This window comes from Lissotriton vulgaris, chromosome 7 (assembly GCF_964263255.1).
Source record: "Lissotriton vulgaris chromosome 7, aLisVul1.2, whole genome shotgun sequence".
Lineage (NCBI taxonomy): Eukaryota > Metazoa > Chordata > Amphibia > Caudata > Salamandridae > Lissotriton > Lissotriton vulgaris.
The window spans coordinates 1,736,470,787-1,736,542,875 of NC_141695.1; positions in this window are offsets into that span (position 1 = coordinate 1,736,470,787).

The following is a 72,089-nucleotide window of genomic DNA, read 5'->3' on the forward strand; positions in this document are numbered from 1 at the left end:
CAGGGGGACTGAATTACAAAAAGTGAAAGCCTTCACATATTTGGGGGTCTTATTTGACAAGATCAAAGATCAGCTAAAAAAATGCCCTAGTTCGCGCGGGTTCTGCCTTGCTAAACTTGACCAAGCGCTTAGGTGGTAGACTGTTTGAGGCAATCCTAAAGATATACAAAGCAAAATGTATAGCCCTAACACTCTCTGGCGCCGCTATTTGGGGTTATATGCAAATGTCTGACGAACAAAGGGCTGAAAATAAGGTATTCAGGTGTCTTCTTTCGGTCCCTCAATCTACTGCAACTTTTGCAGTTTATCAGGAGTCAGGAATGGGGTATGTCCAGGACCTGATCAGCATGGCCCCCCTTGTCTTATGGCTGAAAACATGGCTTAACCCGGACCTAACCTTAAATCAACGCATATTAAAGGACTGTATTAGCCTAGATAAGGGAGAAGATATCCAATGGCTCCTTTATGTAAAATCAGCATTTCCAAACTAGGGCGACCTGAAATTTATGAAAGCCCAGATACCATCACTAAAGATGACATAAAATGGGTAAAAAGGCACTTTATGTCTTTAAGAACTCAGGAGCGAGAGGCTGAAGAAACCCTGAAACCCACAGTAAGAGCTCATTTCTTAATCGTTACCCCCGATTCACTAGAATTATATTTAAAGGTGGTCACTAGACCATTTCACAGATGGTTTTTAACAAGGTTCAGGTTTAATCAAATATCAACCCTACTGGGCACAGTACAGGGCTGGAGCGCATCTGAAAAGGCCCTACCTTGTGACTGTGATAATTGCTCCACCCAGGATACCACTCATTTTATGTTATTGTGTAACCATTATTCTGTAATAAGGAGAAAGTACATCTTCCCATTTTTGAGGGGTATGGGGTTTCGACAAGTTAAACCTGCTTTAATGTATCTGCAACTGATGCATAATGTTTGGATCATCTTTAATATTGCGAGCTACTTGGTGGCAGCTGTAAGATCTCAGAAGTTAAGATTATCAGGCATTTCTGAACCATGATAAATCCATGTGCTAGTCTAGATTTGCGTATTCCGATATGAATTGCGTAGATCAATAATTTTAAGGAACCTTGTATGATTTTACTGGTTGACCTTATACTGTACCTATTTATTGATTGTAATTTTTTATTGTGTGCTTTTATGATTTTAATTAATCGAATAAAGTGCTTTGACTCTTACATGAGTATCATCTTTTTTACATGGAGCGAGGAGAGTGAAAGGTAACATGCCTTTTTCATGTAGATGAAAAAAGCCACCTCAAACATGGACCCTTGTTCACCTGCATGGCCCAACTAAGGGGATACAAACACCTGTCAGGATCACACCACCCACAGCAATCCACCTGGACAGCAATCCACCTACACCAGCTACAAACCCACAAACTTCACCTCTACAGCCTCAACCTCAGCCTTCAAACACCTCAGTATAGTGCAGATGAAAATGCACTACTAGAGCCAATAACTTTAATATACAACACATTACTCCCTCAACCTCACATCTTCACTTTCTATCATCACACATACGCATTTTTGTTTACCTGTGATGACATTTAAAATCTTACCTCTAATTACATTTCTAAATAATTCACAGTTGCACAAAAGATCCACTAGAGAGTGCTTTGTGTGCTAGCAATGACAAATATTCGTTAAACCTCTAGGACTGAAAGTATTGAACTGCGGATTAGGTAGAGGCTGATGTGTATCAGTAATGTTTTACAATCTATTTTTCTTATGCAAAAAATTGTTTACTGTTTTTCAGATGCAAACTAGGAAAGAAATACTTAGTGTCCCCCTCCCCATTGTCGTGGCCCCCACACAGCCACATGCTTTCATATCGCATGCTGGGAAGGTGTCTGTCAAGATGGCTACCATCAGAGTTGATGCCACACTGGTGGTCTAGTCTCCTGGTGGGGGCATGGAGACCAGAGACCTTGCCTTCGGATGCAGGTCATGTGCCTTGATTCATCGCCTTCATCGCGTGTCGCTCTCTCATCCTGTGTCACACTTATACTCATTGGCTCTGGTGTCCTGGTAAAAGCTGCCTGGAGGGGGAAAAACAGTGGCTCCCAGGCTGTACTGCTGCAGTCGAGTACATTTTTCTCCCGTGAGGTGCCTTATCGGAGTCCTACAGCCAGGCACTATTGGCCCTGGTTTTTGATCATGCTCACCTTGTTAGTCGTGCTGTATTTAGCTCTGCCCGCCACCACGCCTGACCCAGGTGTACATCAGGGCGGTGTGTGCTGCTTGCAGTGTTGTGCTTTTGTGAATTGGCAAGATTGGGAGGTTGAGTGACCATCACTGTCAGTGATCCTGATCCTGACTGCCCCAATCTCCTGGGAGAAGACAGAGAGGAATAAGACTCACTGAAGGCCTTGGAGGTCCAGGCGTAGTCTTAGTGTGGTTTGACTTTTAACCGGATTTTAGAGCCTGCTGGAATCTGTTGGAGTCTGCTGAAGCTGAAGGAGACTTTTGATTGAATAGTAGCTGCTAAACAAGGCACGCAAGGCTACGAGGTGCCTTTTACCAATTTTAGCTTTTCCTAAGTTTTTTAAAATGTTCTATTTTTTTCTTTTTTTCTTACCTCGTTTAATTTGTTGTAGGGGCGGCCTTAGGCATGTGCAAGCTGTGCACCTACACAGGGCCACCAAACCCCAGGGACCACCACACCAATATATATCCTTAATATAATAATCCTCTGAGGATGGATATATATTTGCGTGGCGGCCCCTGGCAGGGATTTGGCGGCCTCCGGCTCTGTTTCACTTCCAAACACCCCGACCCCCCCTCTTCACTGGCCTCCGCACTCCGCCCCTCCTGAACCCCCTCCTCCGGGGACCCCTACCTATGCTCCCTGCCCAGGGCCGCCATGAGCCTAGAGCCGCCCCTGTTTGTTGGGGGCTTGAGGGGATTTTGGTTGTGGCTTGTTTAGGAGTCTTTTCTACTGCCGTTCACCGGTAGCTTTGGGGTTTGTCTCCCCTCCTCGGTCCACCGCAGCACCTATTGCAGTTTGAATGGAGGGATGGGTCATCAGTTTCACTCCTTCCGGTCTCTCTGCCATCTTTAAGGGCCACGGTCGGGTTGTTTTACCATACCACGCCCTGCCAGCATAAAATGAGACAATGGCGCCAAAGCGCAATGGGCGTGCTAACGGCAATCCGGTCTGCCCCCATCTGCGCCTGTACGGTGCCTAGTGCCGGTGCCCCTGGTGGTTTTTCCACTTAGCCCACTGAATACACTCTACAAGAACTTAACTTAGGTAGGACATGTAACCGTCCGGTTCTATCTCCAGAAGACTGATAATTTAGTGACCTGTCCAGAATGTAACAGGAGCCTTCTCAATCTGCAAGAAAAAGCCTTCGCCTACCAGACGAAAAGGTTGCTCCTGACATTAAACAGGTATGGTGCGCTCTTATTAATGCGTGGTCTTTGGTGAAGCATCCCATGGATTTTGCTCACATTAAGAGGCTCAGATCTTAGACTTGGCATTTATCACCGAATCCTGGGCTGACGCCATAGCGGTTCCTTCAGCTTTCCTGATCCCCAGACATGACAGGTAGGAAAAAAGGAGGAGGTATCGCCATAATATATCGCCAGTCCTTTATAGGCTCTTTTACGGAACTTACTAGCCCGAAAGATTTAGAGGCTCTGGCTTTTAAATTACAGCTCTCAAAGCATTTTTCTTTAAATTGAATACTTTTATACCATCTGCCAGGGCCTTGGTCTGCCTTTTTTCCTACTTTCTTCCAGTTGTTAGATTTAAAAGTCGCTTCACCCACCTTCACAAATGTAGGGGCATATTACCAAGCAATAGCGATAATTATCGCTATTGCTTGGTTAGAGACAAAAATTTACCGCAGCGCAGCGGCGATTTTTACCGCAATAAACCTTGGTATTACCAAGGTTTAACGCAAATGCGGTAAAAATCGCCGCAAAGCATGAATATCACTGAAAAGTCAGCGATATTCATGCATTAGCGAGCTAATGCTCTTAGCCATGTTAGCCACCTCCCATTGGATAACATGGCTAAGAACTGCTCAGGGCAGGTGTTAGCTTTTGGAGATAATCCCGCTTAGCGCGAATATCTCCAAAAGTTGGTAATAGGAGATAGCGATGTTAGCGACTGTTTTCAGTCGCTAACATCTTGGCACGCCCACTTTGCATCTCATTAGTGATAAATATCACTGACATGCAAAGTGGGGCCCAAGATGGTCGCTATCTCCTACTAGCTGTCGCTAACTGGTGTTAGCGGCAGCTAGGTAATAGGGAGATAATTTTATCTCCGCTTTCTTGGCTTTTAAAGCCAAAAAAGCGGAGATAAACCCCCTTGATAATATGCCCCGTAGTTCTCTTCGGGAAACATCACTGGTAGGGTCATCCTAGGGAAGCTAGAAGCCTGGGCGAGTGAAAACATTTTTTATTTTTTACCAATGTGGTTTCCACCCAGGAATGGGCACTTCTGAGCAAGCTTTACACCTTTCCCTAATCTTGAGTAAGTATGTCAAGGGCAGGAAAGGGGTCAATCACATGACCTTCATGGACCTCTCCTGTGCCTTTGACTTAGTGGATGGAAACAGGTTGTGGGACATAATGGGACATGCGGGAGTGGATTCCCCTTTAATGCATGTGCTAAAAGGTCTCCACCAAGATATGAATATGAGAGCTCACTTTTCCCAGTCAGGCGAACAGACTCCTCCTATCCAAGTTACCCGTGGGGTTAGTCCAGGCTGCATCCTGGTGCCTTTTTCATTTCTCTATTACATGAATGCCCTTGACTTCTTTTAAAGAAACTGCAGCCCTGATGTCCTAAAATAGTTTCGAGTTTAGTTGCTTTTTTACTATACATGGACCAAGCCATCCTCTTCGCTCGCACTGCAAATGGTCTGCAAGCCCTTTTAGATGGGTTTTATAGTTTTATACAGGGGGTAAACCGCAAGATAAATAACAATAAATCTTATTTTTTAACATGTGGGCCAAAGACGACCTGCTCGAAGAAGATTTTTGGGGGCAAAAACCGATAAAGAGAACTTTGATTTTTAGTTTCCCAGGTATCCTATTTAGCTCCAATTTACAAAGGAACCGTTTGGTCACTGAAAAATTACAGTCGATGGAGGTGGTCTGGGAATCTTTGTTTGGATTTGGGAAAAATGTAGGACACAAACACCCCCAACGAACTGACAATTATATACAGAAGTCAATGCCTGTCAGTTGGTACATATGGCATGGGAGAATGGGGACATGCATGTTTAAAGATCCTCAAGGCAGCAGAAAATACATTTTTAAATAAGGTTTAGCACTTCCCAGATCTACATCTAGTTTTATCATTCACAATGAAATGGGCCTAGATTTCATTGAAGGCACGGTGGGCTCGGCACCCATCTTGCTGTAGGTTACAATCTGGTCCACTCCAGAGTTAACCTTCACTCAGGGAATAGTAGAGGATTGTCTGAAACAGTCTAATATGCTAGCTATCCCATGGATTAAGTATATACAAACCAACCTTTCAAGATTTATTATTGGCTCACTTACAAAGGGCTTGGTAAAGGACACATACCATGCACACAGAGATAAGATTTGGGAAAGTTCTAGACAAGCTAACTGTCCACTCATGTACTCTACTGTCAACCGGAGAAGGAATGGAGCCCTATCTTTTTTAAATAAAGGAACTAGAATACAGATTTTACATAACTCACCTTCCAGTAAATACGATTAACTTCCTGGTGGTCTTCCCACTTAAAGGAACATGTTTTGCATCATTACCCTGTTGCCCAAGTGTCTATACAGTCCACAAGGAGCTTAAAAAATATGCAGTATGATTCAATATGATACCATGGAAGAGCAATAATGACGTACAATTCTGTTAGTCATTTTTGTGTTTTAAATGTGTGGGATCTGTTTGTAATTATTTTTAACTTGTGCATTTATGATCATCATGTTGTGACAGTATAAAGATTATTTGACTTGACTTGCTCAAAAGTATTGTGCGGCGCATTAAGTATAGGCTGGTGTTTATTAATAATGTGATTCAATCTCACTTCTTTTTGCAAAAAGTCTTTATTGTTTGCATACAAGGGAAAAAGAAAAATGTTAAGAGGGAGATGTGGGGAGCAGGTGGAGGGAGGGGGCTGTGAAAACGATCAGTAGAAGGAGGACAGAGTAAAGGGTGGTCGACAGGGTATGATATTACACTGTGGGTGAGGTGGTAATGAACAGGGTATACAGAGGTAAATATGTGGATGTAGGAAATATCCATAAACCAGTAGCGCTAGCGAAAACTATTGTCATACAATCTCATGCAGCAACCTCAATTTCCACTTACTCTAAAAAAATATTCAAAAGTCAGATGAGAATTGTAAGCTTGAAGTTTCTATTACATTTAAAAATAGATCATATTAAAATATTTCCATTCTATGGCAGCTGTGGGGAATGGGATAATAATAGAAAATAATCCCTGAGTTGAGGTAGCAATAGTGAACTTGAAGGAGGGTGAGCACCTGAAAGAAAACATGTTGCACACATCAGGGATTAACATTGTTTATGTAGAGAGAAAGCATTGACTAAATTGAATAGCAGCAATTGTCCAACCTAAAAAGTCCAAGATCATACTTCAAATGTCCTCAATGAAGGTTAAAAGATCATTTTTTTCAAACACATTTTAAAGTTATTTCCAAGCCAAGGCAAGTGTTCTAGAAGGTGTATTGGGTTAGGGAGAAAAGTTTATGGGCGTTCTCTGATTATGATTTTACCACAAAATTGAACTTCTCCTCAGATGTAGCTTGTCATCTGATGTGGGAAGGATTAGACACCCTATGAAATAATGACCACAATGGGTTAGTACAACAAACAATTCGAACTGACAAACAGGGAAATGTCATAATAGCATGTGGGTAGGGATGAGAAGGCAAACAAGATGTTCTGCCATCAATCAAGAAAGTCAGAAGGGTACATAGACCTCTTGGCGGTCACCTACCTTCTTTCAAACCCCTGGGAGGATAGTACAAGCACATCCTGTGCCTTCAAGTATGCCCAGTGCTGGAAACCCTCCCAACACTTAACACTCCCTTCCTCTGTGGCAGTGGCAACTCAACAACGGTGGTGTGACAGTACAGGCCTGCTGCCTGTGAGCCTTATATGCAGCTCCTTGCCACTGCCCACACTTTCTTTATTTAATTTAGCCTTAGTAATATCAAAACCACGTTTGTCCGTTTGTGTTTTTGTGATCACAGCCAGTGTGCAAGTCAACCATTGCCGTCTTTCTAGGCTTCTAATGGTTGAAGGGAAGAGGGCTGAGTGGGCCGTGCCACAAGAAATCTACGGAGTACCATTTTAAATGGCAGAACTCTGTAGGTGAATGTCTGGATTATGCATCAGTGAGGGGCGTAATTCAATTATGTCCCCCTCACACAGGTTCAATACATTTTAATTTTGCCACCTTGTTTTGTTTTGAATACATTACTGATCCAGAGAACAGATGAACAAAAGATCTAGGGCCAGATGTTCAATAGATTTTTGCATGCGCAAAAAAACCTGTGGGCTATGTATTTAGCAAGTCGCTAATTAAATAGCGGCTCGCAAAATATGATTAGCTACTCGCTATTAGGAAGAGGCGATCCAAGGGCGTCCCTTCCTAAAGGTGAATCTTTTGCGACCGCAATTGTGGTTGCAAAACACTCGCAGTTTACCACCCTCTTTGAGAGGGTGGTAAACCATTTCCCAACTGGAATTGGACCCCTCCCCCTTTGTGAATGAGTACAAAAAACTTTTCACAGCAGGCAGTGGTCCCAGGGACCACTGCCTGCCCTTAAAAAAAGAAAAAAAACGCTTCTTTCTTTAAAAAATAAATGTATCCTGCTTTCCTTTAAGGAATACAGCTGCATTTCAAAAAAACATAACTGCTTTGTTTAAAAGCAGTCCCAGACATGGAGGTCTGCTGACCCCAGCAGGCCACCAACCCTGGGAGTGCCAGCCATTCCCAATAGGGTTACAAATTGCGACAACCTTATTAATATGCATGAGGCATGCAATTTGCGACCCCATTGGGAATCGCAAACAGTGTCTCAGACACTGTTGTACATTGGCAATTGTGACTCGCATTTTGGCACAATTTGTGAGTTGCAATTGCCAATGATCGTACATCTAGCCCCTACTCTTTAAAAAGGTAGAGAAAGGTTTCTAGAACTTTGAGAAGTGTCTGAATGTTGGCCTTATAACCACCCAATCTATATTTCTTTACTTTGGGAGCATGCAGAAAATAATGGTGTCAAGATCTAATTGCACAGATGGGAAAGTGCCATTTAAAAAGTGGTGCAAAAGGATTCTCAGACATTGCATACAATGTTTTGAGGACCAAGCAGAGGGATTTGAAAATCACCCTCTCCTTGATTGGCATCCAAAGTAAGGAAGTGAGACCTGGAGTCATATGTTTGCGCATTGTTAGGCCAGTAAACGTTTTGGCTGCTGCAGTTTGAATCCGCTGTAGGGGCCAGAGGTGATAGTCCAGTAAGACAAAAAGTGTAAATAAACTAAACGTCCATAACTTCCTTTTTTTGCAAAAAATAATCTCAGAAATTGTAGATGATAGAAACAAGGGTTGGTCAGAATATGCATCTGAGGAATAATGGTCAATTGGGACTCAAATTCAATCCCAATATTTGTATTAACACAGTCTACAAGAGTGGGCCAATCCCCTAGAATTTGGGGCCAAAACAGGGAGCTGTTACAAAGTGGTATCTATGCTTATCACCATTCAACTTCAGTTGATCACAACTCCTCAAGACCTCTACTTCTAACAGACAGTAATAAAAAATTGTCATATATTGTTCTAAATATGACTAGAGTGTCAGCTACATAAATACGGCAAATTCCTTGATAAGAATCCACAAAAACCAGGAGCGGGATCCCAAACTTCTAACATGGCTGAGATGTCAGCACTTTAAGACTCTGTGAGAAGGGGGAGGCCAGTCGTCCTTTATCTCTGCGGCCCTGTTTGGATCATCACTTGCCTTACTAGTTTTTTGATCAGCGCCACATTCCTACCCTGCCACTACAATGGGAAGTCACCAGCAGTGGAATCATTTACAAAGTTATTGCTAAGCGTTTTTGTGGGTAACAATGTGTGCTAGTGAATTTGTGGAAGAAAGTGTTTGTGTGTGTGTGTGTGTGTGTGGTAGTGTGTATGAAGGAGTGAGAATGAGTACATCAAAGTGAGTGTAAAAGTATGTGAGTTTGTATCTGATTCTGACTGTCATGAATTGGAGTGAGTGAATATTGCTGATAGAGAGTCAATGTATGTGTGAGTGACAATGTTTGTAACAGAGAAAGTGTGTGCATAAGTGAGAATCAGTAACTGAAAGAGAGAAGGAAAGAATAACTGCGAGTGGGACCCACAAGCACCCACTGGCACCATTTAAGTACTAGCCAGGAATAGTCACCAGGATCCATACAATCATAGAAACTGAAGAAAAGTCTGGATGTTAACAGAAGCAGTTTTCAAACAACATTACATGGCTGTCCGGTTTAAGGGTTAAACATATAATAATTGATAAAACACCCCTGAAAGAGAAATAGCCCTCTCCAGTGAAAACATATAAACACTGGAAAAAACACCTGCACAACCACAACCTAAATGCCATGCAAAGAGAGAAAAAGGAGAGTGAAAGAGTCATTTTTTTCTTCCAGAAGTGGGCAATACAATGTTATATAAGCTAGCAGCAGTAAAGACTGGGCTTACATTTTTCTGCTTGAGTTTCGTTGGTTAGGGATGCCACTATAATATTGTTACTTCTTCCTTTTGCTTTTTTCAGTTTTGTGGTCTTTGGTCTAAAGATGCAGGGTTTAGAAGCATGTTTTAGATCTTGTTTATTTATTTTATAAACTGTAGAGAATCAGGAAATATCAAAATCATATTTGATATTTTGTCTGTGTTTGATTCTTTCACTAATAGGTAAAGAGGCTGGAAATCTTTCCCAATACGTGTAATCACATTTGTCCACAGAGACTGGGTAACAACTTTTGATACATCAGCCCCCAGTTTCTGGTGGGTCAGTATTGATAATATTCAATGCAAGGTATAGTGACAAGTATATGTGAAAAGAGTGCTACCACCAAGCATCTGGGATAGTGTTGAAAAGATGAAACCAGACTTTTGGAAAACATGGAATGCAGTGTCACTTGGAATGCTCTGCAAAAACGTTCTTTCTAAGTTCAACAAAGATTGGAGTGATATTGTTTGTATTTGCAGTGATTCAGATATGTATATGTAAATGTTGTGTGAGGCATTCTTAGATTTTTACAGGAAAACATAACTGCTGTAGTGGACATATTAAAAACACTAGAGTTGTCTGAAAACACCCTTGTTTGCCAAGTGTTGAGCATAATTGGTGTTGATGTGAAACATCTCATTAAGAGTAGGCTGGGCATCACCTTTAGCGACTTTGGGTCTGCAACATGTTCCATGTTGGAACACTTGCTACTTGGTAAGCAAAGCAATGTTGAAGAGCATTTCAGGAACTTTTGTTTTACAATGTATAAGAAATGGCTTGCAATGATGCATAGAAAGGTCCGTCCATCAACCATGGCATTTGAAGTCAATATGACCTCACTGTCATACTCTGTTCAAGTTCTAGATCCCTTCCGTAAAGGGGAATTTGCTCCGTAGTTTCAAAAGTGCTACTTCATTTTTAACCGCTTCAATACCTCTGAGGGGATAAGCGCCCAGTTCAATGCAAATGTTGCTGAACCTGCCCTGAGAATTGCAATCGTCAAGTGCACCAGTATTGGCAATATCTTTGGGATGTATTACAGGGGAGAGGCTTCGGTCCAAAAATCTTGAAAGCTATCAGGGCCATGTATCGCGATCCGATGGCTCACATACAATTGATGGGTCTGAGCTCTGCTGAGATCAGGATAGAAAGAGGCACCCGCCAGGGTTGTCCCTGTTCACCGATCTTATTCGCCCTGTATATCGATCCATTGATCAGGCAGATATTGGTAAGCAATAGTATAAAACCAGTCATAACTAATGGGTTTGAGAGCAAAATTCTGGCATATGCGGACGACCTTTCGGTTATGACACCTGATCCGGCAGCGTCCATGCGAATACTAATAGAGATCACCAAACAATTTGGATATTATTCAGGATATAGGTTAAATGAGGACAAAACACAGGTGATCTGCTCAAAGAATATAATAAAAATGGATCAACGGTATGTCAATTCTGCTACATATCTGGGGGTTATTATTAGAGCAGAGACAGACCTAATTATACAGGATAATTTTAACCCACTGCTTAAAAAAATAGAAACAGACTTAAAACGTATGGATGCATTACATCTATCTATTATTGGAAGAACAAATGTTCTGAAAATGACAATGCTGCCCAAACTGCTATATTTATATAGATCTATACCCTTTCTGATTGAGGAACAAATGCTAAAAAAGACTGAATCCATATTTAATAGCTTTCTTTGGCAATACGGCAAGATTAGAAGAGCAGCTAAGTATATGTCTCTTCCCCAGGATCTCGGAGGTTTGGGTGCCCCAAATATAAGATTCTACCACTGGGCATGTTTAATAACTCAGATGTCTATTTTATTTCAAGCTGGTGGTGGGCGGACTCGTACTAGGGATCCAACTGATAATATGTATATTCCTCCCTCAATATATGAACTTCTTATGGGGCAGGAAGCCGTGGGTGCCTTATTGAGAAAAAATGGCTGTAGATTCTTTAAAAAAAACAGGCTTAAGACTATACTGGGAGCTTGGGATCTTTGGAAAAGAGTTCAGAAATATCTGCAGATTCCCAGAATTAAAGGCATTCACCGCTATGGAAATCAAGCTTTTTTCCGAACCTCAGTATGGACGGGGCATGGAAACACTGGGAGCAACACGGCATTCAGACGATAGGTGATATCGTGTGCAGTGGTAAATTGATGTCATTAGAAGATATTCAACAGAAGTACGACGTATCTATAAGTCATAGCTTTAAGTACATCCAAGTCGCACGAACTTTTAGAGCAGATGTAATCGCGGCTTGTTCTTTCGCTCCTAACCCCATCCTTGATTATGTAGTGAACAATGGTGATAGAATAAGGGTAGTATACCAGGAGTTGCTGGGCAGGCTGCCTAATGACCTTGAGAAACACGAGGCAGCCTGGGCAATGAAATTACAGGACCCAGATGCAGACTTTGATAAAGCCCTAGCTTTGGATAGGCAGGTACTCAGGTCCTCTAATTTGAAGGCCCAACATTTTATGACTGTTTTCAACCTATACTATACTCCCGATAAGTTGCATGAATGGGGGATAAGAGAAGACAGTAAATGTCCCAGATGTCAACAGGATTCGGCCGACCTGGTTCATATGTTCTCTCTCTGTGAAAAACTAGCTACAATTAAAACGGAGATAGAGAAATTCCTGGAGGGGCTGCTAGGCTCAAAGATCAGCCTATCCCCAACAGTTATGATACTCGGGATCGATAGCAAACTAGGGTTAAGTGGAAGGAGAGAGGCAGAGGCTTTAATTTTCTTAGCGGCAGCCGTTTTAAGAATCCTGATCTCAGCTGCTTGGAAGGATTCCTCTCCCCCCACTTTCTCGATGTGGTTGGCCAGATTTCTCACTATACATAACATAGAATCCTCTCTGTATTCCCATAAAGGTAAAAAATTGCGGGATTTCGGCCTTGAAATGTGGGCACCTGTGAAGGTATGGAGGGAGGGTATGTCTATTAACGGTGCTTTTATGTAATTTATTACTACTTAGTTTGAATATTGCCAATCTTTTTTAAACAGTGGTATATATATATGTAAATAAGTATTAATCGATCTTTTTACCTTTTTATATGGATTAATTAGTTTTTATACCTTTATAAAGCTAGGCAACAACAAATCCGAATTTAAAGGCTGTATTGATGCATTAACGGGATGTTTTGGTATATGAATTTTGTAAATTTCTATTGATGTATCATAATTATATATCTGTTTTGTTGTGTTTTTTATATATTGTCAATTCTCAATAAAAAAAAAGATTTAAAAAAAAAAAAAGGCACGGAAACCTACGTCAATGGCCAGAGTTAACAAATTGTTTACCGGCTGTTTTGGCGTTGCCCGTCTCAAGTGCCAATGTTGAGAGGGCCTTTTCACAGAAAAAAGTGTACATGGCAAAGGAAAGAGTGAGCTCCTATAACCAAAGAAGAAGCATTGTATGGTGTACTATAATAAGTTAAATTTGCAAACATTTATTTGGACCTCATATACACATAGGTACACTGTCTATATACCATGTGCTATCAGTGCATATAGCAAGCAATAATAAAAGCAAAACATCCTATAGACACCGGAAAACACTGTTTCTGTTGTTTTTAATGGTGCGAAAATGTGTAACTACTGATAACCACTGTTTTTTAAAGGTATTAAAATCACTTGAAAACACTGAAGAAAAACATCAGAATTTACCAAACATAGAAACTGAAAACAGGAAAGCCTAAACATTACATATCTATAAACAATTAGATGGTAAATCCTTACAAGCTGTGTTATGTGGCTGTAGGATTGTCCTTGCATGAAAGTGAAAAGGAGAAAAGTCACCATTTTACAGAAGGTCGCAGCTTCAGGCTTTTGCTCAGATGGTGAAGGGTCAGTTAGTGTGGGGAGCTCCTGATGCAGTTAAAAGATGGTGGTGTCTAGAGTCCCAGTATTGAGGGAGCAGAGGTGCATGGAGAAATACACAGCCAAGTGTAGAACCACCTGGTAGGACCCCCCAGCCAATGCGGGCCTCTGCAGACGTTGGGTATAGTCGGGCTTTCATGAATCTCGGGTCTTCACTCCATTTGAGCCAGCATGAAGCGAGCGAGCCCCTAGCTGGCACTGCTTCATATACCTTCATCTTCTAAGGGATGAAAAGGCAATCTTTACAATTTAAGACGACATAGAGTACCATGTGGAGTGAAGACCAACTGTTTCCAGATTTGAATGTTCTTCAGCGCGGAAAGAATTTGGCGAGTTCAGCAGACAACATGACTTTGGAGGCAAATCCAAAGCAATCAGCAGATCCTTCTTGAGTGAATACCCACAGAACCCCATGTAGATGATGCTATTCCTATGTATATATTTTTGTAACTTCATACAAAATACATCCCAGAATTTAGGATGTTTGAAATCCTCTGACTAAGGTATAGATTAAAATTACAAGCTAGAACCAGGAAACCTGGTAGGCCGTGGGCCACGGAACACTTAAGCATTACAGGAGTTTGGTGAATCCTGGGTAATGATCAGTCCTGTAAGATTCCTGTGGATTATTCGTTGTTATTGGATTCTGGATTTCTTTTTACCACAAATGGACACACTCAAGAATGCAGAATAAGGATATGTTTAATGATTTTATTAAAATCACTGTCCTATCATGGTACATAAAATGTGTCTAACTGTAACTATAAAAATGAACAAAACAGTGGCAATGAAAACGAATAACAAACAGTATAATAAAAAGAATTACAAGATTGTAACATTAGTTCAGAATCCAGAAGTCTTTTGAATGAAAAGACCGAGTCCATCTCTATCTTTTAACACCTTCTGTCTTGACTCTAGCTAAGATTTCTTAGCACCGAAAGGACCTGTGTGAGTTGCTCTCTACCCCAGATTATGATACCTCAGTTGAGCAATAAAAGTGTTGTTCTGTGTGAAGAAGGTTATGGTCCCATTAAGCTGCTAAGGCCAGACTGGCTCTGAGATGCTGACCTGTGGCGTTCACAAAGGGTGATTATAGCTTGTGCTTGCTCCATCAGTTGTATTAGGAAGTCAACAATGTTCTCTCTGCCTTTTTACTTCTCTGTACCCCACTCAAATACACCTTTCCCAAAAACAGGCCTCACTTCAAATGATGCCACATGCAAGTATTAAAATATTAATCTAGTGGCACCTTCACTTAAATGTTTAAAGCATAATAAATCACATGAATATATATATATATATATATATATATATATATATATATATATATATATATATATATATCAATGATTAAAGTATAACAAAACAAATGTTACTTGGTACAGATGTGCAAACAATACTAAATGCAATGTCTCTTTATAAATGAGAAATACCCACACAAATAAATTAATAAATGGAATAAATGAAACGCAATGGGGGTTACATAACTAGCAAATCTGAAGATTACACCAGGCATTCTATAAAGTCAGTCCTAGAACTACTGCCCATCCCGTCAGTTTTCTGGCAGACGAATGTGCTCATCTCAGTTGCTAAAACCCTCTGTCCAGATGGCCCTAAGAGGTTCCAAAGTGGCATCTAAAGTATTCTATATTAAGTGTGCAGTAGGTGGTCACTCACTCACCCTCCAAAACTGAGCCATCGTTCTTAGGACCCTTGAAGTGAAGGACGGTCGGTTCGATGCTGGCATTTTGTAGCTGTTCGGAGGACATAGCACTTTTGGAAGATGATGGGTCACATTCACAAGGACTGCATCCATGACAGATTGCAATGATGCTAAGGGTGGAGCACCACTGCTTTAGTGAAAGCAGTCTTCTTGAGGTTGCACAACCTCTGTGAAAAATCAGATCATTAGAAGTATCAACTGCTGCAACAGGTGGCTCATACTTTCAGGCATACTGCTACCTACATTCTTTTTCGGAAAGTATGTAGTGATCAGGGTTAAATGAGATAGGCCTGTACAGACAGCAGGTGAAGTTGTGGGCATAACAGTTTGCATTATATTCCTAAAAGGTTGATGTTTCCTTTGCAGGGAAGAGACTTTGATGGCCATCATGTATTTAAAAACTTGAATAAGAAAAGGTTGTCTTAAAAGATTGATACAGAGACAACTCAGATGATAGCGCTATCGGGATTTATCGTACCCGGGCGATTGGAGAGAGGCGAGGCTCCTATTTTCACGACTATGACTCTTGCAGGAAAAAGATGAGGTCAGAAACAGGCATTTTGAAGGCAGGAGTTTTCTAGATATTTGGGAGAAATAATTGGAGAAGTTCATTGGAAGAATAGAGAAGTTGAACGGAGGGGCAGATTTGGAGTGGACAATATCAGCTCACTGATTTTCAGATTAATGAAGATATATGATTGAACTTGGGAGTCTCCTACACCTAAAGCGTTGAATACCTTGCAGATACTGGAAGCATTGCACTAGCAATAATTCAAGCCCTGATGACGTCCTATCTCCAGGATGAAACGCGTCGGCTGTTGGGAGTTTAAAGAGAAATATACCAAGAAAATATGAATTATTTTTGTTTCCTTGATTAACCGTTGCTTGACAATTATTGATTTTTCTGTGACAAATTGTGATTAGATATTTGTACTGTCTTACCCCAAAATAATTTTGTACTCCCAACTCATTCTTAGAGTATATGTTAGGACAGTTTAGGGTTGGACGGTGCCCTAGGAGCTGGTAGGAGTGCAACAAAAAAGACATTTTGACCACACTATCCCTCAGAGTGCACCAAGGTAGACCCTACGTCGTCCGTTTCTTTTGTAAAAATGATTTTCAATGTTGTACATTTACAGAACAGAGAAAAATAGGAGGTCAAATGGACGTCAAGTATAAATTAATATGGCCACCCGAGTTATGCAAAAGAGCTGGGTACCTCAAGAGTCCTCTGAAATGGTGGATGGGTGAGAATTTCTCAGCTGGATCCTGTTTGGTCAGGTGATCATCAGTTAAATCTCCGCAAGTCTACTCAGCAAAATATCCTATTGTTGTGATAAAGAGTCCATTTTTGTACCATTGAATTGGGTAGAAATATGCACCTTTTATCTGCCAAAAGAGTCAAGATATGCCATGGGGTGAGCTTGAGCTCATCACATCTCAGTTATGGGATGCTATTTTCAAAGGGGCTTTTTGGATAAGCAGCAATCTTCTTTCTTACACAATGCCCCTACAACAATTGGTAGACATGCATCCCACACTCTTTGTCATCCGTTCAATCAACCTAATGTATGCGGTCAGGCTTGATGAAGGCAGAGAAAATTCATGGCCGCTGCCTTCAACTTTGAGTTCCCAATAATGAGGATCATGGAGTTATTGAACGGGTATGAAGTTACTAGAAACACATAAATATATAATGTGAAAGACTCCACATAACCAGTATCGTCTGTTAATGTAAAAAGCCATGCCACATCAAAAAGGATATATAGAACCATCAACGACAAAATAGTTTTTGCTGCCCTGGTGTGGGCATCCATGCTGGGCCCCTCAGTGAAGCCTGTGTGGTTCTGCTGCATCTGTCTAGTGTGCCTATAGAGAGAATTGAGGATCAGCACAACTGAGATACCTATCACAACCAGTGGCACAAGGACGCCCACTATAGACATCAGCAGTGCATGCCAAAAGTTGTAGTTCTTCACCATTTGTACTAGAGTGTAATTGGTAGTGGTGGAGTTTTCTGATGCTGACTTTCCAATGTAGAAGATTCCTGGGACAGTGATGGCTAATGGTATCAGTACAGACGAAAGGAGAGACCAGGAAACAAAGCTGTCTATACCAAGCTTAAGGCGCACGAACAGGGGATGTGAAAAGTTTACAATCTTGATGCAGTAGAAGAGGCAGAGCCAAGTGTTGAACCAGAAACTTGAGAAAAAAAACAATGGGGTGAGGACATAGAAGGTTTTCAAAACATTTTCAGTGTTCCATGCCTCTTCCCATAGGTAACAGACAAAGTGTTCCACTCCTGTAAAACACTGACAAGGAATATTTATCATGCCGAGGGCTAACAGCAGGAGATCGCATGGTGGGGGCCAGCGTCCACTACCAATCCAGTGACCAGCAGTCACAGCTGCCATAAAGGCATTACTGGTGATTCCCATTAGCATCATAGTGGCATCAACAATAAAGGTAAAGGTCTGAAATGGAGGCATCCTGTGTATCTGGGTGAACGTCTTTTGTTCTCTCAGTCAGATAATGCTGGGAACCTAATGGAAGTGCAGGAATAAAGCTGCTCCAGGAGTTTTGCTGAAGGATAATGATGATGCTGAACACCTAACAGAAATCTAGAACTCTCTTCTCTCCACAGGGTTTTCTGATGGATAACATTTCTTCTCCACAAGATTTCTAGAGGATATTGCTGTCTCTTAACCAGAAGTGGAAGGCTGCCTTTCCTCCAGATAGATTCTTGAAGCACAATACAATCTCTTAAACAGATGTGCAGTGTCTTCACCTTTATAAAAGATTTTATTGCACGGGGAGACTCACATAGTATCGATCCATGGCATCTTTCCTCTCCGGAAGGTTTCCTGAAGAACAGTACAGAGATCAGGTTTCCTGTTGGAAATTATTGTCTCTTGAAATGAGATGAGGCGCCATTGCCTGTACAGAGCTTTCCCATGAAGGACATTCCAGTTTCTATGTAGGAAGTGGAGGTGTCCCCTCTCAAGAATGCTTCCTGTTGAACATTACAACGTCTTAAACAGAAGTGTAAGGCTTGGTCGGTAGAGCCAGAAACAGAGACCTATGTCTATACTTATCGTAGAATTACTAGTTTTAAACAGCTGGATAATATGGAAGAAGTTCTGAGGGGTGGTAAGAGACAGCATTTCCTGTGCTACTCTCTGTGGCAATGTCTGGCAATGTCTGGTAGGATCCTGAACTTGTGAAACAAATTTCAAACTAGTTTCTTTAAGTCCGAGTCAAATATCAGGTCAAGCAGATTGGAGGCAGTCCTCCTATTCACGTTTGGTTAAGAAATGAGTTGTATCACATGTCATGGATGCTGTTCTTGTGGAAATATAGTAAACACATTCAAAATTAGATGCTAAGGGAAACTCTATAGCCTGAATATTTGCCTATAGCTAAAGCTGCTGTTGAAAGAACAGAACTTCAGCCCATCTGTCATTCCCACCACTAGGCTCACCACAGGTATGAAGATGAGTCAGCAAAAAGATGCACTCGACTCCTCAATCAATCAGGCGTTTGTTAAGCGTAAGTACTCACCTGTAAGGGTCTATAGGCGCTGGGAGAGTTGGGGGTGCAGGTTCCAGTCCATCAAGGAGGGGGTCTGTCAAAGGGCCAGATTTTGAGGTTTCTTGCAAAGATGGGCAGCAATGTTGTCCGTCGGAGGTGGAGTGGGAGGGAGTTCCAAGCTCTGGCCACGAGGAAGGAGAAGGAGTGGCCTCCCGATCTGGTCTTTCTGGTGCAGGGGACCTCAGCGTACGAGAGCTGGGCAGATCGTAGGGTCCTTTGGGGTGCGTGGAATTTTAGTCTGCAGTTCAGGTACGCTGGTCCGGAATCGTGGAGGGCGTTGTGTGTGTGGGTGAGCATGTTGAAGGTGACTCTAGCCTCGATGGGGAGCCAGTGGTGTGCGCCGGTGCTGGTAGATGGGCCAGTGTCTTGGAAGGGTGAGGACCAGTCTTGTGGCAGTGTTCTGGATGTTCTGTAGCTTGTGGGTGAGGTTTTTGTTTATTCTGGCATCGAGTGCGTTGCCGTAGTCGAGTGATCCGGGCATGAGTGACGGTCTTTCTGTGTTCGAGGGGGATTCATTTGAAGGCCTTATGTAGGAGGCGGAGGGTATTTGTGGAATGGAGGGGTACCCCTAAATGAGTTTCCTAAATCAGGGCGAGTAAGCAATATTTGGAAATAGACATTTAGGAAATGGTTAAAAAGCTGGACCTATACTATGCAATACCAATATGTGACCAGAAAGGTGATTATTATTCTAAAATATATTCTTTTACTGAAAAAAATCTGATATGTATAATTTTTTATATATATGTATTTTTTATATTTTGTATAACATTGTTGCTCATAGACTAACGAACAATAAAGTGCATACAAAGTACAATGTATAAACTATATCCAATGGGTAATAAATAACAAATTTGATAGAAAATGTATAGCAGCCTGATGTTTATAGATAACATGCTCAAAATCAGCATAAGATAAACCATTTCAAATGTTTTAAACAAATATCCAAAAGAGAGAATGGCTAACATAATTAAAATCTACGCGCGTTTCGGCGGGACGCCTTCTTCAGGTAGCCATAAGTCTTAGATGAATAGTTGAGATTATAGAAAGAGGAAGGAAATGAAATTGCTTCAAAAAGTTGGTCCGACACTTAAATCAAGGCCTTTAAATCTAGCGTCATGCCCCCTGAATTCCCTATAAGATGTCGTGGAAATGGATTCTACTTCACAAGTCCGTTCCAGATACTAAAAACTCCATAAAGTTGCTGGGTGGCAAACAAGACTTGGGTTAAGATATATAACATCTATAGTTCATGAGATGAGTCAAGATTTTAGTTATGTTAGCCATTCTCTCTTTTGGATATTTGTTTAAAACATTTGAAAGGGTTTATCTTATCCTGATTTTGAACATGTTATCTATAACCATAAGGCTGCTATACATTTTGTATCAAATTTGTTATTTGTTACCCATTTCGTTATAGTGTATACATTGTACTTTGTATGCACTTTACTGTCTGTTATGAGCAACAATGTTATACAAAATATAAATAATACATATATATAAAAAAAAAAAGTATATATATCGAATAATAATCACCTTTCTGGTCACATATTGTTGTTGCATAGTATAGGTTCACCTTTTTAACCGTTTTCTCAATGTCTATTTGCAAACATTGGAGGTGGATGGTGTGGAAGCAGGACGACGAGAAAGAGTTGATCTGGCTGTCTATTTTGAGTTCGAAGTCCAGGATGATTCCCAGGTTCTGTGCGTGGGGGTGGGCGGGTTTCCGAGGGCAAGGGGCCACCAGGTATCGTTCCAGGCATCTGGGTTCGGGCCCATGATGAGTACTTCTGTCTTGTTGGTGTTTAGTTGTAGGTAGCTGTTTTTCATTAATTTGGTGACGGCTTCCATGCCTTCTCGATATTTGAGTCTGGCTGTGTTGGATTCACTGGAAAGGGAGAGGATGAGTTGGGTGTCGTCTACGTAGGACAACAATGTTGAGTCCGTAGGTTCTGACGATGGGGGTGAGGGGAGCCATGTAGACGCTAACCAGCGTATGGCTGAGGAAGGACCTCTGGGAGACTCAGCAGGTGGTTGGTGTAGGGTCCAAGAGAAAAGGGGGGAGTCTGACCCGCTGCGATCTGCCGGAGAGAAAGGAGCAGATCCAGTCGAGGGCCTTGTCCTGGATCCCTGCGTCGTGGAGTCTGCATATGTTGAACACCGCTGAGAGGTCGAGGAGGATGAGGGCTACTGTCTCTCCTATATTCAGTAAGGTGCGTATGTCGTCTGTTGAGGGGCGTTGTTGGCAACTTGTCTGTTGATGGCTTTCTCTATGACTTTTGCTGGGAACAAGAGCAGGGAGATGGGTCTGTAGTTTTTGCTGTTGGTGGGGTACACCGAGGGTTTCTTCAGGAGGGGGTTGACCTTGGCGTGTTTCCAGTCATCGTGGAGCAAGGCGGTCGCCAGGGAGCCGTTGATGGTGTGACGGAGCATGGGTGCGATGGTGTCGGAGGCTCTGTTGAAGATGTGGTGGGGGCAGGGGTCCATCGGGGCCCCAGGGTGGATTGACTTCATTGTCTTCAGTGTGTCTTCGTGGTGAGGGCTGTTACGTTGTCACTTGCTGGCTTCAGGGTGTCGAGGGTGATTGGTGGGGGTTTAGTGTGTTGGTTGTCTTTGTCGAAGTCGCTGTAGATGCTCTTGATTTTGTGGTGAAAGAAGGTGCTGAGTTTGTCGCTGAGGTCTTGTGAGGGAGGGATGTCAGTCAACTCGCTGGTGGGTTGGGCGAACTCCTTGATGATGTTGAAAAGTTCTTTGCTGTTGTGTGCATGTGTGGAGATTCTGTCTTCAATCGCTTTTTTCCTCATTTTTCTAATGAGTTGGTGGTGGGCGTTGGTAGCGGCTCTGAAGTTGTTGTGTGCTTCTGTGGATTTGGTGTTCCTCCAGGCCTTTTCGAGGCTGTGGCAAGTGCGAATGGACTCTCGAAGTTCGGTGGTAAACTATCTGGCTTACTTGGTGTGGCAATTGTTGTTTTTCTTGAGGGGGGCTATGGTGTTGGCACTATCAGAGATCCATCTGTGCGGGTTTCAGGCTGCGGTGTTGGGGTAGTTGTTTTCCGCGATGGTTTGGGTGGAGTTGCTGAATGAGGAGGTGAGCTGGTCGTCAGTGATTCTGGTCCAGTTTCGTGGGAGCAGGTGCTGGTTTCTGTAGATGGTTGGTGTTCTGAAGTTGAAGTGGATGCATCAGTGGTCAGTCCATAGGAGTTTGGTGGTGTGGTTGAAGGTGATGATTTTCCTGTTGTGAAGAGGGGGTCGAGGGTGTGTCCTGTTGAGTGTGTGGGTTCGGTCACGATTTGGCAGAGTCCAATGGTGTGGAGGTTTTTCAGAAGGGATGTGGTGTTGGGGTCCAGTTGGTTGTTGGATTGGAAGTTGAGATCTCCCAGCAGGGTGTAGTTGGTGGATGCGATGGCATGTGAGGAGATGATGTCCGTGATGGAGTTGGCGAATGGTCCACGGGGTCCAGGGGATCGGTAGATGAGGGTTCCTAAGAGGTGGTGGTAGGACTGGCCAGTATCTTGAGGTGTAGGTGTTCCATCATGTAATGTAGTAATGTGATGCAATCTCACTTGTTTTTGCAAAAAGTCTTTATTGTTTTTCATATGCATACAAGGGAAAAAGAAAAATGTTAAGAGGAAGATGTGGGGAGTAGGTGGAGGGAGGGGGCTGTGAAAATGATCCTTAGAAGGAGGACAGAAAAAAAGGTGGTCGACAGGGTATGATATTACACTGTGGGTGAGGTGGTAATGAATAGGGTATACAGAGGTAAATATGTGGATGTAGGAAACATCCATAAACCAGTAGCGCTAGCGAAAACTATCGTCATACAATCTCATGCAGCAACCTCAATTTCCACTTACTCTAAAAAAAGTCAGATGAGAATTGTAAGCTTGAAGTTTCAATTACATTTTAAAATAGACCATATTAAAGTATTTCCATTATTTGGCAGCTGTGGGGTATGGGATAATAATAGAAAATAATCCCTGAGTTGAGGTAGCAATAGTGAACTTGAAGGAGGGTGAGCACCTGAAAGAAAATATGTTGCACACATCAGGGATTAACATTGTTTATGTAGAGAGAAAGCATTGACTAAATTGAATAGCAGCAATTGCCCAACCTAAAAAGTCCAAGATCATACTTCCAATGTCGTCAATGAAGGTTAAAAGATCAAATTAAATAATCTTTTTCAAATACATTTTAAAGTTATTTCCAAACCAAGGCAAGTGTTCTAGCAGGTGTATTGGGTTAGGGAGAAAAGTTGATGGGCGTTCTCTGATTATGATTTTACCACAAAATTGAACTTCTCCTCAGATGTAGCTTGTCAGCTGGTGTGGGAAGGATTAGACACCCTATGAAATAATGACCACAATCGGTTAGTACATGAAACAGTTCGAACTGACAAACAGGGAAATGTGATAATAGCATGTGGGTAGGGATGAGAAGGTAAACAAGATGTTCTGCCATCAATCAAGAAAGTCAGAAGGGTACATAGACCTCTTGGTGGTCACCTACTATCTCTCAAACCCCTGGGAGGATAGTACAAGCACATCCTGTGCCTTCAAGTATGCCCAGTGCTGGAAACCCTCCCAGCACTTAACACTCACCACCTCTGTGGCAGTGGCAACTCAACAACGGTGGTGTGACAGTACTGGCCTGCTGCCTGTGAGCCTTATATGCAGCTCCTTGCCACTGCCCACACTTTCTTTATTTAATTTAGCCTTGGTAATATCAAAACAACTTTTGTCCTTTTGTGTTTTTGTGAACACCGCCAGTGTACAAGTCAACCATTGCTGTCTTTCTAGGCTTCTAATGGTTGAAGGGAAGAGGGCTGAGTGGGCTGTGCCACAAAAAATCTACGGAGTACCATTTTAAATGGCAGAACTCTGTAAGTGAATGTCTGGATTATGCATGAGTGAGGGGCGTAATTCAATTATGCCCCGCTCACACAGGTCCAATACATTTTAATTTTTCCACCTCGTTTTGTTTTGAATACATTACTGATCCAGAGAACAGATGAACAAAAGATCTAGGGCCAGATGTTCAATAGATTTTTGCATGTGCAAAAAAACCTGAGGGCTATGGGCCAGATGTATCAAGATACCGTTTTGCGAATCCTAAATAGCGTTTTTTTGCGAATCGCTATTTAGAATTCGCGAAACGGTATGTATGTACAAAATCGCTATTTTTTTAGCGATTCCTTATTATTCTTTATTTGCCAATTCGCAATTTGCTAATCGCAATTTGAGAATTATTTCGAGGGTGCAGGGGTGTCTCAAAGACACCCTGCTGCACCCCTGAAATCTATGGGCATGTATGTGTCACATGCCACCCTCACAAATGCCAAATAGGGCATTTTTAAAAGAAATCGCAAATTACCACCAACTACAAGTTGGTGGTAATTTGCGATTTCTAAACACAAAATCGCAATTTGAAAATGTTTCTTACATATCATTTAAGAAATCGCAAATTATTGCGATTCCTTAAATTGCGAATTTTTTCATACATACTGAAAAATGCAAAAAGGCCGTTTGCGAGTCGCAAAGGCTGAAATTCTGCGAATATCGGCCTTTGTGAGTCGCAAAAGCGTTGATACATCTGGCCCTATGTATTTAGCAAGTCGCTAATTAAATAGCCTATAAGTTCACCCAAAGGGGAAACTTTATTGACAGGTTACATTAATGATCCAGACAGGGCCGAACTGGGAACCAAAACTGGCCCTGGCAGAGTGCTCGGCTCCCCCATCGCCGCGATGGTGTTGGGGGGTGCCGCTGAGCTCTTTGCCAAGGACGTTTTCTGCCGATTTTGTTAGCAGCAATGCTGCAAAAACGGCCCCCAGGGGCCCAAAACCGGCCCCCACCCGTGCGGCGCACCGGGGGATTGCCCGGTGCCCGCTACGGTCAGTCCGGGCCTGGATCCAGAGAACAGATAAACAAAAGATCTAGGTCCAGATGTACAATGGATTTTTGCATGCGCAAATGGGTTTTAGACCTGTTTGCGCATGCAAAAAAACCTGTGGGCTATGTATTTAGCGAGCCTTTAATTAAATAGCGACTCGCAAAATTTGATTAGCTACTCGCTATTAGGAATTGGCGATCGGAGGGCGTCCCTTCCTAAAAGTGAGTCTGAACCCTATGTAAGAATCTTTTGCGACCACAATTGTGGTTGCAAAAGACTTGCAGTTTACCAAGAGGGTGGTAAACCATTTGCAACCTGGAATGGGACCCCTTCCCCTTTGTGAATGAGTGCAAAAAACTTTTCGCAGCAGACAGTGGTCCCAGGGACCACTTCCTGCCCTTAAAAAAAGAAACAAAAACGTTTCTTTTTTTTAAAAATGTATCCCGCTTTTCTTTAAGGAATACAGGCCTCATTTCAAAAAACATAACTGCTTTATTTAAAAGCAGTCCCAGACGTGGAGGTCTGCTGACCCCAGCAGGCCACCAACCCTGGGAGTACCAGCCATTCCCAATAGGGTTGCAAATTGCGACAGCCTCATTAATATGCATGAGGCATGCAATTTGAGACACCATTGGGAATGGCAAACAGTGTCTTAGACACTGTTGTACATTGGCAATTGTGACTCGCATTTTAGCACAATTTGTGAGTTGCAATTGCCAGTGGTCAAACATCGGGCCCCTACTCTTTAAAAAGGTAGAGAAAGGTTTCTAGAACTTTGAGAAGTGTCTGAATGTTGGCCTCTCATAACCACCCAATCTATATTTCTTTACTTTGGGAGCATGCAGTAAAAAATGGTGTCAAGATCTAATTGCACAGATGGGAAAGTGCCATTTAAAAAGTGGTGCAAAAGGATTGTCAGACATTGCATACAATGTTTTGAGGACCAAGCAGAGGGATTTGAAAATCACCCTCTCCTTGATTGGCATCCAAAGTAAGGAAGCGAGAACTGGAATCATATGTTCGTGCATTGTTAGGCCAGTAAACGTTTTGCTGCTGCATTCTGAATCCGTTGTAGGGGCCAGAGGTGATAGTCCAGGAAGACATAAAGTGGAAGTAAACTAAAGCGTTCACAACTTCCCTTTTTTGCAAAAAAAGAACAAAATTATCTCAGAAATTGAAGATGATATAAACAAGGGTTGGTCAGAATATGCATCTGAGGAACAAAGGTCAATTGGGACTCAAATTCAATCTCAATATTTTTATTAACACATCCTACAAGAGTGAGCCAATCCCCTAGAATTTGGGGCCACAACAGGGAGCTGTTACAAAGTGGTATCTATGTCTATCACCATTCAACTTCAGTTGATTACAACTCCTCCAGGCCTCTATTTCTATCGGACAGTAATGAAAATTGTCATTTATTGTTCTAAATATGACTAGAGTGTCAGCTACATAAATAAGGTACATTCCTTGATAAGAATCAACAAAAACCAGTAGCGGGATCCCAAACTTCTAACATGGCTGAGATGTCAGCACTTTAAGACTCTGTGAGGAGGGGGAGGCCGGTCTTCCTTTATCTCTGCGGCCCTGTTTGAATCATTACTTGCCTTGCTAGTTTTTTAATCAGCGCCACATTCCTACTCTGCCACTACACCAGCAGTGGAATCATTTACAAAGTTGTTGTTATGTGTTTTTGTGGGTAACAATGCGGGCTAGTGTATTTGTGGAAGAAAGTGTGTGTGTGTGTGTGTGTGTGCGTGTGTGTGCGTGTGTGTGTGTGTGTGTGTGTGTTTAAGTGTGTATAAAGGAGTGAGAATGAGTACATCAAAGTGAGTGTAAAAGTGTGTGAGTTTGTATCTGATTCTGACTGTCAATGAATGGGAGTGAGTGAATATTGTTGATTGAGACTCAATGTATGTGTGAGTGTGTTTGTGAGTGACAATGAGTGTGACAGAGAAAGTGTGTGCATAAGTGAGAATCAGTAACTGAAAGAGAGAAGGAAAGAATACATGTGAGTGGGACCCACAAGCACCCACTGGCGCCATTTAAGTACTAGCCAGAAATAGTCACCAGGATCCATACAATCATAGAAACTGAAGAAAAGCCTGGATGTTAACAGAAGCAGTTTTCAAACAACATTACTAGGCTGTCCGGTTTTAGATTTAAACATATAATAACTGATAAAACACCACTGAAAGAGAAATAACCCTCACCAGTGAAAGCATATAAACACTGGAAAAAACACCTGCACAACCACAACCTAAATGCCATGCAAAGAAAGAAAAAGGAGAGTGAAAGAGTCATTTTTTCTCCCAGAAGTGGGCAATACAATGTTATATAAGCTAGCAGCAAGAAAGACTGGGCCTTCATTATTCTGCTTGAGTTTTGTTGTTTAGGGATGCCGCTATAATATTGTTTCTTCTTCCTTTTGCTTTATTCAGTTTTGTGGTCTTTGGTCTAAAGATGCAGGGATTAGAAGCATTTTTTAGGTCTTGTTTAATTATTTTATAAACAGTAGAAAATCAGGGAATATCAAAATCATATTTGATATTTTGGCTGCGTTTGATTCTTTCACTGATAGGTAAAGTGCCTGGAAATCTTTCCCAATACGTGTAATCACATTTGCCCACAGAGAATGGGTAACAACTCTTGATACATCAGCCCCAGTTTCTGGTGGGTCAGTATTGATAGTATTCAATGCAAGGTATAGTGACAAGTATATGTGAAAAGAGTGCTATCACCAAGCATCCGAGATAGTGGTGAAAAGATGAAACCAGACTTTTGGAAAACATGGAATGCAGTGTCACTTGGAATGCTCTGCAAAAAGGTTCTTTCTAAGTTCAACAAAGATTGGAGTGATATTGTTTGTATTTGCAGTGATTCAGATATGTATATGAAAATATTGTGTGATGCATTTTTAGATTTTTACAGGAAAAATTAACTGCTCTAGTGGACATATTAAAAAACTAGAGTCTGTCTGAAAACACCCATGTTTGCTAAGTGTTCAGCATAATTGGTGTTGATGTGAAACATCTCATTGAGAGTAGGCTGGGCATCACCTTTAGCAACTTTGGGACTGCAACATGTTCCATGCTAGAGCGCTTGCCACTTGGTAAGCAAAGCAATGTTGAAGAGCATTTCAGGAACTTTTATTTTACAATGTATAAGAAGTGGCTTGCAATGATGCATAGAAATGTCCCTTCACCAACCATGGCATTTGAACTCAATAAAACCTCACTGTCGCATGGAGAAATACACAGCCCAAGTGTAGAACCACCTGATAGGACCCCTCAGCCACTGCAGATGTTGGGAATAGTCGGGCTTTCATGAATCTCGTTGGGTCTTCACTCCATTTGAGCCAGCATGAAGCGAGCGAGCCCCTAGCAGGGACTGCTTCATATACATTCAACTTCTAAGGGATGAAAAGGCAATCTTTACAATTTAAGAAGACATAGAGTACCATGTGGTTTGAAGACCAACTGTTTCCAGGGTTGAATGTTCTTCAGCGTGGAAAGAATTTGGTGAGTTCAGCAGACAACATGACTTTGGAGGCACACCCCCAGCTAATTTACTTAATAGACATGGTTTAGTCTATATAAAAATGGGGAGCTTATTGTTTTTCAATCCTTCACAGGCCCTACTCAGAACATCAGCCTGATATACAGCCAATACAACGTTTGACCACCACAAGACACTAGGTGAGTCCAATGATATGCAGATTAAAGAACTACTTGGAGTCATTTACCCTTGGGAGAGGGGTCCTGACTCAGTACTCTTTTTCTGCCAATTAGGTGACCTATCTATTAAGAAGCGTGGACGGAGGTCCATATTCCTACCACTTCACTGGTAATGTACCTAATACCCACCATTAACCACACTTGCAAATATGTTGCACCTAGTTTCTAAAACCTATCTCCTTTGTGTACCATAGGTGTTCAATCCAGACGATCTGTTGGATAACGGCTCAGCCACATCGCCGCTCCTCCTTTCCCCCCACCCCTGCCCCTCCCCCGATTGTCCTGAAGAAGACCCGCAGCTGAGGTCCTCAATATCCCAAGAGCATCAGGGTCGAAACGTCGACGCTCACCTATTGACCTACCTGTATCCCTCCTAGTGTCCATCCCCCCATACCCCCCAATTGACAACTATAGGGGACAGGCATATAAGATAGCGGAGGCTATCCCGCTTTGTATTGTGTAAATAACGTAACTGTTTATCATCGTTGTCTTTTTCTCCAATTTCCTTATCACTTTAGCACCCCTTTCCCTTCCTCACTGACTAATCTCTTGATAGTCTATTGCGCCGTTTAGACAACTGTTTTATCTAATTGTAAATAAATAATTGAATTTTTTGATATAACAAATATACAGAGTGTGGTTATACTTTGATTGCTTCTGCAATTCCCGGGTTTTTCTAAGTCAATTGTGTCAAACCTTTTGGGTTTTGTCTACTACTGAATATATCCCTCCCACTGTTTTGATTGAATCAATGTATGCGAATTCAACTGCATAACCGAAAAACAAATGAAATTCATTCAAGTGTTTATTTAAATCATAATCAAGGACCATCTTTCTTTTTACTATTCATACCCAGGTCCTTTGATTCTGTGGGTGAACCCCATTGATTTAATAATTCACTCCATTTGAGCCAGCATGAAGCGAGCGAGCCCCTCGCAGGGACTGCTTCATATACATTCATCTTCTAAGGGATGACAAGGCAATCTTTACAATTTAAGAAGACATAGAGTACCATGTGGTTTGAAGACCAACTGTTTCCAGGGTTGAATGTTCTTCAGCGTGGAAAGAATTTGGTGAGGTCAGCAGACAACTTGACTTTGGAGGCACACCCGGAGCAATCAGCAGATCCTTCTTGAGTGAATACCCACAGAACCCCATGCAGATTATGCTATTCCTATGTATATATTTTTGTAACTTCATACAAAATACATCCCAGAATTTAGGATGTTCTAAATCCTCTGACTAAGGTAGAGATTCAAATTACCAGCTAGAACCAGGAAACCTGGTAGGCCGTTGGCCACGGAACACCTAAGCATTACAGGAGTCAGGGGCGTAACAAATGCCCCCGCCGGCCCCGCAGTGCCGGGGGCCCGACTCTCTTCATTAAATGAAGGGGGCCCTCAGCTCTACAGTGAAAGCTGTGAGAGAGGCTTGCGCTGAAGCAAGCCTCTCTCCCGCTAAAGCAGGTGCAGGCTGTCTGCAGCCGGCTCTGAGCCCCTCGCCCCCCGCCCCTCGCCCCCTCCCTCTGACTAAAGAAAAACAAAGTTTCAACTTACCTTGCTTCAATTCAGTCAGAGGTGCCAGGCAAGGAAAGGGGCCCCAGAGAGCAGGAGGCAGCACATAGCACTGCTCGGACCATGACAAGGACGGGTCCTGGGGGCCCCAGAGAGAGAGGAGGCAGCACAGAGCACTGCTCGGGACCCTGACAAGGACGGGGGCAGGGGGCCCCAGAGAGAGAGGAGGCAGCACAGAGCACTGCTCGGGACCCTGACAAGGACGGGGGTGGGGGACCCAGAGAGCAGGAGGCAGCACATAGCACTGCTCTGGACACAGACAAGGACTGGGGCTGGGAGCCCCAGAGAGAGAGGAGGCAGCACAGAGCACTGCTCGGGACCCTGACAAGGACCCGGGTGGGGGACCCAGAGAGAGAGCAGGAGGCAGCACTGAGCACTGCTCGGGACCCTGACAAGGACAGAGGCTGGGGGCCCCAGAGAGGAGGCAGCACAGAGCACTGCTCGAGACCCTGACAAGGACGGGGGCCCTAGAGAGAGAGGAGGCAGCACAGAGCACTGTTCGGGACCCTGACATGGACAGGGGCTGGGGGCCCCAGGTAGAGAGGAGGCAGCACAGAGCACTGCTCGAGACCCTTACAAGGACCGGGAATGGGGGCCCCAGAGAGAGAGCAGGAGGCAGCACCGAGCACTGCAGGGGACCCTGACAAAGATGGGGCCCCAGAGAGAGATGAGGCAGCACAGAGCACTGCTTGGGACCCTGACAAGGAAGGGGCCTGGGGGACCCAGAGAGAGAGGAGGCAGCACAGGGCACTGCTCGGGACCCTGACAAGGACGGGGGCTTTGGGCCCCAGAGAGAGAGGAGGCAGCACAGAGCACTGCTCGGGACCCTGACAAGGACGGGTGCTTTGGACCCCAGAGAGAGAGGAGGCAGCAAAGAGCACTGCTCGAGACCCTGACAAGGACAGGGGTGGGGGCCCCAGAGAGAGAGGAGGCAGCACAGAGCACTGCAGGGGACCCTGACAAGGGCGGGGGAGAGAGAGCAGGAGGCAGCACTGAGCACTGCTCAGGACCCTGACAAGGACAGGGGCTGGGGGCCCCAGAGAGGAGGCAGCAAAGAGCACTGCTCGAGACCCTGACAAGGACGGGGGCTGGGGGTGCCAGAGAGAGAGGAGGCAGCACAGAGCACTGTTCGGGACCCTGACATGGACGGGGGCTGGGGGCCCCAGAGAGAGAGGAGGCAGCACGGGGCACTGTTCGGGACCCTGACAAGGATGGGGGCTGGGGGCCCCAGAGAGAGAGCAGGAGGCAGCACCGAGCACTGCAGGGGACCCTGACAAAGATGGGGGCTGGGGGCCCCAGAGAGAGAGGAGGCAGCACAGAGCACTGCTCGGGACCCTGACAAGGAAGGGGTCTGGGGGACACAGAGAGAGAGGAGGCAGCACAGGGCACTGTTCGGGACCCTGACAAGGACGGGGGCTGGGGGCCCCAGAGAGAGAGGAGGCAGCAGAGAGCACGGCTCGGAAACCTGACAAGGACGGGGGCTTTGGGCCCCAGAGAGAGAGGAGGCAGCACAGAGCACTGCTCGTGACCCCAACAAGTACGGGGGCTGGGGGCCCCAGAGAGAGAGCAGGTGGCAGCACAGAGCACTGCTCGGGACCCTGACAAGGGTGGGAGTGGGGGCCCCCAGAGGGAGAGGAGGCAGCACAGAGCACTGCTCGGGACCCTGACAAGGACGGGGGTGGGGGCCCTAGAGAGAGAGCAGGAGGCAGCACAGAGCACTGCTCGGGACCCTGACAAGGGTGGGAGTGGGGGCCCCCAGAGAGAGCATTCTCAAGGGCAAAGGGATGAGGCAGCAAAATGGTGCTCTCAGGTAAGCACTCTTTGTAGAAGCACCATGTGGGCATCCACAAGGGGGGGCAAAGGGGGGCCAATAAGAGTGCAAGGCATAGGGGAGAAGGGTGCAAGGTATAGAGGAGAAGGGTGCAAGGCAGAGAGGAGATGGGTGCAAGGCGGAGAAGAGATGGGTGCAATGTGGAGGGGAGAAGGGTGCAAGGCAGAGAGGAGAAGGGCGCAAGGCAGAGGGAAGAAGGGTGCAAGGCAGAAGGGAGAAGGGTGCAAGGCAGAGAGGAGAAGGGTGCAAGGCACAGAGGAGCAGGGTGCAAGGCAGAGAGGAGAAGGGTGCAAGGCAGAGGGAAGAAGGGTGCAAGGTAGAGGCAGGAAGGGTGAAAGGTAGAGAGAAGGGTTCAAGGTAGAGAGGAGAAGGGTGCAAGGTGGAGAGGAGATGGGTGCAAGGCGGAGGAGATATAGGTGCAAGGTAGAGAGGAGAAGGGTGCTAGGAAGAGAGGAGATGGGTGCAAGGCGGAGGGGAGAAGGGTGTAAGGTAGAGAGGAGAAGGGTGCAAAGCAGTGGGGAGAAGGGTGCAAGGCAGAGGGGAGAAGGCTGCAAGGCAGAGGGGAGAAGGATGCAAGGTAGAGGGGAGAAGGATGCAAGGTAGAGGGTAGAAGGGTGCTAGGTAGAGAGGAGAAGGGTGCAAGGTGGAGGGGCGGGGTGAAGGGTTCAAGGCGGAGGGGAGAAGGGTGCAAGGTGGAGAGGAGAAGGGTGCAAGGTAGAGAGGAGAAGGGTGCAAGGCAGAGGGGAGAAGTGTGCAAGGTAGAGGGGAGAAGGGTGCAAGGCAGAGGGGAGAAGGGTGCAAGGCAGAAGTGAGAAGTGTGCAAGGCAGAGGGGAGAAGGGTGCAAGACGGAGAGGAGAATGGTGCAAGGTGGAGGGGGAGAAGGGTGCAAGGCGGAGGGGGAGAAGGGTGCAAGGCGGAGGGGAGAAGGGTGCAAGGCAGAGGGGAGTAGGGTGCAAGGCAAAGGGGAGAAGGGTGCAAGGCAGAGGGGAGAAGGGTGCAAGGCAGAGGGGAGAGTGGTGCAAGGCAGAGGGGAGAAGGGTACAAGGCAGAGGGGAGAAGGGTGCAAGGCGGAGAGGAAAAGGGTGCAAGGTGGAGGTGGAGTAGGGTGGAAGGCAGAGAGGAGAAGGGTGCAAGGTGGAGGGGGAGAAGGGTGCAAGGCAGAGGGGGAGAAGGGTGCAAGGCGGAGGGGGAGAAGGGTGCAAAGCAGAGGGGAGAAGGGTGCAAGGCAGAGGGGAGAAGGGTGCAAGGCAGAGGGGAGAAGGGTGCAAGGCAGAGGGGAGAAGGGTGCAAGGCAGAGAGGAGAATGGTGCAAGGTAGAAAAGGGTGCAAGGCGGAGGGGGAGAAGGGTGCAAGGGAGAGCGCAAGAAGGGTGCAAGGCAGTGGGTAGAAGACTGGATGGTGATGAAGTAAAAAATTTGCCCCCCCCCCCCCGGAAACATTTCTGCGGACGCCCATGGTAACGCACACTACTTTGTGAGAGAGAGTGGAGTGAGAGAGAGTGGAGTGGAGTGAGACAGAGAGTGGAGTGAGAGAGAGAGTGGAGTGAGAAAGAGTGGAGCAAGAGAGAGAGTGGAGCAAGAACGAGAGCAGAGCAAGGGAGAGAGTGGAGCAAGAGAGAGAGAGTGGAGCAAGAGAGAGAGTGGAGAGAGAGTGGAGAGAGAGAGTGGATAGAGAGTGGAGAGAGACAGTGGAGAGAGAGAGAAAGAGAGTAGAGAGAGAGTAGAGAGAGAGGGTTGAGAGAGAGAGTGGAGAAAGAGAGAGAGTAAAGAGTAGAGAGAGAGGGTAGAGAGAGAGTGGAGAGAGAGACAGTGGAGAGAGAGTGGCGAGCGAGAGTGGAGAGGGAGAGTGGAGAGAGAGAGAGAGAGGAGAGAGTAGAGAGAGTAGAGAGAGAGTAGAGTAGAGAGAGTGGAGAGAGAGTGGAGAGAGAGTGGAGAGAGAGACAGTGGATAGAGAGACAGTGGAGAGAGAGAGAGTAGAGAGAGAGTGGAGAGAGAGAGAGTTGAGATAGACAGCGGAGAGAGAGAGAGAGAGAGAGTGGAGAGAGAGTAGAGAGAGAGTGGAGGGAGAGTGGAGAGAGAGTGGAGGGAGAGTGGAGAGAGATTAGAGAGAGTAGAGAGAGAGAGTGGAAAGAGAGAGTGGAGAAAGACAGTGGAGAGAGAGGGAATGTAGAGAGAGAACGTGGAGAGAGAGAGAGAGAGTGGAGAGAGAGAGAGAGAGTGGAGAGAGAGAGGAGAGAGTAGAGAGAGACAGCAAAGAGAGAGAGAGTGGAGAGAGAGTAGAGAGAGAGTGGAGAGAGAGAGAGTGGAGAGAGAGAGTGGAGAGAGAAAGAGAGAGAGTGGAGAGAGAGAGAGAGAGAGAGAGAGAGAGAGAGTGGAGAGAGAGAGATAGAGTGGAGAAAGAGTAGAGACTGACTGACTCAGAATCTGAATACTGACTGACGGAGAGACTGACTGGCTGAGAAACTGACAGAGAGAGAGAGACTGACTGACTGAGAGAGACTGACTGACTGAGAGATAGAGAGGCTGACAGAGAGAGAGAGACCGAATGACAGACAGACTGACAAAGAGAGAGAGAGAGAGATACTGACTGACTGAGAGAGACTGACTCATTGAGAGAGAGAGAGAGAGAGAGAGAGAGAGAGAGAGAGAGGGAGAGAGAGAGAGGGAGACTGTGATGGAATTGGGGTCACAGTGTGTATGAAGCTATGCAATGACTCTTAAGATTGCTATAGTCTACTAATACAAATTTATTATCAAAATGTTCTCTTTGTAGTTACCTCTGCTTTTAAAATATTGCATTGTCGCTTTGTCTAATGTTTTAAAATGGAAACGAGAAGGAGCAGTGGATGCACTTTTGTCAAAACTGACGATGAGTGGGCCCGATGTTGTATATCATGACAGGAGTCTGCATCAGCAAACCCACCTAACATTGGGCAAACTTCCCCGGCCTACTGATGGCAGGGACCCTGTAATGAATGGACCACCACCTATGACAGCCTGCTGGCAGACTAAGCCCAACCTTTGACTCCACCATCCAGTGTTACTTATATCGGCTGGATTGGTGACAGTGGCGTAACAATCACGCCGCATCCCCTACAGCATGGCGGGTCGCTGGTCTGAGAGCTCTAGACTGGCACGGAGAATGGGAGGGGACCTCCTCCATGTAGTTTGCAGGGGGCCCCCTCAAGTTTCGTTACCCCACTGACAGGAGTTTGGTGAATCCTGGGTAATGATCACTCCTGAAAGATTCCTGTGGATTATTCATTGTTATTGGATTCTGGATTTCTTTTTACCACGAATAGACACACTCAAGAATGCAGAATAAGGATATGTTTAATGATTTTAATAAAATCACTGTCCTATCATGGTACATAAAATGTGTCTAACTGTAACTATAAAAATGAACAAAACAGTGGCAATGAAAACGAATAACAAACAGTAAAATAAAAAGAATTGCAACATTGTAACAGTAGTTCAAAATCCTGAAGTCTTTTGAATGAAAAGACTGAGTCCATCTCTACCTTTTAACCCCTTCTGTCTTGCCTCTAGCTAAGATTTCCTAGCACCAAAAGAGCCTGTGTGAGTTGCTTTCTACACCACATACCTCACTTGAGGAGGAAAAGTGTTGTTCTGTGTGAAGAAGGTTATTGTCCCATTAAGCTGCTAAGGCCAGACTGGCTCTGAGATGCTGACCTGTGGCGTTCACAAAGGGTGCCTATAGCTTCTGCTTGCTCCATCAGGTCTGTTAGGAAGTCAACGCTTTTCTCTCTGCCCTTTTTCTTGTCTGTACCCAGCTCAAATACACCTTTATCAAGAACAGGCCTCACTTCAAATGATGCCACGTGCAAGTATTAACATATTATTCTAGTGGCACCTTCACTTAAATGTTTAAAGCATAATAAATCATGTGAATATATGTACGTATGTGTATATATATATATATATATATATATATATATATTTTCTCTCCCCAAATGCCGGTAAACAAGAACGGCTGTCACAGGGCGGTCCCGCCAGGCCACCGGCAGGCATGAAATGTGTCTCCAAGGATTTTCTCCACGATTCAGGAAGAAATGCAGGACACCCAGAGCTTATGTGAAGGTATTTTATTCTCAGCAGACGGAAAAGGTCTCACGACGCGTTTCACCACTTAAGGCTTGATCACGCTCGCCTCAAATGTGCTGTCAGCCATATTTAAACCCACAACACCACGTGTAAGAGCATTCAATGCATCAAGTGGACAGACATATTGTAGCGGTGTGAACAGACAGAAATTGGTTCCAAAATTTCATTATAATACATTTGAACAACCGTAAATTCATTATTCATTGATGTTATCGATTAATAACCCATTTATAATGATTATTATACATTATGAAAGTCCAAATGAAAAAAAGGAAGATAAGTTAAAATCACCTTCATATTTCCTGGTATATATTTGTTCACATTATTATAAAAGAGTGACAACAAAAAACCACTATTAACACAGAACAACGCCAAATAAGCGGCATTCCGCCGTTGAAATACACCACTTGCCGTGATCTTACTAAACGGTAATATAACGTGGCTATGTTTGCATGCCCACTTGGGCGGTACTGTATGATGCATGAATATTATATATCCAATTTTGAACATGTGTTATTTCTCGGACTAGCAACATATTGGTTTAAGCCCGTTTGTGTCTATATAGGCAACTTTTTGACAGATACGCCACGTTATATTACCGTTTAGTAAGATCTTTCTTGGTGTTTACAGGCACCATGGTAACAACGCAACCAATGGTAACACTTCTTTCATGTAAGCGACCAATCACGGCAAGTGGTGTATTTCAACGGCGGTGAAACGCGTCGTGAGACCTTTTCCGTCTGCTGAGAATAAAATACCTTCACATAAGCTCTGGGTGTCCTGCATTTCTTCCTGAATCGTGGAGAAAATCCTTGGAGACATATATATATATATATATATATATATATATATATATATATATATATATATTTCAATGATTAAAGTGTAACAAAAAAAAGTTACTTGGTACAGATGTGCAAACAATACTAAATGCAATGTCTCTTTATAAATGATAAATACACACACAAATGAATTAATAAATGCAATAAATAAAACGCAATGGGGGTTACATAACTAGCAAATCTGAAGATGACATCAGGCATTCTATAAGGTCAGTGCTATTCCTAGAACTACTGCCCATCCTGTCAGTTTTCTGGCAGACGAATGTGCTCATCTCAGTTGCTAAAACCCTCTGATCAGATGGCCCTTAGAGCTTCCAAAGTGGCATCTAAACTATTCAATAAACAGTGTCCAGTAGGTGGTCACTCACTCACCCTCCAAAACTGAGCCATCGTTCTTAGGACCCTTGAAGTGAAGGACGGTCGGTTCGATGCTGGCATTTTGTAGCTGTTCAGAGGACATAGCACTTTTGGAAGATGATGGGTCACATTCACAAGGACTGCATCCATGACAGATTGCAATGATGCTAAGGGTGGAGTACCACTGCTTTACTGAAAGCAGTCTTCTTGAGGTTGCACAACCTCTGTGAAAAATCAGATCATTGGAAGTATCAACTGCTGCAACAGGTGGCTCATACTTTCAGGCACACTGCTACCTACATTCTTTTTCGGAAAGTATGTAGAAATCAGGGTTCAATGAGATAGGCCTGTACAGACAGCAGGTGAAGTTGTGGGCATAACAGTTTGCATTATATTCCTAAAAGGTTGATGTTTCCTTTGCAGGGAAGAGTCTTTGAAGAGCAGCATGTATTTTAAAACTTGAATAAGAAAAGGTTGCCTTAAAAGATTGACACAGAGACAACCAAGATGATATGTAATATTGGGAAACTAAAGTTTTCAGTCATTGGTTTCTGGTCTTCCACCGAGCTGCATTTGTGTCACCATCATACTGCTCCGAAGTCCCATTTATTGAAACTAACCTTGTAACAAAAAATGCACTCATGTACATCAGGTTTGAAGAAAAGGAAGGCATGCACTCACAGTGGCATTGAAAATGTATTGAGAAGAACAGAGGGGTTGGCCATAGGCATGTTGGCCAAACACAACAAGGCTGGTGCAAGCATGTCTGTCACACTTGTTATATTGATTTTCAATGTCGTACATTTACAGAACAGAGAAAAACAGGAGGTCAAATGGACTTCAAGTATAAATTAATATTGCCACCCGAGTTATGCAAAAGAGTTGGGAACATCAGAGTCCTCTGAAATGGTGGATGGGTGAGATTTACTCAGCAGGAATCTGTTTGATCAGGTGATCACCAGTTACATCTCCGCAAGTCTACTCAGCGAGATATCCTATTGCAGTGATAAAGAGTCCATTTTTGTACCATTCAATTGGGTAAAAATATGCACCATTTATCTGCCAAAAGGGTCAAGATATGCCATGAGGTAACTGTGAGCTCATCAAATCTCAGTTATGGGATGCTATTTTCTAAGGTTTTTGTTTGGATAAGCAGCAATCTTCTTTCTTACACAATGCCCCTACAACAATTGGCAGACATGCATCACACACTCCTTGTCATCTGTTCAATCAACCTAATGTATACGGTCAGGGTTGATGAAGGCAGAGAAAATTCATGGCCGCTGCCTTCATCTTGGGATTCCCGATAATGAGGATCATGGAGTTAATGAACGGGTATGAAGTTGCTGCACACTCATAAATATATAATTTGAAAGACTCTGCATAACCAGTATCATCTGTTAATGCAAAAAGCAAGGCTAGATCAAAGAGGACGTATAGAACCATCAGCGAAATAATCGTTTTTGCTGCCCTGGTGTGGGCATCCATGCTGGGCCCCTCAGTGAAGCCTGTGTGGTTCTGCTGCATCTGTCTAGTGTGCCTATAGAGAGAATTGAGGATCAGCACAACTGAGATACCTATCACAACCAGTGGCACAAGGACTCCCACAATAGACATCAGCAGTGCATGCCAAAAGTTGTAGTTCTCCACCATTTGTACTAGAGTGTTATTGGCAGCGGTGGAGTTTTCTGGTGCTGACTTTCCAATGTAGAAGATTCCTGGGACAGTGATGGCTAAAGGTGTCAGTACAGATGAAAGGACAGACCAGCAAACAAAGCTGTCTATACCAAGCTTAAGGCGCACGAACAGGGGGTGCGAAAAGTTGACAATCTTGATGCAGTAGAAGAGGCAGAGCCAAGAGTTGAACCAGAAACTTGAGGTAAACAACAATGGGACGAGGACATAGAAGGTTTTCAAAACGCTGTCACTGTTAAATACCTCTGCCCATAGGTAAAAGATAAAGTGTTCCAATCCTGCAAAACACTGACAAGGAATATTTATCATGCCGAGGGCTAACAGCAGGAGATCGCATGGTGGGGGGCAGCGTCCACCACCAATCCACTGACCAGCAATCACAGCTGCCATGAAGGCATTACTGGTGATTCCCATTAACATCATAGTGCCATCAACAATAAAGGTAAAGGTCTGAAGCGGATCCATTGTTTGTATCTGGGTGAACTTCTTTTCTTCTCCCAGTCAGATAATGCTGGCTACCTAATGGAAGTGCAGGAATAAATCTGCTCCAGGAGTTTTGCTGAAGGATATAGATGATGCTGAACACCCAACAGAAATGCTGAACTCTCTTTTCTCCATTTCTAGAGGATATTGCTGTCTCTTAACCAGAAGTGGAAGGCTGCCTTTCCTCCAGACAGATTCTCGAAGCAAAATACAATCTCTTAAACAGATGTGCAGTGTCTTCACCTTTATAAAAGATTTTATTGCACGGGGAGACTCACATAGTATCGATCCATGGCATCTTTCCTCTCCAGAAGGTTTCCTGAAGAACAGTACAGAGATCAGGTTTCCTGTTGGAAATTATTGTCCTTTGAAAGGAGATGAGGCGCCATTGCCTGTACAGAGCTTTCCCATGAAGGACATTCCAGTTTCTATAGAGGAAGTGGGGGTGTCTCCTCTCAAGAATGCTTCCTGTTGAACATTACAACGTCTTAAACAAAAGTGTAAGGCTTGGCCGGTAGAGCCAGAAACAGAGACCTATGTCTATACTCATCGTAGAATTACTAGTTTTAAACACCTGGATAATATGGAAGACGTTCCGAGAGATGGTAAGAGATAGCATTTCCTGTGCTACTCTCTTTGGCAATGTCTGGCAAAGACTGGTAGGATCCTGAACTTGTGAAACAAATTTCAAACTAGTTTCTTTAAGTCTGAGTCAAATATCAGGTCAAGCAGATTGGAGGCAGTCCTCCTCTTCGCGTTTGGTTAAGAAATGAGTTGTATCACATGTCATGGATGCTGTTCTTGTGGAAATATAGTAAACACATTCAAAATTAGATGCTAAGGGAAGCTCTATACCCTGAATATTTGCATATAGCTAAAGCTGTTGTTGAAAGAACAGAACTTTAGCCCATCTGTCATTCCCACCACTATTCAATTTCAATTCAATTTATTTTATTATGTTTTGGCTCTCAACGAGGGCCACATAAAATTCACGATACAATTTACACACAAAGAAAAAAAAAATCAATAAACAAATACAATACAAGTTACATCCATTGGCAAAATAATCCAGAATAGGCAACGTCAGACATCTCCATAACACATTAATAAATAGCTAAAAAACCTTTAAAAAAGTTAAAAATGTGGAAGCAAAACATTTCATTTGGGGGACAGTATAGAAATTGAAGAAAGATATTTACACTAGAGATACCTAGTAGGAAGCATATTGGTTTTAACCATTTAGACCGCAAAGAGCGGAGTGCCGGGCAAATCAACAGGACATGTGTTCGGTCCTGAATACTCAAATTACAGAAATTGCACGTAGGAGAAGATCCATACCATTTAGATAACAGTAAATTGAGGGGCAATAAATCGTATCTTAAAAGAAACCATAATCTACGGACACCATGTGGCATATTCCATATGGCATACGGTTGGGCCAACTTCATAGAATAAGAGTTAAGGAGGAGATCACAACCCCCTTTTTCTCGTATTGCGTTCATATCTGTTTGGAAGCACAGTTCCCACGATGCCTGTTTTAGCAGGATTTTTAACTGGGCTGGTGAATGAAGGAACAAAACACTTTCGTCTAATTTTAAAAGTGACACAGCTCTTCTAAAGTTCCTTACTAATCGAGAGAACTCTTTGAAGTTGCCCAACAGTTCTCCTTTAAGGAGAGCTCTCATTGAACCCGGTTCAGCTCTGGCCAAACAAGCCACCCATCGTACCAGAGCACATAATCCCTGCACCCAGCTGCTCCTCAGACCGAAGTCAAGCCTACATGCGGCCAAGGAGCACGCGGTGTTAAAGGTAGATAGGGATCTTAAAAGTTTCCCTTCAATTTTGTGACAGAAACCCCAGTGCTTCAGCTCTATGAGTTCTATGCCATATAGTATTGTTGCAGGAATCTTTGCCCTATACACTTCGAGTAAACTGGAGAAGTGTCTTTTACCGGTGGCGAGATAGAGGGAATTCAAACCCTTACCATGAGCGGGGGCTTTACGTGAGGTATGCTCAATATGGAGCTTCTCGCTCAAATTGGACGAAATTATTTTACCCAAAAAGGTATAGGATTTGACAACCTCCAATTTCTGACCCCCAATAAACCATCCAAAGTTTTCAGAGCGGCACTTCTTTTTCCCGGCAATACACATAATTTTACTTTTAGATATATTAATCTTCATAAAGTGAGCATCAGCAAAAACATGTAAAGCCTGCAGCCGATTAGCCAGCCCTTTAGGAGATAGATCTAGGACAAGAATATCATCGGCATACATCAAACAAGAGATAGGGGCCCCCCCTATCACTGGAGCTATACCCACACAAGCATTCAAGGAAGCAGGAAGGTCCACAGTGTACAAGAAAACAATAATGGAGCCAGGAGGCAGCCTTGTTTAAGGCCGTTCAAAGATGGAATTCGGTGCGAGAGTCCCCTTTCTCCACCTTGGAGAACACAGCACCAAGTATCAGTATGGAGAGCACGTACAAGATCCAGTAGGTAAGATGGTAAACCAAGGGCTGCCAATTTTCTCCACAGCGTTCGACGATCTACTTTATCGAACGCCGTGGAGAAATCAATAAAAGCCGCAAATACCACCCCTCCTCTCACATGAGTATATTTATCAGTGATCACATTCAGGGTGGTGAGGTTATCTAATGTACCGTGCCCCCTACGGAAACCCGTTTGTTCTAACGGCAAGATGTTATTCTCCTCGATCCAATCGTTAAGCAATGCTAAAATACATTTTGCAAAAACCTTTCCGATTGAATCGAGGAGGGCTATCAAACGATAGTTCATGGCGTTGTCCCTAACTCCCTTCTTAAATATAGGGACCAAAACACTTCCTCTCCAAGAAGCGGGACCGTTTTAGTAATAAAACAGGATTTAAACAGTGGGTAGAGGATCTTACTCCATAGCAGGGGTTCCTGCTTCAGGACCGTCATAGGTAATTCGTCAGGTCCCATTGCGCCGGAGGAGCGCATGTTCTTTATGGCCTGTTCTATTGTTTTCTCAGTTGGAAAATTAATAGGGCCTTCAGATGTTAGATCAGGGGCACTATCTACAGCCAATATAGCATTCCCTGCGTACAGCTTCCGAATGTAAGAGGACCAGACCTCTTCCGATATAGGGATGGGGAGGGGGCTCATTCTAGTACCACAACCCCTACCAACTATGGACCAGAATTCACTAGGCCTGCCATGTACGACCGCCTCCCGCAAGTTTATCCATACTGAATCTTCCTTCTCCTTTTTCAGTTTTGCTTTTAATCTAGTTCTCCTTCTTTTTAGCCTCGATATTTCTTTTGCTAGTTCACCAGATCTACCTAGAAATTGTTCTCGCACTAATTTATTTATTTCCTTATTCAGGATACGCAATGTACTAGGATAAACGACCTTTTTCCTAGGACCACTAACCCTTTTCACATCTAGGATGATCATCCTCATAAACTTTTCAAAATTAACAATTTCGGAACCATGCCAATCATGTAATTCTAATATAGTTTTACATAGCATATCCTGCACACCTATAATGGCAGTTGGATTCCAAAAACATCTACCCGAAGATCCATGAAAGTTAACATCGTTATTATTAAGGGACCAAGACACAGTGGGGGGAGGTTTTAAAGAAATAGTTATAATGATTATGCTATGATCACTCAAAGGTGTAGGGGATACCATAAGATCCTGAATACATGGGAAAATATCATAATCAGAGATCACGTAATCAAGTATTGAGGCACTAAAGGGGGACCTGTGAGTAAATTTCGCAGGCACATCAGAGGGCAATCTCCCATTTAGAATAAGCCCCTCAACTGCCGATAATTCTTCTAGAAGAATCTTCCCTCTTTTGTTCGTTATTATTTTATCTGGAAAGAGGGTTTGTGGAATAAAATAGGCCTCTTCTTTAGATTTGTTTCTAAATAGATTTAAACTAGCATTAGAAATTTTACAATTCAAATCTCCTACTAGGATAACTTCAGGTGGGGAATTAACATTTTTGATCTGTCCAATATACTGAAACACTTGCTTCAATAAAATGTTAAAACGCTCTTCGGGGGGAATATACACAATAATGATTACCACTACCGATTTATTTGGAGAGCTAGGGAGATTAGCAATTGTTATAGCTTGAAACAAGTTACTTGGGTCAATATAATGAGAAAATCTCCAGTCCAGTTTGTTAGACAGTAAACAAGCAATTCCCCCTTTGGCGTGACCTTTCTTGGAGGGGGCAGCCGGCGCTTCCAATACATAGTAATCCTTCCCTGCATAAATGTTATTGGTACACCATGTTTCTTGGATGCAGATAACATTTGCTCCCAGCGAGAATAGAAACTCTAGTTTCTCTGAACTGCTATGTATTCCAGCTGCATTCCAAGAAATAATTTTTAGCTTATTGTTAAAGATGATGGAATAATTTGGGATTTTCTGTACTCTTATTTGAAAGGGCACTAGGCAGCCAATTCCACCTATGATTATCCTCTGATGGAAGAGAATTCAGAATTGGTGGGGGCGGCAATACCTGGGGAACCGAACGTTGCCCTTTAGAAACCCAAATCTTTCGATCTTTAAATGGAGAAAGAGCCCCATCTTGCTTATCACCTTTTTGGGTCATCCTGTGGGGATGCATGGTCTTACCAAGACTAAAAATAGGCAAGACGTCAATCCCTCTGCATTGAAAGTTCTCCGCTTGCTGTAATATCAAGTTTACAATAATTTTGGAATAAAATTTGACCCTTATATGTGATGCACTATCTCCACCTAACAAAGAGACTAACTCAATGTCACTTGACTGAATGAGGTGGAGACTTTCCAAATCTCTGAAACATTTAAGCAACCATGATCTATTTAAGGGCAAATCAGCATCAAATAAAGGTAAGAAGTCCAAAACCAAAGTGCCCACATAAGACATTGAGATTCTTGCCTGGGAAGAAAGGTGTGGACGTACACCAACCTCATCTGTAAGGGAAAAAGAGGAAGCCAAAGGGTTAAGGGCTCCAAGTTCAACCGGGTTTGAGCTCCTTATCTCTACCATTGGGGAGGCAATCAGTCCATGTCCACCGTTTTGAGGTAGGTCCTCCACAGTCAAAGGAAGAGTTTTACTAGTGGCCTCTGGACCACAATATGGCGAGCAGAGTTCACTAGCCAAATTTGCAGCCACCGGGTTAGAGACAATGGCAATATCTTCATTATCAGTTAACACAATTGGATCTTGGATCTTGGAAGATTATCCGTCTTTGTCTTTTCTTCTTATATTTGCGCACAGGCTTCCTTTTTTTGCCCTTATTATTTCTATGTTTGCCAATTTTCTCCTTTATCTCTTTCTCATCATCATGTTGCCCTTTTTTCTCAGGGATGAATATTGGAAATAATTCTTGTCTTATTTTTGAGACTGAAACAGACAGATTTTCTTCCTCTATTTCAAGATCTGAATTCTTTACACAGTTAGTTGCCGCAGTGGCAGGCAAAACCTTGGCAATGTTTTCTTGTACTACTGCTGTAGGCTTTATACCAGAAATCTCTGCAGGAGTTTTTTCTTGCCCTGATGTCAAACTAGTTTCGTCCTCAGGGGAGGGAGCACTCCTCATTTCAGGCGCCTTTTGCAGCAATGTTTTCAATATTTTAGTAACAGAGTCCAGAATACAATCAGAGCTGCCCACGAATTTGCCCAAAAGAAGTAATATGGAGGCTAGCAAATGTTCAAGGGCAATCAGAGATTCCGATATAGGTTTTTCGCCTGCAGCAGCAGACGGACAAATTCCAGATAGATTGAGCTCCGTGCTCTTGGAAACATTTAACAACGCGGACATATCCTGCACATTTATTGAGGGAGTACTGCTATATAGCAATAATCCAGATGGAGTAGCACCCGTTGATGGCTTCAAGGCTTCTGGAGATTTCAAACTACCTGCCTCCAGGTAGCGGCCACAGAGTTCTAGGTCGATAGAGTATAGTAAAGAATCTCCTCCTGACCGAGCATAAGAAGTAGAGGCATGTAGAGCTGGTGGATTATTAGCTTGTTTTCCCTCCAAAGTTTGATCATGGAGCTTAATATCACCATCAGCCTCAGAATGTATAAGGCAGGTCCTCGCCGTAGTTTCTATCTGTAATGGATCTATCATCACAGAGAGGGGGACCGAATTATCAACCACTTGAGTCGGCCCCGTAAGTGCCACTAAAGGCGGGCCGTCTTTCCCAACGACTGGTAAATTCTTATCCACCGGTTTTTCCCATAATTCAAAAAGCTGGCATTGTCCCTTTAGTAACGGATTATTAACTGATTTATTTCTTCGGGGGTTGGATTTTGTTTTAGCACAGGTCCTTCCCCCTACTAATCTCCCAGAACGAAGTTTCTTTGTCATCCTCTCCAGTACTTTTTCACAGGATGTCGTTTATACAACAATAAATTTCCACAAGGAGTGCAGTTAAAAATTATAAATAAACCATAAAATGGATATGATGATGGAGAAAAGTCTGCGGTTGCCCTCCAGTTAATGTCAATGGAGCAAAAGAAACAGTTATTTAACTTCACGTGACGGCACGTTCTATTGCAGACGACACATCTATTTAGTAGGAAATTTTAATAACCTGGCCCAGCCCAGCCTACCTCAGTCACCGAGGGCCACAGAGGGCCCGCCCTTTGCCCGAGCTTCGCTCCGCGCTTTGCTCCGCGCGCGTCCCGCTAGCGCGTCAGTGGCTGTCTCTATATAGCGGGAGGGGGTGGGAAGAGGACCAGCTGCGGCGAGTTAGGAGCGCAGCGCCCGCTGGTCCTCGCAGTCCCTGGTACACTAGCACTCCCTCGGCGGTCGCCTCTCAGGTTCAGGCAATCCAAGAATGTAAGCACCTCGAGTGGCTCCCGCGAAGCGGGGGCCGCGAGGCGTGGTTTGAGCGGGGGACAGAAAAGCAGTTTAAAGCACCCAGCAGCAGTCAATAGCGTGTCAAAGTGCAGGCACCGAAGATGCGTCCAGCTCTCCGCTTTTCAAATCCAGGCGGGAGGGGGCGGGAAGAGGACCAGCTGCGGCGAGTTAGGAGCGCAGCGACCGCTGGTCCTCGCAGTCCCTGGTACACTAGCACTCCCTCGGCGGTCGCCTCTCAGGTTCAGGCAATCCAAGAATGTAAGCACCTCGAGCGGCTCCCGCAAAGCGGGGGCCGCGAGGCGTGGTTTGAGCGGGGGATAGAAAAGCAGTTTAAAGCACCCAGCAGCAGTCAATAGCGTGTCAAAGTGCAGGCTCACCACAGGTATGAAGATGAGTCAGCAAAAAGATGCACTCCACTCCTCAATCAATCAATCAGGTATTTGTTAAGCGCGAGTACTCACCTGTAAGGGTCTATAGGTGCTGGGAGAGTTGGGGGTGCAGGTTCCAGTCCATCAAGGAGGGGGTCTGTCAAAGGGCCAGATTTTGAGGTTTCTTGCAAAGATGGGCAGCAATGTTGTCCGTCTGAGGTGGTGTGGGAGGGAGTTCCAGGCTCTGGCCACGAGGAAGGAGAAGGAGTGGCCTCCCGATCTTGTCTTTCTGGTGCAGGGGACCTTGGCGTACGAGAGCTGGGCAGATTGTAGGGTCCTTTGGGGTGCGTGGAATTTTAGTCTGCAGTTCAGGTATGCTGGTCCGGAATCGTGGAGGGCGTTGTGTGTGTGGGTGAGCATGTTGAAGGTGACTCTAGCCTTGATGGGGAGCCAGTGGTGTGTGTAGGTGCTGGGAGATGTGCCAGTGTCTTGGAAGGGTGAGGACCAGTCTTGTGGCAGCGTTCTGGATGTTCTGTAGCTTGTGGGTGAGGTTTTTGTTTATTTCGGCATCAAGTGCGTTGCCGTAGTCGAGTGATCTGGCCATGAGTGACGATCTTTTTGTGTTCGAGGGGGTTCCATTTGAAGGTCCTATGTTGGAGGCGGAGGGTATTTGTGGAATGGAGGGGTACCCCTAAATGAGTTTCCTAAATCAGGGCGAGAAAGCAATATTTGGAAATAGACATTTAGGAAATGATTAAAAAGCTGGACCGATACTATGCAATACCGTTATGTGACCAGAAAGGTGATTATTATTCCAAAATATATTCTTTTATTGAAAAAAATCTGATATGTATAATTTTTTATATATATGTATTATTTACATTTTGTATAACATTGTTGCTCATAGACTAACGAACAATAACGTGCATACAAAGTACAATGTATAAACTATAACCAAATGGGTAATAAACAACGAATTTGATAGAAAATGTATAGCAGCCTGATGTTTATAGATAACATGCTCAAAATCAGCATAAGATAAACCATTTCAAATGTTTTAAACAAATATCCAAAAGAGAGAATGACTAACATAATTAAAATCTACGCGCGTTTCGGCGGGACGCCTTCTTCAGGTAGCCATAAGTCTTAGATGAATAGTTGAGATTATAGAAAGAGGAAGGAAATGAAATTGCTTCAAAAAGTTGGTCCGCACTTAAATCAAGGCCTTTAAATCTAGTGTGATGCCCCCTGAATTCCCTATAAGATGTCGTGGAAATGGATTCTACTTCACAAGTCCGTTCCAGATACTAAAACCTCCATAAAGTTGCTGGGTGGCAAACAAGACTTGGGTTAAGATATATAACATCTATAGTTCATGAGGTGAGTCAAGATTTTAGTTATGTTAGCCATTCTCTCTTTTGGATATTTGTTGAAAATATTTGAAATGGTTTATCTTATACTGATTTTGAACATGTTATCTATAACCATAAGGCTGCTATACATTTTGTATCGAATTTGTTATTTGTTACCCATTTGGTTATAGTGTATACATTGTACTTTGTATGCACTTTACTGTCTGTTAGTCTATGAGCAACAATGTTATACAAAATATAAATAATACATATTTATAAAAAATTATACATATCAGATTTTTTTCAATAAAAGTATATATTTCGAATAATAATCACCTTTCTGGTCACATATTGTTATTGCATAATATACGTTCACCTTTTTAACCATTTTCTCAATGTCTATTTGCAAATATTGGAGGTGGATGGTGTGGAAGCAGGACGATGAGAGAGAGTTGATCTGGCTGTCTATTTTGAGCTCGAAGTCCAGGATGATTCCCAGGTTCTGTGCGTGTGGGTGGGCGGGTTTCCGAGGGCAAGGGGCCACCAGGTATCGTTCCAGGCATCTGGGTTCGGGCCCATGATGAGTACTTCTGTCTTGTTGGTGTTTAGTTGTAGGTAGCTATTTTTCATTAATTTGATGACGGCTTCCATGCCTTCTCGAAATTTGAGTCTGGCTGTGTTGGATTCACTGGAAAGGGAGAGGATGAGTTTGGTGTTGTCTACGTAGGACAACAATGTTGACTCCGTAGGTTCTGACGATGGGGGTGAGGGGAGCCATGTAGACGCTAACCAGCGTATGGCTGAGGGAGGACCTCTGGGAGAATCAGCAGGTGGTTGGTGTAGGGTCCAAGAGAAAAGGGGGGAGTCTGACCCGCTGCGATCTGCCGGAGAGAAAGGAGCGGATCCAGTCGAGGGCCTTGTCCTGGATCCCTGCGTCGTGGAGTCTGCATTTGTTGAACACCGCTGAGAGGTCGACGAGGATGAGAGCTACTGTTTCTCCTATATTCAGTAAGGTGTGTATGTCGTCTGTTGAGGCGCGTTGTTGGCAAAATGTCTGTTGATGGCTTTCGCTATGACTTTTGCTGGGAACGGGAGCAGGGAGATGGGTCTGTAGTTTTTGCTGTCGGTGGGGTACGCCGAGGGTTTCTTCAGGAGGGGGTTGACCTTGGCGTGTTTCCAGTCATCGTGGAGCAAGGCGGTCGCCGGGGAGCCGTTGATGGTGTGACGGAGCATGGGTGGGATGGTGTGGTAGGCTCTGTTGAAGATGTGGTGGGGGCAGGGGTCCATGCGGGCCCCAGGGTGGATTGACTTCATTGTCTTCAGTGTGTCTTCGGTGGTGAGGGCTGTTACGTTGTCACTTGCTGGCTTCAGGGTGTCGAGGGTGGTTGGTGGGGGTTTAGTGTGTTGGTTGTCTTTGTCGAAGTCGTCGTAGATGCTCTTGATTTTGTGGTGAAAGAAGGTGCTGAGTTTGTCGCCGAGGTCTTGTGAGGGAGGGATGTCAGTCAACTCGCTGGTGGGTTGGGCGAACTCCTTGATGATGTTGAAAATCACCCTCTCCTTGATTGGCATCCAAAGTAAGGAAGCGAGAACTGGAGTCATATGTTCGTGCATTGTTAGGCCAGTAAATGTTTTGGCTGCTGTATTCTGAATCCGTTGTAGGGGCCAGAGGTGATAGTCCAGGAAGACATAAAGTGGAAATAAACTAAAGCGTTCACTTCCCTTTTTTGCAAAAAAAGAAAAAAATTATCTCAGAAATTGAAGATGATAGAAACAAGGGTTGGTCAGAATATGCATCTGAGGAACAAAGGTCAAATGGGACTCAAATGCAATCCTAATATTTTTATTAAGACATCCTATAAGAGTGGGCCAATCCCCTAGAATTTGGGGCCAAAACAGGGAGCTGTTACAAAGTAGTATCTATGTTTATCACCATTCAACTTCAGCTGATTACAACTCCTCCAGGTCTCTATTTCTATCAGACAGTAATGAAAATTGTAATTTATTGTTCTAAATATGACTAGAGTGTCAGCTACATAAATACGGCACATTCCTTGATAAGAATCCACAAAGACCAGTAGCGGGATCCCAAATTTCTAACATGGCTGAGATGTCAGCACTTTAAGACTCTGTGAGGAGGGGGAGGCCGGTCTTCCTTTATCTCTGCGGCCCTGTTTGGATCATTACTTGCCTTGCTAGTTTTTTAATCAGCGCCACATTCCTACCCTGCCACTATAATGGGAAGTCACCAGCAGTGGAATCATTTACAAAGTTGTTGTTATGTGTTTTTGTGGGTAACAATGTGTGCTAGTGGATTTGTGGAAGAAAGTGTGTGTGTGTGTGTGTGTGCGTGCGTGTGGAAGTGTGTATGAAGGAGTGAGAAGGAGTGAGAATGAGTACATCATAGTGAGTGTAAAAGTGTGTGAGTTTGTATCTGATTCTGACTGTCCATGAATGGGAGTGAGTGAATATTGCTGATTTAGTCAATGTATGTGTGAGTGTGTTTGTGAGTGACAATGAGTGTAACAGAGAAAGTGTGTGCATAAGTGAGAATCAGTAACTGAAAGAGAGAAGGAAAGAATAACTGTGAGTGGGACCCACAAGCACCCACTGGCACTGTAGTGTAGTTCCTAGTTTCCCACTAGGCCCTGCGCATTGGAATAACATAAACAGTAGTATCGACGTAGAAGTGCGGATCTTCCAGGCCTCTACTGACTATGCTAAACTTAATTAGGTTTGTTACCAACTAGCTCAGAGGTCACTGGAAACTTTCTTCTCTGCATAGGAAGTGATCAGCTTCCCTGGCACAGACAAGAAGGGATTCAGCTTTCCAACAACCGTGCAACATGACAACTTTGCTCCTCAGATTAAGAGTCAATCTCTAGGGTCGTGTGAAACAATAGACATGTATTTCACTCAGTCAGGTTAGTGCAGTTTACTTTCACGATATGTAGAGAATAGAGAGACGGGCGTTTGTCAATAAAGGGTTAACATTTATTGAACAGTCTTTCTTCTCGTACAAGAGAAATGTATTGCCACAATTGCAAGACTTGTTATTATAAAAAGTACGTACAGTAAGATAAGTATTGCGATATGGTTTCTTAGCCATACAATGGTTTAAAAGTAATAAAACATATATACAGTCATATATACATTAGGCTAAAATACTCAACTGGTGCTTCTAACTACGCCTACCCCAGTGTGCCTGACCTAAGCCTAACACGTGGAAGGGGAGTAAGTAAGTAGCTTTAAGTTAAGTTGGTTTTGCCAAGGTTTGCTTCAAGAATTCTCTTCTAAGGGTTTAGTCAACACCATACCTCTGAATAGAATGATGGAGGTCTGGTATCTCCTTCAGGAGGAACTCGGTATCCCAGTCACCCGCGAGGGCAGACTAGAAACGCTGGAGCTGGATTTCTCAGCAGAAGAAAGGCAGCGTCTCTCTTCAGCGCGTCGAGGAGGAGGAGGGGGGACAGCGTCCGCGGGCAGCTTGGCATATGCTGGGCTCTTCGCAGAGGGACGGCTGTTCAGCTCCTAAGCTCACCACACCATCGTTCGCGCTTTAGCAGCGATAATGGTATCAGTAGCTTCACCAACAGCAGCAATGGGACACTGGCTGCAGCAGCAGGCTCGCTCGCAGACAGCATACAACAGCTAGCAACAGGCCATTGCTTAAGGCAACGTTGGTAATATTTATACCTGACAGGTGCCTGGTTTGACGCAAGTTTGCTGGACATAAGACGTCAATTAAAGATGTCACTAGGAAGTGATAGCTATCAGTTGCTCATTAGAGTTCCATTACTAATCAAAACACAGCAAGCGGGGATTTCCAGGTTTGCTGAGTTTTTATCTTGTTGAAGAACTCGGAGTGTTAATCTAGGATTATCAGATAGTGACTTCTGCTCTGTCATTGCACTAATTGGTTGCAAAGGAAGTGGCAGAGAACTATTCTGGAATGTGGCTCTGTTCGTGTGAGGCCAGAGATGACTTTCTGAATATCGCACTTGAACGGTTATGCCAATATAGGGAATAAATGGATTTATAGCCGAATAGGGGCATAAGGTCGCAGTATCGATCAGGAACCTAGATAAACACGCAACACCCACTCCACGTTTTCATGTCCATCAAATTACTAAAACTAGAGCAATTAGATGCATGTGTAACATTGCCCACCCCAAAATACATAAATGCATCCGAAATAGGCGTATAATGTAATACGTGAAATTTAGGTACTGTACGTTTTTGAAGCATAGAAATCATTAAAAAATTATTGCATATGAAATCAATGAACGATTATGCAAAAAGAATTACACATGAAATATCTCTGAAACAGAAGAAGGGCGAGATAAATCATCACATATAAATGCATTGCAATAAATGTGCTAGAGGCTGATGTAAGTTTGTTATGTCTCTAGATGTGTTTAGAAATAGAAGTGTGAAGCTTCTGTTCTCTAAGAATAGTTTTTACCTTAAGCAAAGAATTGTTCGTGCCAAAAAAGGTCAATATTAAAAAATGTCCAATTCAAAAGAATTAATGCTTGAACGGGGAAATAGAGTTCCAACGCTGTTAGCAGTTTTTGTTGATCAAAACTGAAGGCCGAATTCAGAGTTCATGGGAACGCTGTGTGTCGGAAAGCTTCTCCAAAATTATTATTGTTTCTGTACGGGTGAGAACATCGTATCAGTCAGGCTCTCAAAGAATTGGTCTACAAAATCAGGTGACAGTTCAACCAAATTCGATAGTGCTGTAACTTGGCAGGTGTGAGAATGATTGCTGTCATCATAGTCGGGAGCAGCAATGCTCACAGAAGGTCGTATCTGGGTGATGTTGCTTTTGTCACTCGCTCCACTGTTACCACCTAGTCGTAGTACAGGAGTCTCAACGAATGCCGTCATCAGGATTGGTAGCCGCTGGGGACAACACAATGCGTGAGCCGTTATTGGACTGAGCAAAGTATCGACGTCCATTGGTACTGCTGATGGAAGTGAAAGACAGATGTCCAACACGCATTCATCTCTGCATAGCATACATCGAAGTACCGGTAAGATACAGTTCTGCCATATAGGTCTGAATGAAAGGAACCAGGTCATGTTTAGATCTCTCAGCCTGGCCAATCCGAGGACGTTAGTTATCCTGTCCCGGTAGCGCATTGCTAGGATTGTCTCTTCCATTTCCATGGGAGCTATGTCTGAGCTTTGGCTTGCCATAACGAAGCAGGACGGTCAGAAATAAAATCCCTGCTACAAGTCCCAAAAATAATGGTATTCTGCCAAAAACAGAGTGAACAAAATTAGGAACGATTCCCTAAATTGCTTGAAAAGGTGTTAGCAGTCCCGTAAAAACCGTCTTAAATATGCCTGGGATGCTTGTGGCACTAGACATGTTAAGGAGTTGGCTGAGCATTTCTACGAAATGCACGGGGCAATTTGTTGATAAAAGTTCATGAACTTCAGTAGCTGTCCTTGCAACTAGAAGATCATACGTCTCTTTTGATGACGTTATTGGCACTGTTGTCTGCAAAAGCATAGACTTCATTTTGCTTAAAGTATCAATTCGTATAGAATAGAGATTCAGACGAGGCCAGATGGGAGTCACTGTGTCTGCAGGCCCGCTCGGGAACAATGCTTGCATACAGCATTTGACCATGGATGTTACGCTTACTAGATAACTTTTCCCTGGCACTAGGCCACAACATCTGTGATCCGTTCTAAGAATGTAACTCCCGTTTGCAAGTTGCATAAAGAAGGGCTCTATCTGAGTTGCAGGTGTGACTAGCTGGTGGCATGAAAGGTTGTTAGAATTTCCATCACATGCTCCGTGTAAATTAATACCCTGACACAAAAGTGTACCGCTCAGTGAATGTTTACAGTTGTCACCACTAAGAAATACATTTTTGTCGCTGTCACTATAGCAAGAATGTGTGTATGGTAATTTCCATTCGGATTTTACATATCCTTTACCCAATTGTTCATACTGGCCAGTAGGTATGTATTCAAGGCACTTTTTAAATCGGAAAGTTGTTATCGGAATAGTGATAATTCCGTGTATTATCCATTCAATACCAGGACTCTCTGACATTGTCAATGGTAATCTCTCAAGTTTTTCGATGCTCAGGATTGTATAGTCTGCTCCTTTCTGTGCCAAACTGATCTGTTTATCAGTAAGGTTAAAAATGGAAAATAATGACGTTGTGTTGATTAAACGCCAAGGCACATAGCCTGAACGAAGATTTTGCAGCGTCCAGCCTAATTGTATAATAGAACGTAATTGAGATTGGCCATGTTGTAACATTAGCAAGTGTCTATCTATCACATCAAAGGCAGAGGATACAATATTGTCCAACGAATATATTCTGGAAGACAGAGTCATTAACCCATTGTCCACTACAGAAAGTGATTTTTCCAAATTAATACAATCAATTTCTTGTATTTTTTCAGCTGTTTCAATTTGTGTGACTTTCCAAGCCTCGTTGTACGCAGCATAGATACTGGTCGCTATGAAACGCTTTTGACGCTGTTTGCGTGGTCCAAGAATGAAATCGCGCAAATCAGCACCATCTTTTAGTAAAGACAAGTGTTGCTTAATTTCAGCCAGTGTGGATGATGTTAGACATTCAAGGCAGAGTTTCCCTACACTGTATGTTGTTATTATCCCTGGATGTTGTCTCTGGGAAAATCTAGGGTCTAGTCTGGTCATTTTTAACCCCTGTGTTTTGTTCAGGAATCTATCTTGACAGCTGTTTGTGTCAGTAGGCCAGATTAACCACTTTTTCCAATCAGGATGTGTTCTGTTGAAATGTAAAATTTGTGACACGTCTAACTCAATATCTGTAGTTGTATTTTCAGGTATTGGCTTTGGTATAGACGGTGTTTTAAGGTCTTTGATCTTAGCTAGGCCAAGACAGGATGTTAGGTGTATTGTGTCATTTAAAAACAACATTTGTTCTGGTATCATGCAGGTTCTAAATAGCGCTTCAATGCCTTGTACCTGCCAATCTTTTGTACCCCAAATGGTTTTCGTTTCAATGTTATTTTTCCAATAATCAAAACCAAATGTCATCATTTTGTCATAAAATTCTTCTGAATATATCAATTTAGAATTTGTCAGCATTGTTTTCATTCCTGTTTTATCTAACAGTTTGTAATAAAACGTTTCTGCATTACTGGTGTTAAACCCTGAGAAGTATTTGAATTTCTCAAAAAATGCTTTAGAACTGCTTTTAGGTGGTGTAGCACAATGTTCCCATTGATTATATATAAAAACATTTCTAGGCTGTGCAGATTTATGCAAGTAATGATCACCATAGTGTGTGAAAAAGAATAGCTGCTCATAACTAGATGAACCTTGTAAATAATCATGATCTGTGAATCTAGCTGACATTACTAAATCAGACATCATGTCATTAATACTGTTAAAGTCCCAATCATCAGAGAATGTACTAGGGTTTACAAAGTCACTTAAGGAAACCTTCAGTTGATGAGGATACTTCAGGATTTCGACCGGACCATAGATTTCATAGTCAGTTTTCTCCCATACTACCCCACCAGGTATTGGAATTGCTGTGACATTTACTGTTGACAGTTCTCTTTTCTTCACATGGGATGATCTGTGTGGTTTCAGGACTAGGTTGATGTTCTGACTTGCTGTGTCCATTGTAATATATTTTCCCTCAATGAATTTTCCCAAACAAAGTACCATGATGAGCCAAAGCAGGAGGAAAACACACCTAGACCGAACCAGAACTCTAACCAAGGGGAAACAAGGTAGATTTCCTTCAGTTGATGAAAGAGTTCCGTTGCTTTTTCTTTAAAAGTCTTTTTTGTTTCTGGCATTACTTCGGGGTCGTTTTGATCTTCAGAGAAGTTGTCGAAGTTGATGAAATAACCAGAGGCAGTTCTGTCAATTGTTGGGATTGTTCTTTCAATCTGTCTCTCGGTAGCACTTTCTGATGCCACATTAGTGTAGACTGGTGTTTCTTGACGAACTGTTTCAATCTGTGTCTCAAGAGGCACGAGTTCCATGGCATTATTGCATAGTCCTTCACTGTGCACTGCAGGCTGATCAAATGTGATTAGTCTTTCAGTTTGAACCTCTTGGATTGTTGCAAGTTTGGGTATTCTGTTGTTTCTTGGGAGTCCACTGGGCCTACTGTTGATTATAGGCCACATGCTTGTAGTTTTACCAAGTCGATGGACACGACTCTGTTCTCCTTTTTACCAGCAAGGGGCGGTAGTACAACTGATCTTGTTCCGATGACTGCCAAGACAGGTACTGCTTTTCTGTAAGAAGGCCCAAATTCCTTCTTCACCGCGATTTTTTCTCTGACTAGATCCCTAATCTTTGGAATCCAGACAGGCCTTGCTGGGGCTGTTGCTTGTGGTGCCTCGTCAGTGGTATCTGGCTGTTGCTTTAACTTTATGTTGCTTAAGGATTTTCTTGTTTCATTCAGTTCCTGTAAAACAGCCAAACGATCTTTGATGTCAAAGTCTGTTGTTTTTTCTTGTACCACTGACATCTGACTATCGAGGTCCTGAATGTTCATTCTAATTCCGAACAATAGTTCGTATGGGCTGAAACCTTTTAGAGAATTTCTTGGCAAGTTATTAAGACTAGTCTGGACACTTATTAGATGTTTGACCCACCCAGCGCCTGAACCTAATACCTTTGCTGTTATAGATCGCTTTATGTCCCGGTTTTTTCTTTCTACCACACTATTCCCTTCGGGGTGCGACAGACAAGAATACCGCAACCCGATTCCCATGCTGGCCATGGCCTCCCTATAAGCTCGAGAGCTAAAAGCAGGACCCTGGTCAGAATGGAATGTGGTAATTGCGTATGTGCCGATAAAGACTCGCAGATCTCTCTTATAACAGTTCTAGCGTCAGCCGAGCGCTGGAGGATACATTATTTAAGTGTTTTTTAGTCTTAACTGATTAATAGGACGCAGGATGGGGTGTAGGCAGCGTTACGCTCTTTCTGATTGGTAGCCGGTAGCATGGTTCACTACTGCGATCCCTGTTGCAGTTTTCACAGTTGCTTGCAAACTCCTGAATGCCTTCACTCATTTCCGGCCACCAGTATACTGATTCTAACTCTCTCAGAGAGTCCCTGATTGTTTGGTGTCTCAGACCCAATCCCATGTGTGCGTCTGCTATTAAAAATATTCTCCTGTTCGTGTTTGGAATTACCCTATCCCCCACTCCAGGGATTCGAGCAAAAGGAACGGAGTTTGCATCGATTATGTATGCATAATTGAGTGGATAGTTCACGGGCAGTGCTGCACAGTCGCCTTTTACGGTCGTTTTTACTGCCAGCATGGTTTCCCCGTCTATGTATTTTTCTGTACGCTTTTTTGTGGCTACGGAAGCCGGTTTAGTTGCTTCCGCTGTGGCTGTATTAGCCAATGAATTCCCTGCAACGTGAACGCCATCACGTTGAAGACTCTGTGCGTGAATCACGTGAGTCTTTTGTAGTTCTTTCTGTAAAAGAGCTACCCTTTCCAGAGCAATTTATGCTTTATTGTGGCACCTGTGTCATCTTTGTAATCGTTTTCAATCCACCTCTGCAATTTATTGTTGTAAGAGTTGACGCAAAAATGAGAATCGCACACGATAAGTGTCGGGAATTCAAGTTCTGCATTTTCGAGCGCCATCTTTAAACATCTGATTTCAGTTCTCTGAACCGAACAGTTTCTCAATGATTCAATCAATCAGTGACACTTATAAAGCGCGCTACATACCCGTGGGGTCTCAAGGCGCTGGGGGGGGGGGATTCAGTTTTTGTTACTTTCGGTCTGAATTTACCGCACAGCCAACGACCTTTAACAATCGCACAGGCTGCATCGTAGGATTTGCTCTCTACGTTGAAATGCTGTACAAATCTATCTGTATAGATTATACAGGCATATTGTGGGAGAGGCAGAAGTTCGATTGGCAGAGGATATTCTTCTTCATATTCTAAATCATTCAGTTCTTCGAATTGCGGGGCGAAATAGTATTTCACATCTTCCGCTCCTAGAGAATCTACACACTGTATCCATTTCGGATCCAGTGACACTGTAGGCAGGTTTACTGGGCTGAATAGCGCCTCGAAGGCGGATTCCGCTGTGAGGATATTAATCCTTTTTCCGTGTGCTAGTTCTCGTTCATTTGTTATTGCAATTTGCACTGCTTTCACAGTTCTTTCTGTGTGACTGAATGCTTTTTCTGCTTGTGTGTACAAGTGAGATTTAATTGAAATTGGTACCTTTTCTCCCTCATTAGAGGTTAGGTACGTGAATGCGCATCTTCCTGGGATGACTCGGATTACAAGATCACGTGTGTTGTCACGTGTAACTAATTTTGTTTTTGCTAACATGTCTGTTTGCAGTGATCTCAAAATTTCTGTGTGTTTTTGAGTCCAATTGATTTGTTTAAAATCAGGTTTAATTAGTTCGTAGAGAGGTTTAACCCTCTCTGCGTAATTTAGAATGTATGTTCTTCCGAAATTCAGAAAACCTAGAATGGATTGTAAATTCTTCCGCGTTTTTGGAGCTTGGAGTACAGCGCACTTCTCTAAGAAGTTGTCCGCTAGGCTTTTCCCTTCACTTGATAATTCGTACCCTAAAAATAGTACTGTCAGATGGGCAATTCGAGACTTTTTAAAGTTGAATTTGTAACCCTCTGCTGCGAACCCAAGTATAATGGTGTTCACTCTTTTCAAGTGAGTATCCAAGTCGTCGTCTGTGAGATAGATATCATCTACGTAAGACAATGCCTCATCATCATATATTTGTAGTAACTCTGTTACCCTAGCTGAGAATAGTCCTGGGCTGTTCTTGAACCCCTGTGGGAGTCGACAGAATTTTTTCTGCGACCCAAATGCAGAGAAAGCGGTCAAATATCTGCTTTCCGGTGCAATGTTTTGACAAAAGAAGCCATTAGATATGTCTAATGTCGTTTTATATTGTTTCCTAACTATGTTATTCATTAGGGCTGTACTATGCGAGTTTTGTACTGCAAATGTTTTACAACATGTATTAAGGTGTCTGTAGTCCAAAACTAGACAATATGAATTGTCTGGCTTGGAGACAGGAAACAAAGGATTGTTCATTTGAGAGGTGCATGTTTCAATCACCCCCTGGTATTCAAGTTGATCTAAGATTTCCCTGACTTGTTTTTTAGCTTCTTGCTTAATGGGGTACTGCCGTTGGGCAGTTGGTTCACTTTTTATTTGGATTTTGTGAGGAGTTGAGTCCTCATCCCATCCTACATGATTTTTATATAATGCCGGTGCCTGGGCTACTGCCCATTTCCTTGCATAAGTATATTTTTTGTGAATCGGAATGTGATTCGAGAAGGGCACTCCCTGACAAACTCTGGGGGCCAATCTTTTTCAGCTAACAGAATATCATAGCCTTTTGAGAGTTTATCCCAAAATAGACCCCTAATTTTCCTAGTCTTATCACCCTCTATACGCAATGTAATTTCGTATATCTTATGGGGCTCGCTAAGTCTGGTGTCGGCAGTTTCAACCTGAATGTATTCATTCGTGTCCACTGTCTCCAGATGACTCATCAAGATCTTGCGCGCTATACTGATTTCCTGCGCACTGTCCAACATTGTCAATGCCCACTCCCCGTTTTTCAACTGTGTCCTCAGTATTCTCGGCATGGTTGATTACTCTAATACTGGCTACCTTCTTTTTCTGAAACTGAGATTTTTTACTCTGAGCAGGTTCCTTGTCTTTGGACTTGGTGTGCTCTCCTGGGTCTGACCGTCCTCTTCTTTCCGAATTCTGCGAAAAAGATCGAGAGGGACTTGTATCAATACTTTGATATCTATCAGGTTTTTTCAGATTATCCCTATTTCTAAGGTTATATCTTTTCTCAGAGGGCTCCCTCTGGGGAGACTGGTGTTCTCGAGTCGGAGTTCTTTCCCTCCGTCGAGGAGACCTTCCTCTGGACTGGAAAACTTTTTCCTTGGGAGTGGATTGTTTATTTCCATCCCAGCTCTTTTTAGGAGTGTTTAAATTATTTTTAAATAATTTTACTAACTCTCTATATGCTTTTGTTAATTCTCTTATGTTAACTAAGAGTTCTTCTTTAGACATTTTTGCAATGTCAGGATGTGGTGTGTAGCTGGCTAGAACCGGCCACGTTGCTCCTGGTCTACCTAGTGGACCGAGCCTGGTAATATGATCATTGTGTTTTAGGGCGCCATTAAACCAGAGCAGGTGCTCTTGAAATTTAAGTGGAATTTCAATCTCCTCGAAAGGAGCGTACTCTTCCGGAGGTTCCTCTATTTTGTAATAGTGAAACTCTTTTGTTGTAGCGTTTGCCGCTGGAAAGTTTATCCATGAATAAAATACCTCTGTCTGCCGATACTCGTGAGCCTCTATCACGAAAATTACTGTACCACCTTGAGGTGTCAGTCCGTTTTCTATAAGTTTTAAAGTTATAGATTTTCTTAAGTGGACCGGGATGATAATTGCACCCGGTACCGTATCGTCGGGATCCTGCTGAGTCGCATTTACTGCACCCCCAGTGGTTCCGTTTTCTCCTGCATTGTTAAAATGCAAGGTTTGCAGAGTTGGTCTCCAAGGAGACAAAGATTAGGTGCACAATATTTTGGAACACTGTATCCTTCAACGTTGAATAAACCAGAGCTTTACATAGGAATCTCTTCCTACTGAGTTCGGGCGGATTTTAACCTTTCACCCACTCCAGACGTCTATTGGAGTATTTACGGGAGAAAGAGGTCTGTGTGAAATATGCACGACTGAGTTACTCTAACGTCTAGCGTTAGTTTATCGCCTTACCAAACGTTGGGCGCCATGTAGTGTAGTTTCTAGTTTCCCACTAGGCCCTGCGCATTGGAATAACATAAACAGTAGTATCGACGTAGAAGTGCGGATCTTCCAGGCCTCTACTGACTATGCTAAACTTAATTGGGTTTGTTACCAACTAGCTCAGAGGTCACTGGAAACTTTCTTCTCTGCATAGGAAGTGATCAGCTTCCCTGGCACAGACAAGAAGGGATTCAGCTTTCCAACAACCGTGCAACATGACAACTTTGCTCCTCAGATTAAGAGTCAATCTCTAGGGTCGTGTGAAACAATAGACATGTATTTCACTCAGTCAGGTTAGTGCAGTTTACTTTCACGATATGTAGAGAATAGAGAGACGGGCGTTTGTCAATAAAGGGTTAACATTTATTGAACAGTCTTTCTTCTCGTACAAGATAAATGTATTGCCACAATTGCAAGACTTGTTATTATAAAAAGTACGTACAGTAAGATAAGTATTGCGAAATAATACTGTAAAAGCATTGATATGGTTTCTTAGCCATACAATGGTTTAAAAGTAATAAAACATATATACAGTCATATATACATTAGGCTAAAATACTCAACTGGTGCTTCTAACTACGCCTACCCCAGTGTGCCTGACCTAAGCCTAACACGTGGAAGGGGAGTAAGTAAGTAGCTTTAAGTTAAGTTGGTTTTGCCAAGGTTTGCTTCAAGAATTCTCTTCTAAGGGTTTAGTCAACACCATACCTCTGAATAGAATGATGGAGGTCTGGTATCTCCTTCAGGAGGAACTCGGTATCCCAGTCACCCGCGAGGGCAGACTAGAAACGCTGGAGCTGGATTTCTCAGCAGAAGAAAGGCAGCGTCTCTCTTCAGCGCGTCGAGGAGGAGGAGGGCTTGGCATCTGCTGGGCTCTTCGCAGAGGGACGGCTGTTCAGCTCCTAAGCTCACCACACCATCGTTCGCGCTTTAGCAGCGATAATGGTATCAGTAGCTTCACCAACAGCAGCAATGGGACACTGGCTGCAGCAGCAGGCTCGCTCGCAGACAGCATACAACAGCTAGCAACAGGCCATTGCTTAAGGCAACGTTGGTAATATTTATACCTGACAGGTGCCTGGTTTGACGCAAGTTTGCTGGACATAAGACGTCAATTAAAGATGTCACTAGGAAGTGATAGCTATCAGTTGCTCATTAGAGTTCCATTACTAATCAAAACACAGCAAGCGGGGATTTCCAGGTTTGCTAAGTTTTTATCTTGTTGAAGAACTCGGAGTGTTAATCTAGGAATATCAGATAGTGACTTCTGCTGTGTCATTGCACTAATTGGTTGCAAAGGAAGTGGCAGAGAACTATTCTGGAATGTGGCTCTGTTCGTGTGAGGCAAGAGATGACTTTCTGAATATCGCACTTGAACGGTTATGCCAATATAGGGAATAAATGGATTTATAGCCGAATAGGGGCATAAGGTCGTAGTATCAATCAGGAACCTAGATAAACACGCAACAGCACCATTTAAGTACTAGACGTTTCAAGAAAAAGCGGTTCTATCGGGTAGACCTATTAGTACTTCAAAGTGCAATAAATGTAATACAGAAATTATGCTCTCTACACACACAAGGAAGAAAAACAAAACTAGTACTCTTTAAGTCTGTGCTCAATATTTATCAGAATTACTTCATTCAGTTATGAGCTGTTTGTTTGTATCAAGAGAACTTCTGTTGGTGGTCACGTTCGGGTCTTTATCAAGACGGGGAAGCCTGACAGGCATGGGGGTTCTATGCCTGAAGCACAATGGCACAGTGGAACAATATGATTTAGTCCGGTGCAATGTAGCTCAATAGTTTACATTTTGCAATCAATCTGGTAACAATGAACGGAACGAAGTCTCGGCCATCGGGAGCAATCGTCAACTGGGGCACAGAAGGGTCGAAACGTCGACGCAATCTTTAGGTCCATAATGACCCGGTTTCCACAACAAGGATGAAACTGTGGTTTCAAACAGAACTCTGGCCTCTTCTAAAGAAATACTTTTAGATATAATACCCTGTTGATATTGTATATACTGCGCACTCTGTCACTTTTTCACTATGCACAACTGTCACTAAACAGTATTTTGTACATGATTCGAGTTCTCTTGATACAAACAAATAGCTCATAACTGAATGAAGTAATTCTGATAAATATTGAGCACAGACTTAAAGAGTACTAGTTTTGTTTTTCTTCCTTGTGTGTGTAGAGAGCATAATTTCTGTATTACATTTATTGTACTTTGAAGTAATAAAAGGTCTACCCGACAAAACCGCTTTTTCTTGAAACGTCTATACTACCCAGGTTCTGAGGGACACAGGGTTACCCCATTGTTTGAACTACCATTTACGTACTAGCCAGGAATAGTCACCAGGATCCATAAAATCATAGAAACTGAAGAAAAGCCTGGATGTTAACAGAAGCAGTTTTCAAACAACTTTACTAGGCTGTCCGGTTTTAGGTTTAAACATATAATAACTGATAAAACACCACTGAAAGAGAAATAGCCCTCACCAGTGAAAACATATAAACACTGAAAAAATACCTGCACAACCACAACCTAAATGCCATGCAAAGAATGAAAGAGTCATTTTTTTCACCCGAAGTGGGCAATACAATGTTATATAAGCTAGCAGCAAGAAAGACTGGGCCTACATTATTCTGCTTGAGTTTTTTTGTTTAGGGATACCGCTATAATATTGTTTCTTCTTCCTTTTGCTTTTTTCAGTTTTGTGGTCTTTGGTCTAAAGATGCAGGGTTTAGAAGCATGTTTTAGGTCTTGTTACATTATTTTACAAAGTGTAGAGAATCAGTAAATTTCAAAATCATATTTGATATTTTGGCTGCGTTTGATTCTTTCACTGATAGGTAAAGTGGCTGGAAATCTTTCCCAATACGTGTAATCACATTTGCCCACAGAGAATGGTTAACAACTCTTGATACATCAGCCCCAGTTTCTGGTGGGTCAGTATTGATAGTATTCAATGCAAGGTATACTGACAAGTATATGTGAAAAGAGTGCTATCACCAAGCATCTGAGATAGTGGTGAAAAGATGAAACCAGACTTCTGGAAAACATGGAATGCAGTGTCACTAGGAATGCTCTGCAAAAAGGTTCTTTCTAAGTTCAACAAAGATTGGAGTGATATTGTTTGTATTTGCAGTGATTCAGATAAATATATGAAAATGTTGTGTGATGGATGCATTTTTAGATTTTTACAGGAAAACATAACTGCTCTAGTGGACATATTAAAAAACTAGAGTCTGTCTGAAAACACCCTTGTTTGCCAAGTGTTCAGTATAATTGGTGTAGATGTGAAACATCTCATTGAGAGTAGGCTGGGCATCACCTTTAGCGACTTTAGGACTGCAACATGTTCCATGCTAGAGTGGTTGCTACTTGGTAAGCAAAGCAATGTTGAAGAGCATTTCAGGAACTTTTATTTTACAATGTATAAGAAATGGCTTGCAATGATGCATAGAAATGTCCCTTCACCAACCATGGCATTTGAAGTTAATAAAACCTCACTGTCATACTCTGTTCAAGTTCTAGATCCCTTCCGTAAAGTGGAATTTCCTCCATAGTTTCAAAAGTGCTGCTTCATTTTTGACCGATACAATAACTCTGAGGGCATAAGCACCCAGTTCAATGCAAATGTTGCAGAACCTCCTCTGAGAATTGCAATCTTCAAGTGCACCAGTATTGGCATGGAAAGTTATGTCAATGGCCAGAGTTAACAAATTGTTTATTGGCTGTTTTGGTGTTGCCCGTCTCAAGTGATAATGTTGAGAGGGCCTTTTAACAGAAAAAAGTTTACATGGGAATGAAAGAGTGAGCGCCCATGACCAAAGAAGAAGTATTGTATGGTGTACTATAATACGTTAAATTTGCAAACATTTATTTGGACCTAATATACACATAGGTACACTGTCTATATACCATGTGCTATCAGTACATAAAGCAAGCAATAATAAAAGCAAAACATTCCATAAACACCGGAAAACACTATTTCTGTTGTTTTTAATGGTGCGAAAATGTGTAACCACCGATAACCCCTGTTTTTTGAAGGTATTGAAATCACTTGAAAACCCTGTTAAAAAGAAAAACACTAGAATTTATCAAAAATAGAAACTGAAAACAGGAAAGCCGAAACATTACATATCTACAAACAATTAGATGGTATATCCTTACAAGCTGTGGTATGTGGCTGTAGGATTGTTCTTGCTTGAAAGTGAAATGCAGAACAGTCACAATTTTACAGTAGGTCGCAGCTTCAGGCTTTTGCTCAGATGGTGAAGGGTCAGTTAGTGTGGGGAGCTCCTGATGCAGTTAAAAGATGGAGGTGTCTAGAGTCCCAGCATTGAGGGAGCAGAGGTGCATGGAGAAATACACAGCCAAGTGTACAACCACCTGATCGGACCCACCAGCCAATGTGGGCCACTGCAGATGTTGGGAATAGTTGGGCTTTCATGACTCTCGTTGGGTCTTCACTCCATTTGAGCCAGCATGAAGCGAGCGAGCCCCTAGCAGGCACTGCTTCATATACCTTCATCTTCTAAGGGATGAAAAGGCAATCTTTACAATTTAAGAAGACATAGAGTACCATGTGGAGTGAAGACCAACTGTTTCCAGGGTTGAATGTTCTTCAGCGTGGAAAGAATTTGGTGAGTTCAGCAGACAACATGACTTTGGAGGCGCACCCAGAGCAAGCAGCAGAACCTTCTTGAGTGAATACCCACAGAACCCCATGTAGATTATGCTATTCCTATGTATATATTTTTGAAATGTCATACAAAATACATCCCAGAATTTAGGATGTTCTAAATTCTCTGACTAAGGTATAGATTCAAATTACCAGCTAGAACCAGGAAACCTGGTAGGCCGTGGGCCACGGAACACCTAAGCATTACAGGAGTCAGGGGCCCGCCGGCCCCGCAGTGCGGTGGCCCCACTCTCTTCATTAAATGAAGGGGGCCCGCCCCCCCTCAGCTCTTCAGTGAGAGCTGTGAGAGAGGCTTGCACTGACGCAAGCCTCTCTCCCTCTAAAGCAGGTGCAGGCTGTCTGCAGCCTGCTCTGAGCCCCTCGCCCCTCGCCCCCTCCCTCTGACTAAAGGGAAACAAAGTTTCAACTTACCTTGCTTCAATTCAGTCAGAGGTGCCAGGCAAGGAAAGAGGATGGGGTGGGGGCCCCAGAGAGCAGGAGGCAGCACATAGCACTCTCGGGACCCTGACAAGGACGGAGGCTGGGGGCCCCAGAGAGAGAGAAGGCAGCACAGAACACTGCTCGGGACCCTGACAAGGAGGGGGCCTGGGGGCCCCAGAGAGACAGGAGGCAGCACAGAGCACTGCTCGGACCCTGACAAGGACGGGGGTTGGGAGACCCAGAGAGAGAGCAGGAGGCAGCACTGAGCACTGCTCAGGACCCTGACAAGGACAGGGGCTGGGGGCCCCAGAGAGAGAGCAGGAGGCAGCACTGAGCACTGCAGGGGACCCTGACAAGGACGGGGGTTGGGAGACCCAGAAAGAGAGGAGGAGGCAGCACTGAGCACTGCTCAGGACCCTGACAAGGACAGGGGCTGGGGGCCCCAGAGAGAGAGCAGGAGGCAGCACTGAGCACTGCTCAGGACCCTGACAAGGACAGGGGCTGGGGGGCCCCAGAGAGAGAGGAGGCAGCACAGAGCACTGCTCGGGACCCCAACAAGGACAGGGGCTGGGGGCCCCAGAGAGAGAGCAGGTGGCAGCACAGAGCATTGCTCGGGACCCTGACAAGGGTGGGAGTGGGGGCCCCCAGAGGGAGAGGAGGCAGCACAGAGCACTGCTCGGGACCCTGACAAGGACGGGGGTGGGGGCCCTAGAGAGAGAGCAGGAGGCAGCACAGAGCACTGCTTGGGACCCTGACAAGGTATGGGAGTGGGGGCCCCCAGAGAGAGCATTCTCCAGGGCTAAGGGATGAGGCAGCAAAATGGTGCTCTCAGGTAGGCACTCTTTTTAGAAGCACCATGTGGGCGTCCACAGGGGGGGCAAAGGGGGGGGCCAAGAACGGTGCAAGGCATAGGGGAGAAGGGTGCAAGGTATAGAGGAGAAGGGTGCAAGGCAGAGAGGAGATGGGTGCAAGGCGGAGAGGAGATGAGTGCAATGTGGAGGGGAGAAGGGTGCAAGGCAGAGAGGAGAAGGGCGCAAGACAGAGGGGAGAAGGGTGCAAGGCAGAGGGGAGAAGGGTGCAAGGCAGAGAGGAGAAGGGTGCGAGGCACAGAGGAGCAGGGTGCAAGGCAGAGAGGAGAAGGGTGCAAGGCAGAGGGAAGAAGGGTGCAAGGTAGAGGCGGGAAGTGTGCAAGGTAGAGAGAAGGGTGCAAGGTAGAGAGGAGAAGGGTGCAAGGTGGAGAGGATATGGGTGCAAGGCGGAGGAGAGAAAGGTGCAAGGTAGAGAGGAGAAGGGTGCTAGGAGGAGAGGAGATGTGTGCAAGGCGGAAGGGAGAAGGGTGTAAGGTAGAGAGGAGAAGGGTGCAAGGCAGTGGGGAGAAGGGTGCAAGGCAGAGGGGAGAAGGCTGAAAGGCAGAGGGGAGAAGGCTGCAAGGTAGAGGGGAGAAGGATGCATGGTAGAGGGGAGAAGGGTGCTAGGTAGAGAGGAGAAGGGTGCAAGGTGGAGGGGAGGGGAGAAGGGTTCAAGGCGGAGGGGAGAAGGGTGCAAGGCGGAGAGGAGAAGGGTGCAAGGTAGAGAGGAGAAGGGTGCAAGGCAGAGGGGAGAAGTGCGCATGGTAGAGGGGAGAAGGGTGCAAGGCAGAGGGGAGAAGGGTGCAAGGCAGAGGTGAGAAGGGTGCAAGGCAGAGGGGGAGAAGGGTGCAAGACGGAGAGGAGAATGGTGCAAGGTGGAGGGGGAGAAGGGTGCAAGGCGGAGGGGGAGAAGGGTGCAAGGCGGAGGGGAGAAGGGTGCAAGGCAGAGGGGAGTAGGGTGCAAGGCAAAGGGGAGAAGGCTGCAAGGCAGAGGGGAGAAGGGTGCAAGGCAGAGAGGAGAGGGGTGCAAGGCAGAGGGGAGAAGGGTCAAGTCAGAGGGGAGAAGGGTGCAAGGCGGAGAGGAGAAGGGTGCAAGGCAGAGGGGAGAAGGGTGCAAGGCAGAGGGGAGAAGGGTGCAAGGGGGAGGGGAGAAGAGTGCAAGGCAGAGGGGAGAAGGGTGCAAGGCAGAGAGGAGAAGGGTGCAAGGCAGAGGGGAGAATGGTGCAAGGCAGAGGGGAGAAGGGTGCAAGGCAGAGGGGAGAAGGGTGCAAGGCAGAGGGGAGAAGAGTGCAAGGCAGAGAGGAGAATGGTGTAAGGCAGAGAGGAGAAGGGTGCAAGGTGGAGGGGGAGAAGGGTGCAAGGCAGAGGGGGAGAAGGGTGCAAGGCGGAGGGGGAGAAGGGTGCAAGGCAGAGGGGAGAAGGGTGCAAGGCAGAGGGGAGAAGGGTGCAAGGCAGAGGGGAGAGGGGAGAGGGGTGCAAGGCAGAAGGGAGAAGGGTGCAAGGCAGAGGGGAGAAGGGTGCAAGGCAGAGAGGAGAATGGTGCAAGGTAGAAAAGGGTGCAAGGCGGAGGGGGAGAAGGGTGCAAGGGAGAGGGCAAGAAGGGTGCAAGGCAGAGGGTAGAAGAGTGCAAGGGGGATGGTGATAAAGTAAAAAATGTGCCCCCCCCCACCCGGAATCATTTCTGCGGACGCCCATGGCAACTCACACTACTTTGTGAGAGAGAGTGGAGTGAGAGAGAGTGGAGTGGAGTGAGACAGAGAGCAGAGCAAGGAAGAGAGTGGAGCAAGAGAGAGAGTGGAGCAAGAGAGAGAGTGGAGATAGAATGGAGAGAGAGAGTGGATAGAGAGTGGATAGAGACAGTGGAGAGAGAGAGAGAGAGTAGAGAGAGAGTAGATAGAGAGGGTCGGGAGAGAGAGTGTAGAAAGAGAGAGAGTAGAGAGAGAGGGTAGAGAGAGAGCGGAGAGAGAGACAGTGGAGAGAGAGAGTGGAGAGTGAGAGTGGAGAGAGAGAGTGGAGAGAGAGAGTGGAGAGAGAGAGAGTGGAGAGAGAGAGAGTGGAGAGAGAGAGAGGAGAGAGTAGAGCGAGAGTAGAGTAGATAGAGTGGAGAGAGTGGAGAGAGAGTAGAGAGAGACAGTGGAGAGAGAGACAGTGGATAGAGAGACAGTGGAGAGAGAGAGAGTAGAGAGAGAGTGGAGAGAGAGAGAGTTGAGAGAGACAGCGGAGAGAGAGAGAGAGAGAGAGAGAGAAAGTGAAGAGAGAGTGGAGAGAGAGTGGAGGGAGAGTGGAGAGAGAGTGGAGGGAGAGTGGAGAGGGATTAGAGAGAGTAGAGAGAGAGAGTGGAGAGAGAGAGTGGAGAAAGACAGTGGAGAGAGAGGGAATGGAGAGAGAGAGAGTGGAGAGAGAGAGAGTGGAGAGAGAGAGAGAGTGGAGAGAGAGAGGAGAGAGTAGAGAGAGACAGCAAAGAGAGAGAGAGTGGAGAGAGAGTAGAGAGAGAGTGGAGAGAGAGAGCGTGTGGAGAGAGAAAGAGAGAGAGAGTGGAGAGAGAGAGAGAGAGAGAGAGAGAGAGAGAGAGAGAGAGAGTGGAGAGAGAGAGAGTGGAGAGAGAGTGGAGAGAGAAGAGAGAAAGTGGAGAGAGAGTGGAGAGAGAGAGAGTGGAGAGAGAGTGGAGAGAGAGAGTGGAGAGAGAGTGGAGAGAGAGAGAGTGGAGAGAGAGTGGAGAGAGATTGTAGAGAGTGGAGAGAGAGTGGAGAGGGTGGAGGGAAAGAGAGTGGAGAGAGCGACAGTGGAGAGAGACAGTGGAGAAAGAGAGTGGAGAGAGAGAGTGGAGAGAGAGTGGAGAGAGAGAGAGTGGAGAGAGGGAGTGGAGAGAGAGAGAGTGGAGAGAGAGTGGAGAGAGTAGAGAGAGAGTGGAGAGAGAGAGAGAGAGAGAGAGGAGAGTGAGAGAGAAGAGAGAGTAGAGAGATAGTAAATAGAGTGGCGAGAGAGTAGAGAGAGAGAAGGGAGAGTAGAGAGAGAGAAGGGAGAGTGAAGAGAGAGAGAAGGGAGAGAGAGTAGAGAGAGTGAGAGACAGTGGAGAGGGAGACAGTGGAGAGAGAGCCAGTGGAGAGAGAGAGAGAGAGAAAGTGGAGAGAGTGGAGAGAGAGTGGAGAGATAGTGGAGAGAGAGTGGAGCGAGAATGGAGAGATAGTATAGAGGGAGAGAAGGGAGAGTAGAGAGAGAGAAGGGAGTGAGTGAGAGGCAGTGGAGAGAGAGACAGTGGAGAGAGAGTGGAGAGAGAGTAGAGAGAGACTGGAGAGAGAGTATAGAGAGTGAGAGAGTGAGAGAGTGGAGAGAGAGACAGTGGAGGGAGAGACATTAGAGGGGGAGACAGTGGAGAGAGAGACAGTGGAGATAGAGTGGACAGAGTTGAGAGAGAGAATGGGGAGAGAGGGATAGAGTGGAGAGAGAGTAGAGACTGACTGACTCAGAGTCTGAATACTGACTGACGGAGAGACTGACTGGCTGAGAAACTGACAGAGAGAGAGAGAGAGACTGACTGACTGAGAGAGACTGACTGACTGACTGACTGAGGAATAGAGAGGCTGACAGAGAGAGAGAGACCGAATGACAGACAGACTGACAGAGAGAGAGAGAGACTGACAGACTGACTAAGAGAGACTGAATGACAGAGATAGAGACTGACTGACTGAGAGTGACTGACTGACTGAGAGAGACTGACTCATTGAGAGAGAGAGAGAGAGAGAGAGAGAGAGAGAGAAAGAGAGAGAGAGAGAGAGAGAGAGAGGGAGACTGTGATGGAATTGGGGTCACAGTGTGTATGAAGCTATGCAATGCCTCTTAAGATTGCTATTGTCTACTAATACAAATTTATTATCAAATTGTGCTCTTTGTAGTTACATCTGATTTTAAAATACTGCATTGTCGCTTTGTCTAATGTTTTAAAATGGAAACGAGAAGGAGCAGTGGATGCACTTTTGTCAAAACTGACGATGAGTGGGCCCGATGTTGTATATCATGACAGGAGTCTGCATCAGCAAACCCGGTATAGAGACAAAATATCGACTCCAAAATATCGACTGGACATAATATCGAGTTTAAAATATAGACTGGACAAAATATCGACTGGACATAATATCGACTACAAAAATATCGTTTTTCAGGTAAGTGAAGTAATATCGACTGTATAAAATATAGATAGCAAAAATATCGATTTTTTAATAATATATAATATTTTATAGTGTATTTTTATGTAATAATATGTGTGAATAGTGTGTATTAATGTTATTAAATATTTTATTACATGGATTTTGTTTTGATAATAATTGCGTAATGTAATTCTGTAGCGGGTTGTGGGTTTATAGGGGAATAGGGTGGGAAGTAATTTAATAATAATTAATTAATTAATATATGTTTGTTATTATTTTTAATTAATAATTAATTGATAATTAATTAATATTAATTAGTTAATTAATTAATATAATTTTGAATATATTTTGTATTAGTAAATAATTGTTAATTAATTAATTGTAATTAGTTAATTACATTAATTAGAGTACATTTTTTATATATATAATTTTGTGTTATTTTTAAGTAATTAATTTTGATAAAATAATATTAATTATTAAAATAATTACACCTAATGTTCTAATATATTTACTTTATTGTTATTGTTAATTAATAATTAATTGGTAATTAAATAATATTGATAAATTTTGGGTAAAGGAGCATTTTTAGGGTTCAGGGTCAGTTTTCAGGTCATGGGTAAAGGGGTATTTTTAGGGTTCAGGGTCAGTTTTCAGTTCATGGGTAAAGGGGTATTTTTAGGGTTCAGGGTCAGTTTTCAGGTCATGGGTAAAGGGGTATTTTTAGGGTTCAGGGTCAGTTTTCAGTTCATGGGTAAAGGGGTATTTTTAGGGTTCAGGGTCAGTTTTCAGGTCATGGGTAAAGGGGTATTTTTAGGGTTCAGGGTCAGTTTTCAGGTCATGGGTAAAGGGGTATTTTTAGGGTTTAGGGTCAGTTTTCAGGTCATGGGTAAAGGGGTATTTTTAGGGTTCAGGGTCAGTTTTCAGGTCATGGGTAAAGGGGTATTTTTAGGGTTCAGGGTCAGTTTTCAGGTCATGGGTAAAGGGGTATTTTTAGGGTTCAGGGTCAGTTTTCAGGTCATGGGTAAAGGGGTA